Source organism: Ruditapes philippinarum, unplaced genomic scaffold, assembly GCF_026571515.1.
Source record: "Ruditapes philippinarum isolate M1 unplaced genomic scaffold, ASM2657151v2 ctg3294_1_1_1_1, whole genome shotgun sequence".
Lineage (NCBI taxonomy): Eukaryota > Metazoa > Mollusca > Bivalvia > Venerida > Veneridae > Ruditapes > Ruditapes philippinarum.
The window spans coordinates 109,794-181,882 of record NW_026859939.1 but is presented as its reverse complement, the minus strand read 5'-3'; the positions used below and the strand labels follow the sequence as shown (position 1 = coordinate 181,882).

Below are 72,089 nucleotides of genomic sequence, written 5' to 3'. Positions count from 1 at the left end.
CATTAAGAAGCTGCCAAAGGTTTCCAACGGTTGACCGGGCGAGTACCCTACGGAAACCGTCCGAATACCTGATGGACCACAGAGGGAGAATGACTGCCCACTTCTTTTCGGACATGATTGAAATGTTTCTCTCCGATCTCAAATTATCAACGGTGACCCATCTCTCTATACCGACCGGTCCCCGCAGTGACGTAGGCATAACGCTATCTACTCATATATACTAAAGCTAAAATGATTTTGGAAAAGGTCTCCTTTCGCTGACCAAATATGGTCGTATATCAAGAACCGATTTATTCTGGGTATACAGGCGAACGACAAATTTATTGAAATATGTCTGGTTTATGGAAACAATGACTTTTCTTTTCCATCTGTTACACCGTGGTGTAAGTAATTTAATAGTAGACGGTAGTGGATTCAGTAAAAAGAAGCACCTTATGCAGCGCCGTCCAAAAACTGCAACTTCGCCAAAAATGATTGAAAAACAAAAGAGGATTTGATTGCTTCTGATGCAAGATTTAAAACAAAATAGATAAATACAGAATCCCTAAAGAAAGCCCAACACGTCAAAATTAAAAATGTTGCAGGCTCGGTTTGATTGACCCTGTTCATGGACGGTACTGGAAGCCATTAAATGCGTTGTATCTCTGTTGCGCCGATCAAAGAATTATCATACGTGCTTTAAAATGAAAAGGATACGTGCCAGATGAATTCCCCATCTCCAAAATGAGCATAAACGTGTTTGGGTAAGAATCTTCAAACAATTGTTGAAACAGTTCCCTTAATACAACAATCGATCTTTTGGAAATGTCATCACTGGCGATGAGACGCTTGTTCACTTTTATCAGCCCAAGCGAAAGATAAATAACAAAATATGGGCAACCAAAGGAAGTCAAAAACAAAACTCAACATAAGCGTCAAAAGGGTTAGGTATGTATTTTTTACCAATCTAGGTCCTGCTATTCAAATTGCCGTACAAAAGGGTAAATCTGTAAATGCCAAGTTTATCAAAGGTCTTTCATAAATTAAAAAAATATTTCTAAAACCGCCGACCAGCAACTAGTATCCGTGGTGTCAGGTTGTTTCATGACAATGCTTCGTCACACAAAGCGGCTATTGTACGAGAATATTTGAAACAAGAAAAGGTTGCCGAACTTCCTCACCCTTTTTACTCGCCAGATCTTGCCCGTTGTGACTTTTTCCTATTTCCAAGGCTTAAAAAACACCTTGCTAGAAGAAAATATTAAACGCAAAAAGTCTTGGTTCGGCTAGCTATTTTCAAGTGCCTTAACAGTAAACCGCTAAAAGATTATTTTAACTCATATAAAAATTGGAATAAAAGACTGAAACTTTGTCAATCACATGTTGGTGGGTATTCTGAAGGATTGAGATAATTACTTTGGCACTGTTTGTTAAGCACTTCTGAAAACTGTCCCAGTTGCATTCATATTTTAGCACACCTCGTATTCTTTTTAAGACTTACAGATTGTGTGTGACATAGTTTGAATTTTATTCGTATGTGTTTGAAAGTTTTGCAAAAATAAAGCAAAAAAAAAACCGGCCATTAACTTAAGACTGAATATATTATTGAATGTAACATAATTGTGTGTATACTCAAAATATTAAAAACTCCACAAATTAGCAACGATGTACTCGCAGACTTGAATTAAATATAGCAAAGAAATATAAATTATAATCTATCAAGAACAAAACTTACAGTATCGCCGTGTTCATATCTAAATCCAACGGAAGTGACGTCAGATTCGTACTTGTACAATCCACGCACAAATCCCCGGCTCTATCATCTATGTTACACATACAAACATTTGGACATATCAAGGGTTTTATCCCGTGTATTCTCACTACTCTAAACAGCAGAAAAATCCATAAAATATGTGACATTATTAATGTAATGAACCCTGATTTCCTGCTTATTAATATCACAAGTCTCTCATATCTAAGTTTCTACATCCCACATAGATGCCAACTATAAATAAAATTCATATTTGTCATGTTATAGAGCATTTCCACCTGATTATAATGTCGTGATATGATACATTTCAATTTGTAATTGGTAAACAACGCCGTCTGAAATCAGTAAAAATTACTCATACTTAAATCTTTACATATTTTTTTGTAAATTGATAATATAAACAGGCTTCGAAAGCAAGATTTACTTCCAAACAGAGCTGTTGTGAACATCCGATATTGACTTTGTGCATAACCGCTTTAACATTTCAGCTTTAAAGTATGCAGCAGAGAACTAGCATCACCATTCCGATATAAAATCTGTCTACAGCTGATGCTCAAAATGTGTTTCTATAGATAGAGATTAACATTCACCCAAATTTCGGCAAGCCTGACCCTTTCAAGCCCATATCATCTGAGGCTATATTTATATCAGACGGTAGCATGCTGTTGTTTCTTACATGTAGCTCATGAAAAGGTCAAAAAATATTTTTTAAAATTAATTTCAATATTTCATTTGGTATTAAACTACATATATCATATAACCATTACGTAAAATAGGTAAAGTGTAAGACATTTTTACAATAAATGTTCATAATACAGTATATTGTACCAATACTAATCATAATAAGTTTGCTTGTATTCTAATTGGATACCGTCCCAATTCCCTGTAAATACCGACTAGATTAGTTGATTTTTAACGCTTAATGTCTTTCCTAAAACTTTTCAATGTATATGCTCAATATCTTTACCCTCGTAATTGCTATTTCTTTGGCGCCGTTATTTTTGATTGACCCTACCAAAGAATAATATAGTTTACATTTTTCTTTTGAAGGTTTATTTTATTAAAAACAATAAATAAATTATGTAAAGCAAATAAAGAATGCTGGGCAAGTTTCTTTTGTGTATGATGCATGTGGCCGGTTTGAATTATTCCTAGATATTTAAATGATGTCGCTTCTTCAAGATGTGTAATGTGGAAAATAAGTGTTTATATTATGACGACCTAGTTCGAAAATCATGATTTTAGTTTTCTTAGTGTTTACCTTTAAATTCCAACCGTTGCAATAATTTTAAAGATCATTAAGTAATGACAGTAACGCTTCCGGTGAATGTTAAAAAAGTACGGCATCATCGGCAAAAACGAGTATGAACAACTTAATTTCTTCGAGATTAAAAATGTGCCCAATAGTGTTATCGAGGCTGGTTAATATATCATTTATAACGAATAAAAATAAGACACTGATGCTAGGATATCCCACTTTTTGCTCCGATGTTTCAATAAAAAAATGGTGAAACGCGTTCATTATGTCTTGCAACTGCTTTAACAGTACTATACATACATTGTATTGCTTTAATGAATTTAGAATCTGCCATTTTGTTAACAAGTTTCTTAAATAAAAATGACCTTTCCAATTCGTCAAAATATTTTCCAAAATCTATAAATACATAGTATAAATTTTACGGGAACATGATTTATATATACATGATATAGATTGTAAAGAATCCATATTTATTATCAATGATTCTATAATAATTGATAGACAATTTTGAAAGACGACATAATAAAACTGAGAATATGTTTTTGCAATGATATTAATAAGAGTTCTCCCTTTTGGCTTCATTAATGTCCCCACTTTGAATATTGGAATTATGATTCCTGACCCCATGACGTTGGGTATACCCCAGATTTAAAAATTATGTTAAATAATTCTAGTATTATCTGTAAAATAAATGGAAAGGAGTGTTGGTATATTTAATCTCTTACATAGTGATCATAAAATTCATCATAATTACCACTTCGTTCCTCATCGTTCAAATGCGTATTATCTGAACAATAAAACGTTAAAAAATAAGTCGTCAATATCAATATGTTCTGCTGTTGGCTAAGATTAAGAGTAATGTGAATTAATTATTCTCCAAAATTGACACGGCTGAGATTTGCTTGAACTATTAAGATTATTAATCCTTTTTAAATTATTCTTATACTTTTGTATACATTTGATGTTGTTATAATTGTTTGTTTTGCTTTTTTGTATTAATACATTATTGTCTAAAGTTTATATAAGATTTTTTTAACAAAAACATTCCTTGTTGTTTTTCTTTTAAACTCTTTTCTTGGGTGAAACAGTTCGAGTCAAATCCTGTTGCTTTTTTGTTATAATAATTGTTTATTTTGTTGAATATGTGCTTCCGAAAACGTTATGAGGACATTCATTTGATACCTCAGTGAAAGAACATACAGGTGAATCATCGAAATTATATCTCTTTAAGATCACACCGTTTTTGCTAAGAATTGAATAAAATTCATTTATTTTAGTTATATCACATAGGCTAAATGTGTTATTATCTGACATCTTGTGACTTATGATTTTCTCTTTTTTGTCCTCAAATTAATTATTGTTAAACCCGAGTGATCCGACAATTCGTTAGACTGAAGTATACAAACAACTATAATAATTTACTACACTTGATCCGTGAAATGAATGGTATGTATACTCGCATTAAAGCAAAAGCCTCCGTTCCTGTACCTTTAAAATCAACATGTAAAGTGCGGCTACTTCCTTCCCATTTTTGTTTTTCGTTTGTTTTGTTTTTTATTTTTGCTGTTTGTTTTTTTGTTTTTATATTTCATTTCATTTGCTTATATACACAACCTAACATAACTGAGGTAGATTTTACTCCGTTCCTTTTTCCCTTCCCGCCACATGTCAAATTCAAATTTCATCATTAATCTATTTGCTACTTTAAATCACTCAAAATTCAATTCTACAATTTGGTTTAAGGCAAGCTTCACAGATCAAATCCAGAATAAAACGAATTGCTTCGTTATTTTCAGGAACTAAATTGGAAATTAAAACGAGATACACGTGTAGCAGTGTAGCATTAAAAGGTTGGCAGAAGCTATTGCAATTTTTTAACAGGTTACTAACCTGATAAAAGTGATAGTCAGGCAATGATTATAAGGCAGTTGTCATAGCAGGTGCAACATTATACTTCCTCGTATAGCTTCGATAATGCTAAATAAGGCGTACAATGTTATGTTGTTACTAAGACGAATTATCCTCGTGATTGAATTTCTCATTGTTCAGCTTCGAATAACCTTGTGAACCCATGCTTTCTTTAAAACATTTATTCCGAGATAACTTGTGATTAGTATACATTGAAAGCTTTATTATGTTCGTGAAGTTGAGCATTTAAATGTGAATTTTTTGCAGTATTTGCTTTGCTGATCTTTGTTTCATTGTTTTTGTTATTTTTCATCAGTAAAACTTATATATCTTAAAATGATTTTACTTCCCGCTGACAACTTGGTTGGCGATATGTGTACGTCCTTTTGTCCCACGTTTTTTGTCTTGAACATAACTTAAAAAATGTTTTAGGTATTTGAAAAGAATCTTCCAGTAATAAATTTTAGAAACAAGATTGCATTTATGAACAAGAGCTGTCACAGTAGACAGCGGGGCTCGACTAATTTAATACCGGATGCAGTAAGGAAGACAAAATTATGAAAAAAATCAAGTATGATATATATGTATTTCTGAATCAGTATCAAGAAAGAATTTAAATGTTCTTTATTTTTTTCACAACATAATATGCATTATAATATTTAACAGACATTTCTATGATTAAATGGAAGAGGCAGCAATTTGAAATCGGAAGTCAATCCCTTCAAAACAAAAATATAAAGAGCAAAAATCATTTGAAGTCTTTGAAATAAAATTATAAGTTCAAAGAGGAAATGACTCTTGACAAAAAATTTTAGTGTTATGAACCTTGACAGGCATGATGAGAGAAATGACACAGACCACTTATTTATCTTAAGTCTAGAGTAGATATAATAACAAAGATACAACTTAAAAGATCAATTTACAAAATGAATTAAAAAAAATCACAAATTAAATAAAGGTCTTTCTGGGATTATAGGAGCTTGCGTTTTAAAACACTTATCCATATGACAGAAAGTTTTAGTAAAAAACTAACATTGTTATCATAATTCCAAAGTTCAAGGGGGACTAATTCTGAAAATAGTCACGCTATAGTTTTGAACCTTGTCACACATGATGTGTGTAATGATAAGAAATATATATTTGAAGTTTGAAGGAGAAACCTTAAAAGTTAAGAAGTTATAATATTTCTTTAAAAAAATCTGAAAATATTGCTTCAAGAGTTTGGCACATAAGATGTGGTTGATCGTAAGGAATATGTATTTTAAGTTTGAGGTAGATACCTTCAAATTTAAGAAGTAAAGAAGCAATTGTAAAGAAATAACATTTTTCAAGCAAAACATTCTAAGTTGATGAGGAGATAATTCTTGCAATATTGGTGCTAGAGTTATGAACCTTGTCACATAAGATATAGTTAATAATAAGGAACATATATGTTAAGTAGGAAGTTGATCGCTTAAGAAATAAAGAAGTAACAGTGAAAAATGATATTTTTAAGGAAAATTCTAAGTTCAAGGGGAGATAAATCCGAAACTATTGAGCCTTATCACATCAGATGCGGTTGATAAGGAACATATATTTGAGGTTTGAAGTTGATACCTTAAGAAATGAAAAGGTTATAGTGATGAATAATTTACTGCATCATTACTTTAATCTGAAATCTGGACACGGACGCGGACGCCGACGCCAGGGAGAGTAGGACAGCCATTTACATACTGAGTCGAGTAACGAGTCACCTCATTAATACAACACTATTATAGTTGTATAAGAACATACGGTTTTTTTTAGTTTTTATGTTTTGATATAAAAGTTCAATTTTACATTTAAAACTGTCCACATTGTCATATAGCATAGCTGTATATCCTGTATATCCTATTAGAAAGTAGGCAACTTGGCAAAGTCTAGGCCATCTGCTCGCATGATATTTAGTTTCAATTTTACATTTCAAACTGTGCACATGGTCTAAATTCCATGGATGAACATCAAAGGACAAGAAAGTAGGTCACTGTCCTCTTGGTAAATGCAAATTGCAATGGCATAAAATACGTATCAGTAGCAAATATATAATATATACTAAAGTAATTGACTTAAACAAATACGAAAAAGATGCCATCTTAGACCGAGTCTGCAATTCTTATGTTATTTTGTTGTGATTATTGCTTCCGAGGGATCACTTTGTTTCCAGAATTTTAGAAAAATGCAGTGACTAAGAAACCAAACCTCTTTCTAATACCATTTGTTTAATAATCATAATTGTTTTATTTTTATTGTTTTAGCTCTTTAGATAGAAACAGATGTCATCAAGGAGAAATACAGTGAAATAAAATAGTTTATCTGTCTGCTTCTCCTTTTGTATAATCCCTCATTTAATTGTTTTATCTAAGGTACAATTTGAAACCGACGTAAATCGATTTCCCTTTGTTGCATGTCCTCCAGTCATGAATTTCACGTTCAGTTTGTGTGTAGCCTCTGTACTCGACCCACCTTGTTTTATACGATATATGATAAAACTTTTTATAAAACATGTTAAAAACGTATAAATTTGATACAATGGAAATTGTACCCATTATTGATACAATGGTAATTGTATTCATTTTGTTTTCGTTATAGTGATGATATATTTACAGTGTATATTTGTTAAAGAGATTTGTACGAGGGTAATGAAATAAAGTTTAGTCGGTTGGCATGCACCCAAGGCTTGTTCAAAAACATTGTTTGTTTTTGTCTATTTTAGTCCATTTAGAGTAAGTCGGTGATGATGTTGTTCAGGGTAGTATGGTATGCTCAATAGTAAATAGCGCCTGCACGAACTTATTGCTTAACTGTTATGATGTTTACATATAATACAGTTATTAAGTTTAAGGAAATATTTTATGTTTCTGTCGATGTATGGTTGTTCGTTCATGGTTTAACGGCACATTGGCAAATTACTGGTCACACCACAACAAACACTATAATTGTAAACATAAGATTATTAAACATAGAAAAGGGTAAGTACATTGTTATAAGATAAGTGGGTATGAAACTATTGTGACCTACTCCTTAATACTAATCGTCAGTGGAGATATTTTATAACATTTTATTACTTTTGGAAAAGACCAAATATACCTAAATTTGTTACATTGATGAATTCAGAAAATGAAATAGAAATTAGAAACTTATCAATGTATATATTTAAAGCTTTCGATGTTCGAAACACTATTCTCTATAGTTAATCAAAAGTTTGTCCCAAACGCTGTATAACTGTATCTTACATACACTTATTTTCGTTTTGTTTTGTGATTTACTTCCTTATTAATAGGATGGTATCTTTCCTTAGTATTTATTTACAAGTATATGAATTGAGACATGTTGATAGTATATTCTATCTATAGTTTACGTTTTCTGATTGCTAAAAATACTGTGTAACTTAATGATATATGTTTTATAAAGTGTGACATTGACCATTTGATTGTATTGTATGCTTTGTTATATGTACTGTGTATGCATGGACATATTGTCCAAATGTACTTTGAAATAAACTTGAAACTTATAACACAATGTTAGTTTTATGAAGCATGTTTTGAATTTTAATCATTTTAGGTTCTGTTAGAAAAAACAACAAATATTTTTACTCTTCAAATAAATAAATTACACTCAAGCGCCCACACGTACACTCGGACACACACACACAAATCCAGTTATATCCTATATTGCGGTGAACCATCAAATGTATTCAGAATTCTATTTCGTAATGGATATCCCTTAATACTAGGGCAGCTTAAATAGCTTTATAAAATTGTACAATGAAAATGCATTATGAATATAGCTTCAAATTCATGAGACACAACTACCTTTTTCTTATAATGATGATACATTATATCTCATTAATTCTCGAAACATTAAGCTTCAATGTGATAAGTAAGAATATATTCAGACGTAGTACAAATCATTTTATATAATTGTGACAAATCAGATGATTGCCTTAAAGCCACGTTTCACGTTTTAAAGATATAACCACATAGTTTGCGAATTCTGCCAGGTTAGAAATGACAGTGAATTTAGAAATTAAGATGAGGTATCCGAGACCATCAAAACATACCCCGGATTGTTTACAATAAACGATATGTTTAGTTACCAAGCTAGCTAGATATGTTGCAATAGTCGTGTTTTTGTCCAGGTTTCTATAGTCGCATAAAATAATGTGTTTGAGTAATTTTTGTTACAACAATAAATATGACAAACAAATTATACTTTAAAGAAATAATGTGTATCACTTTTAATATCCACGGCGTAGTAAAACACATTAAGTTGGTTTTAATTTAAACATATACGAGAATATGTGTATGTACATTTAAATGCTCATCACATTGATGAAGAAATTAGGAATTTGCTATCAGTGTTTCAAAAGTTGTTTTATCAAAAGATGAAGTATAGATATTGGAGTATAGATGAGCGGTCGTAATAACCAAACTGATTATCACTGCATACATATTTTGACACTTATAATATGTTCTGCTTAATAAAAGAAATACAAAATCTTCCTCAAAAGTCATGCTCAAAATGAAAAATAACGATAGTTTCTTTCAAATGACATACACTACTTCTACGAAAAAGCATATTTTTAAGATCAATCATATACTTGATTTGTAAAAGACAAAATAACAATCCGTTTCTCGTTATGTTAACGCCATTCTAACGAGGTGATTATATTTCTCAAGCAAAACTAATTGCTCTCCAAAACTAATTATATGTCTTGGCACTGCAACGAAGTGTAATTTTATGCTATGGAATTTTCCTTCAATATTCTCTGTTTATTAAAACTGCATAAACCTGTCTTGAGGTAAATGATGTTTTTATATAAGGGAAGTTGAAATCAACATTTTTTATTCGTGTGAACTTGTTACGTATCATTAGCAAATCAATTCACGTGTTTAGTGCCAAATACTTAGCTTTATTCGTTTCTTCTTTTAATACAAAAAGGGAAAGGATATGCGAGACTCGGTCATATATATTGCAATACGGTAAATAGATAAATAAAAGATTAATGCACAGGGACAAAAGGGACTGTGCTTTGAAACAGCTAGGGACTAGCTATGTTTAGCTAAATTATGAATTGAAGTAAATGCCATGAAATAAACGCAATTTGTTTGTATAATTATGCACTCTAATCAAACTCTAAAATATCTTAAAAAATAAATGTACAGTGATTATTATGATTCATAGTTCTGCTAGCAAAGTTTCTCAGTTTGCACATTAGTTCATTTGCCTGTGTTTAAAAAGGAGCTTGGTCTGGCCCTTTTTCCCCCTTTTCTTTCCCATTACCATTTATCTTGCTGTTGCTTCCTCATGATCATCAAAATCGTTAAAGTCAATCTATCCTTAGGTAAGAACGTTTGAAAATCGATAATAGTCAAACGCAAAATTTACATAATGTGCCTCCGAATCACAAGGCATTTCGATAGAAATGGTTTATTGATGCAAAATTTATACGGATACCATTAATTCTAGACAGTTCAAATTGTTTATTCAGTATTTTCTTATTCTTTTGCATAAAACTACACTTTAACATCAGTTGTTTGTACATTTTATATTAACAGTTATAAATAAAACTCTCAGTAAAGTAAAATAAACTAGTCATACTAATTCATTGTTCTTACATGATTTGCAATTTGTTCACGAGACAATTTTGTTTAAAACTTTAGCACAATTAAAAGGAACCACACCATTTCTTGTAAGTTAAAAATAAAATTCACGAAGTGACTGTATTTTGCATACGGCAGTTTTTACTCTCGAAAACTCATGGCATTAACACGAACGTTTTTCAAAACAAGGCAAATATATTTTATTTTTATTTCTACTGAAATATTGTTATGCCTTTACGTAATGTTGCTGAAAACGATGATTTCGATCTTGTTTATTTTTAATTTCTGCCGTTAAATTTTATCACTTTCCTTTTCCTGCATTTCTTTCTGATTCATTTCTAAACAATGAGTACACAGCACTGTGTTCTCCTTTTTTATTTGTATTTCAAAAATGATTCTTCCAAACAATTGCTGTGTGGCGCGAATTACTAAATAAAAATACAAATGTATTGATCCTGTTGTTCTTATCATATATGCCTGTGAAAGATTATGTATACTTGTACATCCAAGGTATAATTATTACATTTAATCTCATATTGTATCATTATTATAAAATTATTGCTATTTTAGATATGTATATATGCATATATGTATGGGCTGTGAGGTATCGTTCACATTTCGTTATCTTTGATAAAATCAGGTCTGAAATGTTTACAGTTTTTGTTATATTTTATTTGAGGATGTTTAAGATATATTGCACATGTAAGAACTTATTAATCCTCCTCATGAAAATATGACATCACTTAACTTTAAAGGTTCATATTTTGATATAATATTGTCGGTTTATAGCTTTCAGTTAATATTTCCCTGTTTTATATGAACTGACCATGTCCTCAAGAAAATAAACATTTAAAGAATTTCCGTTTTGACAAATGTGTTTGAAACGCCCGCCAAGAAAACTTTAAATGGAAACAATGTCATATACCAAGAGGAGTGGTCTAACTAGATGACATCTATATGTATATTTTGTTATATCAACATCTTAGTGTTGTTATATTTCCTTGATCTTTAGGTTGCTTTAAGTGATGAGGGCTGAACATCCATTAATCATGTGCAAAAGGGAGCATGGACGATGTTGATTATTATCTTTTATGAACAGACTCAGTAACACCAAGACTGCGATTGTCAACTATTGTTGTTGTTTTTTATTGTTGTCCTCATTGATGTGCCTTTTGATATTTCTATGTCTGATATGTGATTTGCTGATTGTAAGAATCAATTTTTTTGTCCCAGAATCAAGATAAAAGATTTAGAAAAGGTATCCCTAAAGTACGTACAAAACGGCAACATTGTAAATGTTGAAAGCTTGGGTTGTTTATCCTGTTCATGGGCAGCAGTGGTTATCTTTTCTCCCGAAACAAGCTTTCAAGCAAATTCAAATTTGGATATGTATGTCATAAGAAAAACAAAATGGACAACAGCGTTTAAATACTCGACGGACTTCAAATTAGTACTCCAGTGCTGAGCGAACATACAAAGAAACAACAAGGCATCATTTAATTTGATTATAGAGAACAAATTAAAAAAATACCTTGCAACACAATGCTGTCATAAATACGTTATGTGTCTTTATCTTAAATTTTTATCAAAGTATCACCTCTGTTAGGGATACACTTTTTATATAAAAAACATCTGGAGACAAAGTGATCCCTCGGAATCATTAATCAAAATTACATGGAAATTGCAGACTCGGTTTGATTGAGTCTGTACATAAGAAGCCACCTTCTTATTCAAGACCTACACATTTTATTTTTTGAATTTCAATTCTGTACACACTCAGTGTTTAACAGTCTAAAACTGCTGAGATACTAAGTACTGCTTCATCCATGTCTCTCTACTGTTCATGATCGCTTGACTAGAGGTATCCCATTTCTTCTTGTTGTTTGTAACATATTATATATTTCTTATGACACTTGTATAGTAATGAATGCAAAAATATTCTGGTACTTTTCAAGTTTTAAACACGACTGCAAGTGACGTTTTTTTTTATGAGTACTGTGTGAAGAAAAGAATGCACTGTAAACATATATATTTTATGTCTTCCTTGAATTTCACCTTATAGCGTTAGACTTAAGGTCTATGCCAATGCCATAACATTATACAGTTTTCTTACACCATTGACCACTTATTAGGTTAATATATCGTGACTCTATTTCTAAGATATTGTGTTAAGTATGTAAAATGACAGTTTTTGGCGTGGGTCGCATACGCAGTACACACACCTCATGCCTATATTAATTCTTTCATGTACAATTAATTCATATATACTATCCTGAAACTTTACTTCAAACTGATGGAGATACACCTGTGCGGAATAAGTTTAGGCTCGGTCATTTTATTTTTGTTTCTCAGCCATTGTCCGCAACTTCGTTGACAGAATCGTAACCATGTAGTTTGCAAGTTCAAAACTAGGACAACCTTTATTTTGTAGGTTTCACAAACATATATTACTGTGAGTTATAGGAAACACGAGCTGATAAAGTATGTGTTTTTTTCTTTACATTTCATCAATTTCATAAATACATATCTTTTCTTTTCATTAATTTCAATATGTATAAAACAATGCATAAAACATCATGGTAAAGTTTTGCAAAATATAATAAAAATCAAACAAGAAAACATAAAAAATTCATTCGATTAACACCGACAACAAATTGAAAGTCTTAGGCGAGTATTCAGAAAGATACTTAATGTCAATGTCCACTCCAACTAACGAAAGGTAACCTCAGAGACTAACAGTAAGTAACTCAAAATGTGCAAAGTGATATTCGTTTTGTTTACTCAACCTTATTTCTCGTAAGCACGGCTTGAAAAGTCGACCGATTGTACATTGCAAAGGTGTAACCATGTCGTGCGTTTCACAAGTGGAAGGCTCAAATAAGACAGATACTTAAAACTAAAACAAATGTTATTTTTCAATAACGTTAACTTTTTTGAAATTAGAATCAAATTTTAATGTCAATAACAAACCTTATGAATACACACAATTCTCTCTCTCTAAATTATCTTTTAAAATCTTTTTAACAAGAATGTTTTATTTAAATCTTTGTTATTTGTATAATCAAATATCCCTTTTTTCTATATTTTTTATTTCTAAAATAAAGAAATCAAAGATTTTGTAAAGAAAACATATTTATCTATATTAAACACATGCGGTGGGAAACTAAACATAAGGAGAGATACTGATGACCTGGATGTTGCTGTAATGGTCGCCCGCCTGATCTGATGCTAGACGACTTACGGGTTAAAAAGAAACAACAATTTTAACAGTTATTATTTAATTCAGAAAATGCATCTAAGTAAATGAAACATTATACTCGTTCGGTAAAATAAACAGTAAATCGTGAAAAAGCCTGCAAACTCATACTGAGCTTAAATAATTACATTTTAAAGATATTGTTTATCTACATAAATGTTTACATTTATTTTGTTCCGTTTCAATAAAAATATACAGACGCCATCAAAGTTTATGTTATGGTAATTCATGACATCATAAAAATATTTTTCCGTCTTGTATTCTTTGAAATATCTGCAAATATATAGACTGGGAATTAAATGCCGATCCCAAATTAAAACAGTGATATAACCTGTATCTAACTGATACTTTTCAATATTTCAAAAACGAAACAATACATTTATTACTATTATAATTATCATTAATAACATTCATAACATAAACGATTATATAGGCATATTTTTAGACTTACACGACAAATCATCAGAGGACTGTAGTCCAGAATCATTTACATCGACGGTCACATTGCCAACGAAGCAACAGCTATATCCATGGATAAAAAGAGAATGCGGTGGAGTAACCAATGCCACTTATTGCAGGTCAAAGCCTTCTTTAGCAAACAAAGTAAGTAACATTTATCATGGGCTAACTCTTATTAAGCAAATTTTGAAGTACTTCAGCAAACACAAAGCTTTAAATAATTTTTAAAACACCCTTGTAGGTACAAGTTTGAAGGAATTGAAACCACTCGCTTCGACAATGGAAACTTTTTATACAAATGTAAAGCATATTTGTAACAGGCGAGACGCTCAACATTTTGTCGTTAACGATAGCGTTTATTATTGCAATAAATCACCGATCATGACAGGCAAATAAATCTGAAAATATAACAATATCTTTAACATTTTAGGTCATAGATCATCAAAACAAAGAGCATGAAAAATAATAAGAACGGTGCTTTAAAACATCCAAATTAGAAAAAGCATATATAAATATAATTTATACTGACAAAAATATCAACGAAATCAATCTGATTAAACTACCCATCCAACCGTAAATTAGATACTTATTCGCCCGCCGTTAAGTTACCCGATGTAACAAGTGCTCCACAGTACATAACATAACGTCGCTAAGCATCTGTTTATCAACAGTTTTTCCTCAAATCTATGAGTCCCCTTATATGATCAATTTCAATGTATATGTGACCAAAATAATTCAAACTCAAACTCAAGTGGTTTCAGGATCATTTTAATGAGAACACCTAAAGGTATCTCCCTCCTAATTTGAAAAAAATCTACTTGCCTAAGTTTACTCGAAACTGTCTTAATAATCTGAATAAAACTTTACTGAAAAAGCCGGGACTGTCTTGACCGATAAGCAATTATATTGGATTTACTGAAAGAGGGTGAGTGAAAGCAACGATTTTGAATACGGGCCTTACACCTTGTCATCTGCTTGTAAATCAAGTGGTATACTGGTAAGCTATACATTTACCGTTTTAAAATCCGTAGTGTTTACTGCGGAATCCAATAATTACAGACAAAATGTCGATTGATATTCAAATGTCTCCAGTCATTATAGCCAAACAATTGTGTATGGTATCAAAATATGGACTACTCACGAGTCTCTCACTATATTTTGGTTATTAAGAGATTGTAACTAAATCATCATTGTTAAATGATTTACAAAGAATGTTTTAGCCTAAAGACATGTGTTGCGTAAAGAGCAAATACAATTTAAAAAGTATAAAATTAAAATATGACAAACAAGATCAACAAGGAAAGGCGGCGTTCAATGAACGCGTGCAAAAACATAAAATAATAAATGTGTATACGGTGTTCAGTGTTTAAGCATTACTGTAAAAGATAGTTATGAAAAATTTACAATAGACCCAAAATATCGGACACATTCTCCAGATTTTATTGTACGAGAAGACATAAAGAACCACCTATGGGATGAAAATTTTGCTCGAGGAAAGAAAAATGACATTACTACCTACATAGCCACAAGGCTAAATAATAAAAAAAAACGGTTAACACAATTACAACAGTTAAGGGATATTAATGACCAAATGAGCAAATACATGCAACAGAACAATTGATTCGAGTCGTGGAGGTGAATATTCTGATGACAATTGTAAGGAAGATAAAAAAAGGATGATAATTAATGTTAAGAGTTTTAGGACAGACAAGTTCTAACATTATATTCTTCAAAACGTAGTGAGATGTGTTCTTCCGTGGACTTACATTTTACAGAAGTTAAAATTGTAAAAAACCATCCAATACAAGTGAAATATTTAAGGAACATTGTTTAAAATTCAAAGAAAAACATGAATATTTTCTCCATATAAGCATGTACGGTTCCAAAGATGGTTGCAAAGTAGGTACAGTGCTGTTTTTGTAAATAATTTTACATATCAAATGAGACCACCCGATAGTGCTTCATATATTCTGCTGAAGCAAAAGCTATTGATTTAGCAAGGCCATACATTTTACAGCAAGATTGTCATTTTTTATGCTTCCTGAAGGTTGAGCATATAGTTGCTGCTTTATCTGTACGTCTGCTATTCTTTTCCGGGACATAACTTTGTAATAACAAGAGGTATCATCATGACACTTTGTAGGTAGACAGATTTCATTGAGTAAGTGTGCAGTGCACAAAAACCGTAACTCTGCCTTGCCTAATTTTCTAATTATTTCCCTTTGTTTATTTTTACACTTTAAACTATAAGAGATATCAGCATAAACCTTTGTAGGAAGATAGATATCATTAAGTAGATAAGCATAGCACAAGAAACGTAACTCTGCCTTGTCTATTCTTTAAGTAGCATTAAGTAACATGACATGCACAGTACATATTGTATTAAAGATATTAACAGTTTTAAAGATACTTAATGACTGTAGTATAAACTGAGCTGACAATTTAAGTATGATACATGTATCAATGTGAAATAAATAAAAAAATATGATAAGAATATAAATCAATTAAAAAAGAAATAGTTAACATGTAGAATTTATACATAATAAAAGATTTCTTAAAAAATAAATAAATAAATAATTTTGCTTACTTAAAAAGTAGTACATAAAAATTTATGATAGAACTAAAATAGCATGAAAAAATGGAAACAAAATAAAACACATACAAAGTAACAACAAAGACAACTAAATTAAGTTGCATGCACAGCCTAATGGAAGAGAAAAATAAGGCGTTTTAATTAGAACAAAACATACATAAGAGACAACAAGGATACAAGTAGCATAAAAATACAGGGTTTAAAGGAAAAATAAACACATCATATAATCAAAGCACATCATAGCAAACTGAAAAAGGATGCACCACAAAAACAAAACGAACAAACATGCAGTCTATGCATTTAACATAAATTAAAACTAAGCAAATTGATAGACACATAGCAAATATACATACACATAGCATATTTACAACTTGGGCCACTCCAGACCTGGATCAGTCTCCCCAACTCTTTGTAGTTTTTAACTTTGCGGATATCATTGGGGAGACTGTTCCATATTTGGGCGCCTTCAAACCTAAAAGAATTCTTACCGCATTTGACTGTTTTGACACTTTTTTGAAATTGGAATTTTTAAATTGAATTAAATCATTGATATATGGTGGTGAATTTCCATACCGGCATTTAAACACTTCTTTGGCTATAGTTTTAATTCTAAATAAATGTAAAGTAGGTATATTTACTTTTTTAATAGTATGTCATATGTAGAATTAAAATCATTGAATACTATTCTTAGAGCTCTATGCAGGAGTTTTTCAAGTTTTTCTGTGTTTGTTTTAGAGCAAAAATACCAAATTAATGGACAGTAGTTGAAATTAGATCTGATCAAAGATTTGTCAATAAGAAGTAGACATTCTGAATTTCCTAATTCTTAAGAGTACACTTAGTTGATTTGCAGCTTTTTTCACATTCTGGTGACATGTATATTAAAGTTATGTAGACAAAACTATGTCTACCCAAGCAGTGTTACACAATCTTCACATTTAATTGTTACATTATCAATTTGAAATTCTTTTAAGTATTCATTTGTAAATTTTCCAACAGCCATGGCTTGAAACTTGTCAGGATTAACTTGCATTTTATTAATGTTAAACAGTCAATAAGTATTTTGCTTTCATTTTCTTAAGTACTTTTCAGTATGTCTATTTTATAGTTGGAAAAGGCTTAAGTATTGTCATCTGCATAATTGTAGGATGGACTTATCTATAAAGTAAAATATAATTCATGAAGATGTCAAAGAATAGAGCCTTGAGGCACCCCCTTAAATGTTTCAAGCCAAGTGCTATGATTTTCACCTTTTTTAACTGTTAGTTTTCTGTTTGACAGATAAATTGAAACTAAAGCACTTTGTCCGGTTACAACTCTAAAACTATAAGAGATATCAGCATGAAACTTTGTAGGTTGATAGACGTGGAGTGCACAAGAACCATAACTATGTCATGCTTTATTATGGAGTAATTGCCCTTTGTCCAGGACATTTCTCTTAAACTATAAGAGATATCAACATTGAAGTTTGTAGGTAGATAAATCTTATTGTGTAGAAGTGCAGTGCTAAAGAACAATAACTCTGTCTTGCATTATTTTTGAGTAATTGCCCGTTGTTTAAATTAACATTTGTACTTTGCCCGGGACATAACTCCCTGAACTGTAAGAGATATCAACATGAAACTTGGTAGGTAGAGAGATCTCATTGTGTAAACGTGCAGTGCTAAAGAACAATAACTCCGTCTTGCCTAATTTTCTTATCACTGCCCTTTGTTTATTTCAACACTTTAAACTTTGTCCGTGACATAACTCTAAAAACTGTAAGAGATATCAACATAAAACATGGTGGTAGATGGATCTCATTGAATAAATGTGCAATGATAATTAAAGAACCATAACTCTGCCTTGCCTTATTTTGAAGTTATTGCCCTTTGTTTATTTTTACACTTTGAATTTCTTTTTATTCTTCTTAGATGTCGAATGACACGCTAGTCAAACATTCCATCTTTTAACAGGCCACGATGCCCCTTTTGTATAGGTTGCAATGTATATTTCACTCTCCTTGAATGCCATAATCTTGCGTTATTTCGTGATAGGTATTACCGGGAAATTTACTGTCAAACCTTTTTGACTTATTCCTTCCAAGTTACTTAAAAGAAATAAGCATATATTCCAAGATTGAATTAACTCATTTCATGACCTTTACTAAAAACAGAGAAAACAGTATCCCTAATACTGAAAGCACAAATCCTATTTTCGGTTTATCTATTATAGTGCTAGGGGGCATGAAAGGTTGTTTTTAAACCATAAACAGGCGCAATAAAACCGAGCCTTCAACATTTTCAATTGTGCCGTTTCGTACTTTCATAGGGGATTTTGTTCTCTATTTTTTCGGCGAAGTATAGCCAATTATTGGTCAATCTGCCGTTAAACCAAAACAATCACACTTTAGACAGTAAGTTTACAGTTTATCAATAACTGCTTTAGTGTTGGAATGTATAGCCTTCGGGTAAATAGTATTATCAAGAACACAAGAAACCAAGAGAATATTTTAGATTGATATTACATGTTGAAATAGAAAAAGACCCTACATAACTAGTTAATACTCGAAAAAACAACAACAAAAACAATAATACCGACATTTTTGTTTTGTGTCTCTAAGTACAGAAATATGAAATTAATTATACGTTATATCATTATACAAAACGTTTCATTTCTAGAAGCTATATCTCATTTGAAAACACACACAACAGTTGTCTAATAAATCTCATAAAATATAGGAATCCTTAGATTTATACCATAGCATATACAATGTATATTTTCATATAAAAAATTGAATATAAATTAGAGAAAATAAGAATTCCTAAAGAAAGTCCTTCACAATCAAAATGATGCGATAACGTTAAAGTGTCATTCTGGTAAAGTTTTCAGATATAACTTTCACTTTTCTTTCTTATCAGTTTCTGTCTTAATGCTTCCGACGGATCACTTTGTTTCCAGATTATTTTTTTACACAAATAAATCATTTAAAAACTAAACATATTCAAAATGTTTAAAGAAATAAAAATAATACTTCACATATTTTACTCGTCTATTGGTATGGTTGAGTCCAGTACTTTTAAGTGTTGAGAAAATAAAGTACAACTCAAGCCGGCGTGAGGGTTCAAGGGGCGTGAGGGATGCTGCACGTACAGGGGTCAAAACCTTCTCACCGGCAGGAGCTAAGAGAAACATAGACGCCAATAATTCGAACCAATTTTGTCGCCCATTACAAATACACAGAGTTAGACAGTTACTGCAATTCTCGTGCCTCAACCCTTAAAACAGAGCAAATAAGATCCCCTAGAGAAAGTCCAAAACGGCAAAAACTGAAATTTTGAATTTAGAAACATCCACAGATATGTTCATACGGCGGTCACATTGAAACTTCAATATGACACAGTAGTGCCATTTAATATGCAATGTTAGTTGTTTTTGTAGATCGATGATAACGCTATAATAGGCAAACTGCATGCACACAATTTGCATAATATTTCTGCACAGTACAAGCCTGTTTGACAGGAATGGTTAAATAAATAATGAGGAACCCATTTATTCCAGACAAGAATTATTGTTAACAAAGTTAGCTTTCACTTCAGTTTTATATTTTGCATAAATTACTCTTTAACAACATTATTTTACATTGAACATAATTAGGTTCAAGTAAAACATCATTATAGGAACGTACTAAGTAACTTATTAAGGGCAAATTTATAATTTTTATCGAGGTTTAATCCAATGCAACTTGATTCGCGAACTTTTTAGTGTTTAAAATTAAGTACCGGTGTTATGGGGGTTAAGAGATTTTGCCTTTTTTTTCCCATAATGTCTAAACTCAATCAAACCCAGTCTGCATTTTTGCATGTAGTTTTATTGTGATTAATGCTTCCGAGAGATCACCTTTTTCGATGTTTTTAGGACAGTAATTATCGGAAATGATCCCTCGGAAGCATTTATTACAGCATCGGTCAATATCGTAGCAAATCGGTTATTTCCGGAACGATATCTTTTCAAAATTTTAGACATAAGATTACTTACAATCCCCCATCTTTCATCGCTTTGTACTAAATTCCGGTTATAAACAGCTAATAATTATTGAATTGTGAAAAATAACGTTCCGGAAATGACCGATTTATTACGATACTGGTCGATGTCGAAATTTTTAGGCGACTACCTAAATATCTGATATGTTTCATTGATATGATGTTATAGTTGTAGTAAAATCATGTCATTTTCATTGTCTTTGTTAATGCTTATATACATTGATATGATTTGTTAACTTTGTAAAATGCTGTAAACAAAAAATTCAAAAGCTACAGGATATAATGACATATTTGTGTCTGAGGTCATTTTATAATATTAATATATTAGAATTTGCACAATCTGCTTAAAATGCAAATCAATTACGTAATTTAAATTTCTTTTTATTTGTTGCAAAGATACCATTACTATTTTTACATCACTGTACTCATTGTTAAAGGCTACAAAAGGGAAGATCCATTGACAGCAATGAAAACAACTATTACATGACAATAACAGACTCGTAGACTCGATTTGATTTAGTCTGTTCATGAGAGATAACGTCAAAGTACAATTCACACGTCCCGTAGCACGGATCTTAGTGGTATCCAATCTTCACCAGTAACGTGATCCCAACGACCAGAAACACTGAAAACTTGCATATTGTTTTAAGTTTTACCAATAGTAGTATTTAAAGTTGTGAGAAATATTATGATACAATTTTATTACGGATCTTATACAACAATATGCTTGTGCCTCGAATCCAATAATTTAAAAAGATATTAATCAGCAAATTTTATGTTTCAGCGAAAATTGGAATGTTCATGTTTATTTTAAAATCTCTTATTTTGTCTTCTTTCTTGGCATTGATTTATTACTTTGCTCTCGATTGAAAGATCACAACGAAGTTATGTTTCAGTTCATGAATAAAGAAAGATATTTCCTTCCATAATTAGTATTGTCAATAACAATAAATTGCGTCTATAAAGTCCTGTTATTACTTTCAGTTTACACAAAAGGATAATGTACTACACTTCCAGGTTGAGGTCGCACCTGTATTACGGATAGCAAGTCTTACATCTGTGCGATACCCGATTTTGTAACGGTAATAACGAAATCAATTTCCGTGAATTTTATTTGAAGTTTAGGAAAAGTAAGTTTATTTTAGTATTTTAAACACGATAAGATACTAAAAAAAAGCATAATGAAGAAGAATGATAAGAAGGAAAAGAAAGTGGTTAAAAAAGCAAAACTAAATATGAAATGAAACCAGCAACTTACTAGTATATGCTACCAGTACACGTTTAGTTAATATCATACTATCATTTAGTTTTTGATAACATTTTAACCATATAATAACTTCGCTGAAAACGAGAACTTAACATGTAATATGAAACAATTTCTCAAGATTTCAAAACATATCTAATAACTTGAAGTAAATTGGATCGTTATGAAAGGTCTGTTATAACATAAACAATCATATTTATTATTGTTCGTGATAACAAAACCATGAGTTAAAAAGATTTGGATAATAATAAATAAATATGTAGTGTGTGTCAGTATATGATTACATAGCATTTATGGTACAAGCGAGAAACAATATCACATAATTATTGTCATGAATGAAACTACAACACATAAAAAGCATTATAGAAATAAAACTAATTCTGACACTTTAAAATGAAAACCTAAGGCTAGTAATCAGAAGAAAAACTAAAGCAGATTATTTTGCTTATCATATATAAAAGATTCCAAATACCGTTAAAGTTATAAATAAAATAAAAATATTTACCAGTATACATGTATTCATATACCCAGTATTGTACTAAACGTGAGTTCACTTGTTTCCGCTGTGGTGCAGAATATATAATGACTTATCATAGGAAGGCACAAGAATTTTGTATCACATTTAAATTAATGAAGAAGACTTATATGTCCTATCGCAACCTAATGAAAATAAGTAAATATCACAGCAGGTTACAATCTTTTTACACTCTAGTTAGTACTGTTGTCAAATTGGTCAAATTCCTTATATTCTGTGGTAGTTTATTCCACTTGGAGCAACCATTGTAGGAAAAAGACTTTTTTTTAACAATCTCTTAAACTTGAGGGTTTCTGAAGAAAGACCCTTTACTAAACCTGGTATTATGCTTATGTACAGAACTGGCTGGAATAAAATGTTCATTCATGTAAAAAGGTGCAGAATCTGTATGTATTTTAAAAACATGATTACAAGTAATTTGCTCGTCTCTGTCTGAAACAGGTAACCAGCCTAACTGCTAACTGCTTAAAATGCTCTAAAGTAATGTGGCTTTTTATCAAGTTTTAGTACAATTTTATACTCCTTTTCTGAGTAGCTTGGAGCCTGTTTTTAGATCCTGAGAAATACCATAATATTGCTGATATACATGTTTCTAAACAACATATATGTATAGCTTATAATAACCTGAAAAATAATATCATTCGTGATATAAATGTCTGTATTGATAATCTTTGAATACAATCCTGTTGTTTGACGTTTTTTCTCTCTTCTTGATTTACTTGATAATATAAAAGTTGAACATCTCTCACACCCCTTAGCACCGGCTTAAGCGATATTCAATCTTCAACAATAACATGTTTATACATTTAATTTCAGAAGATTAGAAAATAAGATATTTTAAATTAAAAGCTAAGTAAAGTAAACAAATTACAACCTTGTCTTGCTTTAATTAAAATGCAATAATTATTAGTATCCGAAATAGAAAACAAAACGTTTTCTATTTTATTCTCTTCTTTGGCACAGTACATGGAAGCGATCCATCATTGTAACTAAAAAGCTAATGATATTTGTCATAATAATATTGAATTTTGCATACGGCAAGTTTTTCCCTTTAAAACTTAATATTTACTTTGGCACTCACATAAAATTTCGATTGTTAAAACATGGTGAATATATTTTTTTCTACTTAAATTTGGACAATAAGCATCCCTACAGTACGCCCAAAATGGAAAAAGAAATGAATATATGTTGGCTCGGTTGAGTTTGTTCATTGACGGTAGTGGTAATTGTTAAAAGTTATTGTCTACGCCCTAGCTAAAGCATAACCTAAAACATTTAAACCACCGTTGTAGATATACGAAATATTACAAACAACGATGAGTTGTAGTAGTAAAAGCCTCATAAAGAAGAGATCATGTTTTATATTTCATAGTTAGAGTAATTTTTTGTAACTCTATTTTTCTTTCTAAATTGTTCGTGTACATTTTAGTTATTAATGTTCCTGAAAAGAGGAAAAAATGTGTATTTTTATTTTTCCGTATTTTCACTGCTCAAATTATTTTTTCACAGCAGTAAAAATATTTTCCGTATTTTCACTGGGGTTTTGTCGAATATTTTTTCTTCTTTATTCAGACACTAAACAAATTTTAATTAACGGAATGTCAAAAAAGAGAAAAAATTAGTAAATAAAAAAAATCATTTTAATCTATAAGTACAAGATTTAATTAATTTCAAATTAAATTCAAATGTTCACATTTCACTCGTGGCAACCGCCACTCATTAAATATTTACTTTAATATCACTCGATGAAAATTAATCTTTAAGTATAGAAAAAAAAATGAATACATGTATCCTCAATATATTAATTAATCAGAAAGAAAAAAACATGTTTTTATTGTCTGTATTATATGTTGAAAAATAGCAAAATTATATTGATTTGATGGTTGTAAATGGTTGTTATAAATTAATGATTGACAAGAATACTCACAAGATTTAGGGGGGGGGGGGGTGATGTAAAAATTGTATTTTCTTCTATCATCAGGCATTAACACATTACTTCATGTGCATCTTGTGAAAAATGGCTATTTTCATTGAAAAGTCTCACGTTACAAGTTCAAATCGCTATATCTTTATAAAAACTGCTTCAATTTAACTTGGCACAAATGTTGACTGGACCATTGCCTTTGTTACGACTTGCTAGGTCTTAAATTTCCTGTTACCATTAAAACGAGGGACCATCTCAAAATTGCCAAAAATCACTATTTTGCGTTCATTTTTTCCATCAAAATTGATTTCGAAGTGCTGCAATGAGTCAAAGGCTTAACAGCGATGAGGGGGACTATCGCCCCCTTTACCCCCCCCCCCCCAAAAAAAACAAAAAAACAGAAGGGGGTACATTCCCCTTCTGGCAACCCTCTGATGTATGTTTTGGATAGGGGCGGCGCCGAAAGAGTGGTCCTTTTAAACAACATTTCTCAAATAAAAACAAGTGTTGGGGGCCTAAATAAGGCATTTTTTCACCATTTGAGACAACAAATAGGGGTGGGTGAAAAAGGCATTAAAAGGCGTGCATATTGGGTAATGGGTAAAACAAAAATTACCTATGATTTTTGCAATTCATTACATCAATCAATCCGTGAATATACCGGTCTGCCAAAACGGTAATACCTCTGATAATGAACTTCCATCTTGGCACTGATACATTACCTTGCTTGTTAATAAATAATTTACAAGGAATATGACTTTTTCAATACGTAACACATAAAGGATATTGAATGAGTGAAAGTTCAAAACTGAATTTATTGAACAAGTTGAAACAAAGTGTACCTTGTGAGCCCATGGCGAGCATAATATTATGTTATTCAACGTGTTCAATAAATTCAGTAATGAACTTATACGCATTTAATATTCTGTTTTTCACAAACCAAAAATAAAGACTTTTTAAAGTGAAACATTGAGGCGCATACAGTATAACGCTAACATTACATTATGTCGGTATAACGTAAATGGCGTCACGTAAAAATATATGCACGGTCGTGCCATACCATTTTTAAGAACTCGCAAAAGCGGCACGGGTGTATGATAAACTAGATTACTGCATTACTTAAACGCGAATCGTCAATCTACCAGCGGTCATAGTTAAAAGTAATAATACTTAATTTTTCGCATAGTTGATAAAATAAGACTGGTTACAAACCATAAACGTCAAGCAATAATTTGTTTGTTTGTTTGTTTTGATTTTTTACGGCACGTCAACACATAATCAAGCAATAATTTAGTGCAAGATATCGTAAGAGCGGAAAGGGAAATTAATTGTATCTGTTAGCTTTTGATAAGACTGAAGTGAATTAAAACTACATAAGTTATGAAAAGAATCTCGTATTTATGAAGTAACAGAGTTTTGTATTAACTTTTTCTTTTCATGAAACCATCATGTTGATATAAAATGAAACTAAATGGCATTGCAAAAAATGTTTTAAGTTATATACCCCTTGTGCATTACCTCCATTTTGAAGGGTATTCAAACAGGCTAGAATCACTTTCAACTGCATTGAAACTGTTGCTTTGGGGCGTAGATTCAAACCTCGGAAGGTTCATTTTTTCTCTTTTTTTTCTTTTAATATGTTATAACTTTGGCGTCCGTCCGTCTGTCTTTCCGTCCATATGTCCGTTAGCAATTTGATTTCCGGGGCATATTTAACTTCCATTTGGCCCACAATATTCAAACTTCAGAGGATGATTGTCCATATTGGGTGGAAGACCCCTATTAATTTTGGGGTCACATTGTCAATGTCATTTTTACCTTAAAACTGAAAACAGTTTCCGGAGCTTAAGTTGAGTTCAATTTAGTCCATAATGTTCAAACTTCAAATGATGATAGTTTACATTGGGTAAAAGACCCCTATTGACTATGGGGTCACAAGGTCAAAGGTTCAGGTCACTATTACTTTAAAACTGAAGACAGTTTCCGGAGCATAACTAAAGTTCCATTTGGCCCACAATATTCAAACTTCATAGGATGATTGTCAATATTGGCTAGAAGACCCCTTTCGGATATGGGGTCACAAGGTCAAAGGTCAAGGTACATTGATAATTGTGGTTTCCGCAGCATAACTTAAGTTCCATTTGGCCCACAATATTCAAACTTCACAGGATGATTACCTATATTGAATTAAAGATCTATATCTATTATGGGATCACAAGGTCAAAGGTCAATATCAAATGACCTTAAAATATTAACAGTTTTACAACTGTCAAACTCATAGGATGATCGTTTATATTGAGTACATTAATTATATGCCCTAAAAATTTGCTTATTTTATGTTATACCCTTGGCGTCTGTCCGTCCATCCGTGGTAGCATTTTTACATACATGACAACAACTTGGTGGTTGTGCTTTGGAAACAGCAACTGTATATATATGAAGGTTCTTAAGCTATTAAGGACGATTGCTTTTTGAAGGAGGTTATACTTTATTTAATTCCCATGTCTTACAAATACTTCATCCTTACTAAAAAAATATATAAAAAAACACACTTTCGGGCACATAATGCTCCGCCAAGCGGTGCTCTTGTTAACAATATTTATGAACCTCTCAGATCCCTTAGAAAAAGAAACAGTGTTTGATTTTAATTATATAAGGTATATGTTTGGTATTTATTTGCTATAGTATACCAAATTAAATAGCTTATATTATTATGACACCAGATATATTCAAAGTTTTATAGAATGAAAACTGCACAGTTAAAATATTTTAAATTTTGCAAGATCAACCAAATTGAATATACTTTGCAGAGTTTGAAAACAAACGGTTAATTTAAGTAATATTTTGAATATGGCTTTTTATATAGGGAAATGGTCAAACAAGTGTTTGAATAGGGTGGGGTTGGGTAACTTTTATATACATTTTAAAAACATTATGTTTAGAAACACTCATTTCGTTCGAGTAATTTGTTACCTGAATACTATTATTTGTTTCTTAACAGTGATCAATAAAAAACACTTTTCATAATGATTTTATTATAGATTATTTAGAGTTTCCACTTTTCTGAAAAAAGGCCCTCCTAGTCCATAACTCGTAAACCAGACGATAAATTTTTATACATTTTGCATACAGGTGACCTTTTAGGCATATAACTGTCCTTGTAAGATCTATGTTTACAGATCCTTATAATGCCTAATAGGGGTGTTCACCTTAAAAAACAAATCTTTTGTTTGTAAACGGGAAGTAAAAATTGTTGATGTAACACGTACAGTACTAACTTTGATTTAGTACATGTTTAATTGCACCGGCCAATGCCCTTTGAGCACTAGTAAATAACTTTTCAATTATACACATCTATCACTAGTCTCTCAAGTAAATGCAAAACAAAGTTACATCGATCTTTGCTAACAGTACATAAATAACAATTATATGAAAACAAAATCCACGTTCAATGAACATAACCCCAGATAATACAATGGCTTTGCTTCATACGTACTTTTCTTGTTCTATAATGATGCTTATTGTCAACAAAATCTCACAAAGTTGGGCTCCCTCAGGTTAAAATTCCATGACACAGTACTACTTGTGCAACACTACTGCGTCGAACAATTACCAGCACAAACACAAAGCAATGGCTTGTCTTCATTATAAAGCTATAATCACTCTTACCACCTACTGATATTTTTTCTATTTTTTAGCAAGGTCTGCTCTGATATAACATTTGTATAAAATAATAGAAATATAGCACACTCACAAAAATATCTAGTATTAATGTTCTATCTGGAAAGTGTGTTTAACTGCACATAGACACAATCATAACTAGCCAAACCTCGCCGAACACTGTAATTGTTAACATAAGATTATCGTAAGTACAAGGTTATACAATGATTAACTTAAATCTTCTTTTTAGTAGTCGATCAATGTATTTGGAGAGTATCACTACGAGAAAAAAATGAAAATGATATTTATACAATTCCTTTAACATTTGTTATAACTCTATAATTTATGATTTACAGAATCACTGTGATATTTTATTAAGTTTCATTTCAGTACTAAACCAACTATACAACTGATTTGATTGGACCTGATAACGGACGATAGTGATAAGTGAAAACAACCAGCCACGATCTTTATCATTTGCAACAGTTTTCAATATTTAAACAAAAAACGGGGGGACTATAATACGACACGTTTTTCAACAGGCGTAAACAAAATGGTTACAATTATCAACAAGGTAAACGTAACGTTTACAGAACGCAGCTCCCTTAAAATCAAGCCACAACTGCAGTGCACACAGATGGCACCTTTAAAATCCACTCTGCTTCTTAAATAAAGATGCGATAATAAAAACTAATGAATTCAGTAATAGCTACGGCACTGCATGTTTTCATTAAGCTAACTAGTTGTGTACCTTTCGCTTTTCTTGCAGAATATTGTATAAAGCAATTTTCTGTAATATTTCTAAATTTACTCTAGATCAGTTAATAAGAACGTATTGATGTTTGTTAGTAGTTTCTTGCACCAATAGAAATGTATCGTTTTTTGTATATTATACAATGTTTGTTGAAATAAAACAGCTGACATTAAGTAATTATAATATATTGATTTTATAACACGTGTAAATAAACAGATTCTTTTTGCAAGTATTGACAAAAATGGTTAAAAATATGCATTAAACAAAGGATAATAATTACTTATTTTTTATTGTTTTTGCAATTCATCTTGCGTTGTAATGTTAATGTAACAGCCTGCAAAAAACGGTCATGGTTCTTGAAAATTTATTTCCCTCTTGGCACTGATGCATAAGCTTGCTTGCTTGTTAACAAACGATTTACAAATAGCTTCTAATACATTAAGTTAGCACGTTAGGTAACTAAGGTTTCTAAATTGCAAATCGTATGTGAGGTCATAGTTAAAAGTTTTAAAACCAAATACCTTAATGAATGCTTGAAACGGTTAAAGGCAGATTGTACATGCTAAAAAGGAAAAAAAGAGTAAAAGAGTTTTTGTGCTTATCTACCCCTTAAAATGTAGTAAACAAGTACTCTAAATTTTAAAGTCAAAAAGAAAGTATAACAGAGAAAAATATTTTTTAAAGTGTACCTGTCCCTCAGCTTAAAAACTTTTCAACAAAATATGATAAAAAAGATCAACAAGGAAAGATCGGAATCCCTTCATGACCAAGCAACAAGAACGAGCGGCAAGGAGAAACAAAAACAGGGCAGGTCATAGTTGAAGAGATCTTAATCACCTTTTTGCTGGGCAACTTAAATGGCCGTAACTCCATGCGGGGAAGTCGGACTGCAAACAATAAGGATAATATTACTAGGAGGGAAATTTATAAATAACTGTCAACTTTGTCTATTAAAAGAAAATTTTCCAACATACTTACATCCTATTACAAACATATTTTCTTCGTATTTTAACATGTAAGCAAATTTCAAACGGGTTATCTTTATTCAATTTTAGACACAAATTACCCCATTTAACGAATATCTTATAAGTTCTAAACAAATTATTAACAACTGCTTGTGTATGAATTTTATAGCTTTCAGGGGGAATGCGTTATCCAAAGCACTAGTAAATCACAGAATTTAATTACATTGTTATGAGAGGTTTTAATTTAAACACACTCTTTATTGTTATATTTTTGTAATTAATGTATTCGTAAAACTATAACACCGAATATATGATGTAAAGTAAGTGCAGACAAATTAAAATAAATGAGGCGTTATTTCAATATACAACAAACTGTTTGATTAATGTTATATAGAGTCTCATTGGAAAATAAACAGATGCTGCATATTATATTTCTTTACAACATGGTGATCATAAGGAAAATTTAATAAAATTATGCGTGTCAGAAAGATGCGCGTCATACTGACGGCGCACCAACATAATTTAAGTCATATGGAGCCGAAATGGTAAAGATGATTCCGGCTTACCTCGAGTGTAACAAACTAAGCCACATCAGGTATCAAAACCATCTCACCTGTTAGAGATAAGAGATTCATAAAGTCCATTAACTCAAACACATTTAGTCGCCCTTAACAATCACTAGAGTTAAATGATGACTGCTATTCTGATATGTCTCAACCCGTAAAGGCGACCATTCCGCCACAGGTGGGGAATTTATTATTAAAGGATTTTTTTTTTGTTTAAACATTGTTTATTTCCAACAATGATACAAATACATGTTGTTAATACATTTACAATAATTAGATACACGAATGAGAAAGGATTATAGCCGAAAGCTATAAAGCTTATAAAGGTCTTTTTCTACATATTTGCACAATGCAGTTAAATTATGACAGTGTTTGCAATATTGTTTGAAACAATGAAGTTAATTTTTAACATATTTGAAACGAAAAAAATCGAAGATTTTAGCTATTGTTCAAAAGATCTTTTTTTAAAGAATATAAATAATTGAAAAGAATAAGAAAGAAGGTAAAGAAGATTCATTCGGATAGGTCAAGTTGCCATATTATTTGCTCATGAAAATCGGTTACTTTCACGTATATATACATGAACTGCTTGAACAATTTTAGAATTAATGTCATGGCTAAGATTCTGGTCACCGTTTAGTAAGGTATGAAGTGTTATAGTACAAATATTAGAAACAGCATCAAATAGTCTGAGTCTGATATCATTATAGAAGTGACACTCAAAGAAGAAGTGGTGGTTACTTTCCAGGAGACCACATTGACAATTTGGTGAGGGAGACATATTTTTTCTGAATAAGTGATGGTTTAAAGAGCTACATTCTGTTCGGAGCCGTGTATGCATGACTTGCCATTTTCTTTCACCTATATAATAGTATTTGGGGCATTTTTTATATTACCTTTAAGTTGCGTTTTAAAAGAGGACAAAGATATTGAGTTTTGTACCTCTGTTGATAGTAAGTTCCAATCTCTCAAAGTAGATGGCAGAAATGCATTATGGTAAAGAGAAGTTCTTGTACGTATTGTTTGCATGTCAGAAGCATTTCGTAAATTGTACATAGACGTTTCTCCAACTGATGGTGGAACTAAGGACGATAAATAATCTGGAGTGAGACCGTTTTTCATTTAATTTGTAAAACAAAATAAGTTTGTGATTCTGTCTACGGCTTTCGAGCGATTCCCAAAGAACTTCTCTTTGAAGTTCCTGAAGAGATACAAGTTAAGTGGCCCCTGAGACTATACGGGCGGCTTCATGTTGAATTTTATCAAGTTCAAGTTTTTCATATTGTGTACAGTTGATCCAGACTACATCTGCATATTCAATGAGAGGTCTTATGAATGATAGATATATAACTTCTAGTGATCTTCTGTCTACTGTAAATTTAAGTTTTCTCATGATATGAATTCTTTTCCAAGCCTTCTCTTTGATAGAATTAAAAAGCAATCATCAGAAAAGTAAAGACCAAGATGTTTATGACTCTTTACTGAGGAGATAGGCTGATCATGCATTAGAAGTGGCGGATGATATTTGTTTTTCGTGACGTGATCATAGTTTCCGATTTAGAAGGGTTGAATGTTACAAGCCATTTATCAGCCCAACTTGAAATTTTATCAATATCAGATTGAAGAGTTGTCGCGGCAGCTATTGGATAGTCAACTATTATGTGCAAACTAGTATCATCGGCAAAGAGGTGTATACTTGAGTTTAAATCGTCAACAATATCATTAATGTATACCAGGAACAAGAATAGATCCTTGAGGAACTCCTGCATTTACAGTAAAAGGATTTGAATACGTGCCACATAAACAAACAATAATGAAAGTCAACAAAGATAAATACAGATAATTATGATTTTTTATTATTTATACATGTGTGTAATGACCGGCATTTGATGTAAATCAATGTAAATTAAAAGCTTTAGCTACAAGTACTGCATAAGCAAAATCCTTTTGTAAGAATAGTAAATAAGGAAATGCTGATCAAACTGACCTTTTTAAAATATATTGATGCATAACATTTCTAATATAACATAATTCTGAATAGAAATGTGTTTTCTAGAATTATTACGTACTTAAGCTAATTATAGAACAAGGTACTGAATGTTGCTCATGAATTGACGAGTCTTTTAATTTTTCACATTTATTGAAAGAAATTGTTTTAAAATCATTCAAAATCATTTCAAGATCTATCAGCAGATTATATTCATTTTCTTATTTTTTTCAAGAGCTTAACTGTTTCTTTTCGGTGTATGTATCAGTCATGTTTTTTTGTATTTGGCATGACTTGAAGATCTGGTAATTTTAAATAGAACAGCTGACGGAAATTCGACATATATTAGAATTAACGGCACGTGTTAATACTATAATTAATTGCAAAATTTAGCAATATCAATTACACTTCAATGATGGTATTTTCTTCTATACATAATCATGTATAGATCATTGAAAAAAGAGAAAAGTATGCATTCACCAAAGGATAACCTTTGCTTGTTGTTTATTGCATTTTTGAAATTCAAAACTTAAACCGTTAATACAACGATTTGCCAAGATTGTAATAGCTCTGAAAAAATGACACTGATACATTAGCTTGCTTGTAAACAATCAATTTTTACAAGTATTTTCCTATACATTACGTTAACACAATAGATCACTACATTCCTAAGATAGTAAGCGTCAGTATAACAGCTGCCAGGTGAAAATTAAAAGCTTAAATACTTTTTTACATGTATGTACATACCATCTGATACAAATCAAAAACGTCAAACTCTTAGACAATATTTACAAATAAATTATCAAAAGATAGGACAGTGATATGCATGGGCCAAAGGCTTGTGATTTATAATAAATAGTAGCATGCAGTTACACAAAGTCACAAAATGTATTGTTACAATTAAATTGTTGTAATCTTTCTAAATTTATTTTTTATCGATTTATTTGGTTGGGTTTTACGTAACATCAACACAACAAATGTCATACATCGACTTTTCAGCTTTATCGGTTGAGGAAGATCTCCAATGCCCCTTCGTGCATTATTTTAGGCACAAACGAGCATCCGAGTAGGCACACCGACGTTCTTACACGAACTAATCCAAAGTCCATGTCGGAATTCGAACTTACGGCAATTAGGGACTGGTGGTTTGAAGTCAACAACTTGAAACACTGGGCCAAAGACATCTCTCATCTTTTATCCACCGATCAGTTTGCTATAATAATAATAATGCAGGAAAAAGCTTTGCGTCATTAGAATTCAACGTTTTATCTATTAAAATTTTCTGAAATAGTCATGCTCCCTCCAGTTCCATTATTTTATGATATGTTACTGCATATATAGCAAAACACAATTGCATTAAGCATAAACTTACCAAACCGAAAACATAAAAATGTCTATATTTGATTTGTATGTTTACTGTCTTTTTATCCATATCGATTAATTATTTTTATCCCTAAAAGATATTTCTTTAAATATAATTATTCAGAAAAGAATCAGTTGTTCATGTTCAAAAGCGGAACTTGCGGTACATCACTTATCTAAGTTTCCATTTTATCGTGTCAGTTGTCTAGTTGTCTTTCTCTAGTGTTTTTAGGTTTATTGGAAGCCGTACAATTCGTGCCAAGCAATTTCTTTTAAAGTGATATGTACTCCAATTCAACAGTTCTTTTATAAATCTTTACGAGTTTAGTATACAGAAAAACTAGATCAGCAGGTAAAGTAATTTGAACAAGAAGCTGTTTAAGGTAGCTAAACCGTTATTCAAAATGATTAATAATGGAAAGTATATTAATGAAACAATGCCCTTTATTTGTAATTATGTGGAAGTATTCATGCGTATCAATGACGCTAGTGAACTTAGTACTGCGAAAAAAAAACCACCAGAAACCCCACATTTACTATGAACCTTGATTGAATTTAAACGGTACAGTAAATGTTAGCCTGTTTACATGTCATGTTCAAGACAAAATACGTACAATGTCACATAAGATCACAAAAATCATTGTCTTATTTCAAAGCAAATACCTTGTTAATTTGTTTGGATATCACAAAATTCATATACATGTATTTTCTTTTTGGAAATGTTCATCCCTATAATAGTTAAGCTCATTGCGATACATTCGTATTTCTAACAAAAATTGTTTTAATTTTTCTAATAAATAATTCTATATTCTTCAACAATTTATAACCTTTCTAGAAGAAATTATATCATTATATGTTAGCATGCAAAACTTATAGTCAACAGGCACATTTACCAAGAAATATGTTTACATATGATACAACTAATTTAACGGCGAAATCTCAAGACATGTTTGTGCCCGCTAGCTACATTTATACAAGACAAAAACATAGTTTTAAGGAAAATGGTCCATACACACACAAATATGCATCTATGGATGTAAAAAATCAAAGGAAGACTAGTTGCTCATTTTGGGAGAACTTGTGGGTCAACCCTTTTGCCAAACATGTTATACTATTATATTGTAACTATCCTAACATATATGTATGTTTCTTTCCTTTTTTGTTGCAATGAAATATGTTTAAATCAAACAAATCAGATATGTTCAAGACATATAAAAACTACGTGTAACAGAATGAATCATAGAAATGGTATACGATTCATTTGATAGTACTAATTATCTAAACGTAAAGAAAAGTTACTAATTTCTTAAAAATAACAGTATTTGCAGAACACATCAAATAATTACATTTCAAGTATGATTGGTATATAATTTGATATATATTTTATAGGGAAAATGCTGATGTACTGTATACTAATTAATGGTTCTAACGCTCGTCTAAAATTATGCCTGATTTTAAAAATTGTACACAAATGAAAGTTTCTCCACAAGAATATTATACAATAAAGTTTTTGTCTACATGTACTTTTTGATAATAGTTTCATGCTTGAGAGCATTCAAGATTTGTCAGTCAAAAATCGCTTTCATCGTGCGTTATCGTTTAATGTAAATTTTCATTCAATACCCACATGTATTCATAACGGCCACTTTATTAAATGATGCCGTAAAAACACCTAAATCAAGCATAGAAAAAGAGGACCTGCAATTGGGATGTTACAAGCCGTAGCGAGCGTGAGCAATGTAGCGAGAGAAATGAGATGTGCTGAGAGAACAATACGTAGACTACACAGAATGTTTCAAGTTACAATCCTTTTTATGCCACAAAATCTGCGATGGCATATAGCGATTCACCTCCGTGTGTGCATGTGCGCGCGCGTGCGTGCGTGTGCGTGTGTGTTATATAGAATATAGATTCTAAAAAATCTTCTTGTGAAAAACCACTGGTCCAATGTCAACCAAATTTGGCAGGATTGTTCCTTGAGTAAAGGGCTTCCAAAGTTTTTCTTCATTCTATGAAGAAATCTGGTTGTCATGGCAACCAAATGGAATAAGAATAAATTTAAAAGAAAAACATCTTGTAAAAACCCACACAGCCTAGACCGGGGGTCATTGATTTTCACTATATATAGTAAAATCTTAAAATATCTTCTTGTCTAAAGGTACAAGGCTTAGAGGTTAGATATTTGGCAAATGATATCTTCTATAGTTCCTCTACCAAGGTTGTTAAAATTTTGCCAATAGTGTCAAATTTGGCCCGCCAATGCATTGTCTTGTAAACCTTTACCAGGATTTTTCAAATTAATAGCCCTTGGGTAAAAATTGGCCCCACCCCAGGGGTCATTGATTTTTACTATGAACATATAGTGAAAACTTGAAAAAATATCCGTGTCTGAATAAACAAGGCTTAGAGCTTTGATATTTGGTAAATAATTTCATCTATAGGTATTCTACCAAAGGTGTTCAAATTTTGTCTCTTCTGTCAAAATTGGCTCCGCCCGAGGGTAGGGGTGACAGATTTTACATTATATGTTATTTTGGTTTTGGAGTGATATATGTGGATATATAACCTGTTAAGATTTTATATCACCCGAGCCGTTATATATCACTCCAAAACCAATATAATAATTTTATTACCCTTCCCCTGCCGAGTTTAGACGATTTTTAAAAAAATCATTGCTGTTTCAAATGAAACGTCGAAATAAGATTCCCTTTAGGAGACCTCTTCGTCACAACATGGACGTCACATAAATACATGACATATTTTTCCCGTACCTTACGAAAGTAAACAAGAGAAAAGGAGTAGTCTATTGAACGCACTTTTTGTAATTAATATCAAGCTTTCACAATGTCATATTTGTTTTCGACACTGATGGTAATATGTATCATTACTCTACTTTGGTAAATATTGATCATTTGACAGTTAAAAAGTGCTTTTAAATCGGAATTTACACCGCGTAAAATCGAACCGTACGCGCATCACCTCAGCGCAAGTTGTTTACAACGTTAGGTACCAAACGGGGAAATTTAGTGTGTATATTACCCGTCTGGCTCGGTTATATCAATTTCTTTCGGGTGATCAATATCCAATCAAAAAAGTCGAAAAAAATCTGGAAGGGTAATAAAATTTTATATCAATATAGTAAAATCTTTAAAAATTATTCTTCTCTTATTACAAAGGCTAGAGGTTAGATATGTGGCATGAAACATTGTGTGTTGGACCTTTTTCAAATTACAGCCCTTGGATCAAAATTGGCCCCGCACTGTGGGGTCATTGATTTTTATTATGTACATACATGTATAGTAAAACTTGAAACATCTCCTATTCTGAATGTACAAGGCTTAGAGTTTTGTTTTTTAGTATATAATATCATCTATAGGTTCTCTAACAAATATGTTCAAATTTTGCCCCTAGTGTCAAAATTGGCCCGGTTTTTTGTGATTTTGTCAATATTAATGTAAACTTACCACATTAACAACACTCAAAATCACGGAACAACGCTAACGAAACAATTGATGTAAACCCTATTAGTTATCTAAGGTTACCGTTTCTCTTCTTATTCAAGATAATGTTGCCGATCGCCGAACAGCGCCAAGACGGCGAGTTACTACACTTATAAAAGATAACAAACATAAAACATCTCAGATGGGGAATCGAACAAGGCCTGCAGAGCGCATCGCTGTCGTTACTATCAAAAAAACACGGGATGTCCATATCTTGTAAAACAGAGAAACTGTTTACGTGAACGTGGTATCAGGACAAGATGTTAGTACGTAGGCTGCCTCCTGACACCATGTCATCAAACTGCAAGGCTGAACCGATGCTCACTTTATCGTCGGTGGACCAGGCAACAGTGGGTAAACGCTTTTTCCGGTGATGAATCGAGGTTTATGCTACATAGCAAAGATAGTCGCACTAGGATTTACAGATGCCATGGGGAACGATATTAGGATGCATGCGTAAATCCAATCAACCACTGTCAGGCAAGCGTTATGGTGTAAGATGGAAATGGGATCTTGTTATCATTCGTGAAAACCTGAATGCTAAAAGTTACATAAGAATGTCTTAAACTTTATCCAATCGTCATCCATTTTGTAAATCAACAAAATGACGTCTGTTTCCAACAAAATAACGCAAGACTCCACACAGCACAAATCACAACGAAACATAAGCAACAAAACAATTTTCAAGTGTAACCGTGACGATCTTTCACCCTTAGAGCATTAATGGGGTGTGCTCAGACGTCACGTACGTAAACGTATAGTTGCGCCAAGACCTCCAAGTTCTTGAGTATAAATTGCTCCAGGAATGACAGAACATCCTCGTTCCGACAATGACACGTTACATTAACTCCATGTGTCGCAGATGTATTGTAACTGTTGTTGCTAGAGCCGGTTATACGAGTAAATGACTTTGTCACTTTTGAAACTTGTGATATGGAAGTGTCGATTGCTCGTCAATTTTTTGTGATTGTTTTTTGCTTTTGCATTTTGTTTTGGGATAGAATAAATTTATTTTATTAAAATTTTAAAATCGTATAGTTTATCGTTCACTTTAATTATAATGAGCGTTGGAACTTGAAAATCGCATTAGCTGTTTCTTGTTGTTATTTGTGTTTGTTGTTGCTTTTTAAATTTCTTTGATAAGGAAGAGCATATACGATTTAAAAAAATGTTTTTGCATACCCACTGCCCATCCCTCAATCAGAAGAAAGAATACTGAGCAATTTATTTTCCTTCCAAATATGAAAGACATCGGACCATAAAGAAAGATTAAACAAAAGTGTAAACATCTTTTTTGGTGACCTCGACCCAACTGACCCCTAAATCTATCCGAAGAAAAAGACCCCACTGTTATGTAAAAGAAATCTGTCAAAAGAAAAAAGATAATACACCTGTTAAAAAGTAAACATCAATGTTCGACATTTGTGACCTTGACCTAAATGACCCGTTACTAAACCCAAAGGAAGAATTCCTCCCTTCGCCGTTTGTATTAGACATGAATATAATCAATTCATTCAATATATCTAATGCATAAAACATGTGACATATCTATAGCAAACAAAACATTACATACAATGGAAATGTAAGGGTTTTACTTATTCTTATACAATTATTATAGTAATTGTCAAAGGTCTTCTGGAGAGCTTATAACATTGAATGTGTGTTAGTTTCTCAGAAGTTTAGCATAATATATAAATTTACATTAATTCTGAACAGTTTTCCAATAAGTTTCACTTAACAAGTTTTTTTTAATTTTTGTAAGGTAGGTCAGGTATAATAATATTGTTTTTAATATTTTCTAAGTTGTTGTCTAAATTTTGGTCAAAAAAGTAAAAAACAATATTCTCGATCAACAGTCTAAAAATGCAACATACAGTTTCTTTTTCATTGAAAATGTTTTCAATATAATAGCATGAAGAATGAATACAAAATCACGGGTTCATTTTGCTTTTTTTAAACCATATTGGTTATCTATTAAAATTCTATACAATCAGATTCCTTATATGTTTTATAGTTCAGGTCGCCAGTTACAAAGACTTGACCTTGCATGCAATAGTTTCCATTGCCTATTTCAATAAGTGCAAATAAATGTAATAGGGTATGTAAGTCTCGTCATGTGACTTGCGAGATTTCACGATATTTTGCACTTCCGGGTACAAACAAATATCAACAACATTGCTTATCTATATTGGGTAATACTTGTATGCCGGTGGGAAAGTAAAACTTACACGGAAAAGCAAAGGATATGTTAAAATTGGAGTGTTTTGTTTTGTAACGAAATGCAAATGGTTTCATCTTGTGAACAAGTATCAATGAAAGACAACTTCGTATAATCTTCAGGTGGGTGTGTCATTTCGAATTCAGTTTATCGCAATAAATGTTGTAATATTTTTCATGTCCATGTAAATCTAATAAATTTGTTATATGATACAACATCATTCGCATCTGACTTCAGACTGGTGAATTTGATTTTATCAATTTTCTATAGCGCCACCTGATTATCTCTCAGAAGTATATAATGTTTAGAAATTTCGGACAGCGCATATTTCGGATAAAACGTTTCAATATGATTATCAGTGTGTTTTAGTTGAATATATTTTCTTCTAACTGAAAATATTATTTATTATTATTATTATCTTTATAAAGCATAAACAGTCAATCTGTATATTACCAATTTAAATTGTCATAAAATTTAATGAAATATTTTGCTCGTGTAGATATTAAGACTGAGGAAAGTGGTGAGTTGAAAGACGTCAACTGGTATCCGATGTAAACACACATGCATGCTCTGCTGTAAAATCGTTTTGGTAAGGAATATATACTTAAAGCTACTTCAACTACATTAATGAAAAATAAATATTCTTGTATAAGATAATGTTCTCGTTTTTGTAAATAATTACAGTGTAGCTAAATAAACAAACTGTATGGCATATGTAGTTAATTCATGTTAAATACTGTTTAAAGTATTTTTCTCAAGTAAGTGTGTCATATTTTTTAGTTAAATCATGTTCAGTAAATGGTTAAAAGAACTTAGTCACTATCACAATTTTTTAAAGATCAGTTGTCAAAGCAAATCTACAAAAAATAGGACACCAAGAAGTGTTTCTTCCTTTTCAACATTATTTTCTATTCATGACAATATGAAAATGATTGAATTGACCAATTATTATTGTTTCAACTCATGATAAATTTTCTTTATATGCAGGTATGTGATTTCATGGTTGGATCTTGAGTACTTGTCATGGCTCTTGATTTATTTTGGAGTGTTCACCATCAGATTAGAAACCAAATAGTGATACCACCAGACATAGTTGAAAGGAAATGTCCATACACAGTCCTGGAGTACATAGTGGTACCTAGAGACATGGCAGTCCATCACAGATTTTGACTGAATTAAAGCTTCTTAAAGCTCCATGTCTTGTGTAAACTGTCTGACTGAATGTTTGTATTCTAATAAAAACTAAGGTTGAAGACACTTCAAAGATATATGTCAGTGTAAAAATGTTAAACAAAATATCTGTCTTTGTTAGAAATAAATAACCTGTCTTTGTTAGAAATAAATAACCTGTCATTTGTAACTTTGTATTAACTTAATAATTCAAAGATAATTTATCTTCTGCAAATGGCTGTCCAAAACAGTTTCAACCAGGCATCATGTAGTTTCAAAACAGTTAAGATAAAATTGTTTTAAATAGACTCATAAGGTGACAAAAATGGTAAAAAGATAAATGATCTGCATTAAAATGTTTCTATCTTGATTGAGTTTCATTTCATACTATCACCATTATCACTGCAATTGTAAAAGTAATGTAATCTATAACCATCATTTAAATATCATAAAAATCATCTCAAAGAAAAACTTGTTTCTGAGGCAAGATGAGTAAATTTCCTTCCAGTAATAGCCTTTCACTGCTCTGAGAAAAGCCATGATTTGCATTGTACATGGCAGGTAGTAATACCAGAGTAAACAATATTAATGCAATTCATCAGTCTGTGTTGAGTATTCTGTAGCAAAACACTAGCTTGCTAGTCCTTGAAAGCCCAAGTCTGTCTCTTAATCACAAAATTTGAGAAGACTTGCAATTCTGCATTCCTTGAAAGATTTTAGTGTCAGAGGGACAGTTATTACATACCATATACATCTTTGGGTTTCAAATTACCTGTTTTATAATGTATTGAACCTGTTGACATTTGACCAAAAGTGAATTATCTATACAAAACAAGCAAAACTTAGGGTTTGCACTTGATACAAAACAATTACATCACTGGTACATTAATATACCCATTGGGATGTTTCAAAATTGTCAATGCTTTTAACTTTTGACCATGTACATATGTGTAAATGTAGTCATTGAAGAGCTGTCAAAAACTTTTCATCAATATTATTTAGATAGTGTCTGTTTCGATTTCAGGACAGACAAAATTCAAATGACATGCATAGTATTTACTATAGTCAATGCTTGCATATTCAAGCAATCTAGCCATTGCTGTTAGAGAATTAAAGTACACAGTGACACTTATTTTGCAGATGAACCCTTATGATCAAGCACTGCTATAAATATATGCCAAATAGTAGAAACAAAAAAACAGTTCATAAGTTTGATTAACTTTTATTTTTACACAATTTATAGTGCACTGCTTTGCAACTATATCACACTGATATTCCACTGGAAGAAAAACTTCAGGAAAGCATGCGCACTTGAAATTATTAATTATTAGTTATTTGGACAATGTAACTTTACTTTGTTTCCAGAATTTTGTACTTCACAAAAGCAGGTGTCAAGTGCCGTGTGGCAGCCGTAAAATGATTACCTCACAATATTAGTTGTAGATGATATATAATATTTTTGCTATTTCTTTTTCATCTTTACTTCATTATCATTTAATGTCCATAATGGCATATGACTCTACTGTGATTCCATGAAAATCCTTATCTCTGGTGTGTTTTCTACTTTGGTATTTATAGAACATCTAGTTTTAATACTTAAAACTGCAATGAAATGTGGATATTTTACTCTGTTTCTATCATTGTGACATTAACAAGATAACTACATTATGGAATCATAGTGTCAAACACCATAAAACACATACTCTTTTACATCAAGATTTTTGTGCTGCATGTCATTCATCTTCTTCAGGAAAGTACATTTGACTATTCTCAGTGGCTTATATTAAACTAATATTTCACTGTAACTGTGTGTTCTCTGATATCATTCTCAAATTAAGGCACTTGAAGATGGTAGTTGCAATAAAGGTCTTCATGAACAAATTCTCCTTCATATTTTTCCTTTTTATCTGCAGAATGAAAAATCAATAAACATGTTAGACCTGAATATATTTCACCAAGTAAAACACTAGAAATGATATTTACATTAGTCTTAATAAGCTGGACATGATTGACAGAAAATTTCATATTTGAAGTAAATAAACATTAAAGATAAACAACAACACATACATGTAATATATAACAGTCAAAAATATTGATCTTCTTCAATGTGAAACATGACTGTTTTTCAATTATCATGTAGTGAAATCCAAAAATTATTAAAATATTTTGATAATTGTTTATCTTTCCGATCTCAACTAAAAATTAATCAATTATTTTACATGTATTTACCTTTGTTGTATAGATATTTCAGGATCATAGGCAGTGCAAACTATTGATTAATGGTCCATAGTGAACAACTGTATATTCTATACTTGTCATATACCCCCTGTCTACACATCTGAAATGGTTTATTCAAATATTACATTTTTTTTAATTCAATCATAATTTGCTAGGTACCAAATTAACATGTATATATAATTGAAAAAGGAAGAGAATAAAAAAATAAGTGTTAGTGCCTTGATACTATTCTCCATAGTTAGAAATGGAACAATACTATAAAACTTTGCATAAAATTTATGATCTATCCATCTAATTATTTAATTATCAAAACTCTTACTTGGGACCTGGATTTATTATACTAATGTAAGTAATTGAAATCTTGATAAAATGGAAGGGATGAAATATCCGAATTACTGTTCAATGTCCGAATTTTGTATAACTTTAAAATATACTAGAATTCAAGTGTTTCTCAATTGTTTATTTCAATAAGTTAAAATGGTTTGAATAAATTTCTCACATCAGTAGTTTTAAAACAATACTAAAAGCTAAACAACTAGAATTCACTACCGTGACAAAACATCCGAAACAATTGTCACTATCCGAAAATAAACTAGTTTTATTTAACTCTATAAATCCCTCGTTTTTCCGTCAGATAATTGACCTACCTGCATTTTTTGACCCGTGCTTCCATTCCTTCAAATCTGAAGAGGACCAAAACAAATTTAACTTCTATATCCCTCGAGTTCTTCGGGTTACCTATATGCGTAACGGTAAATAAGTCTGCCGATGTACCCGGAAGTGGTAAATCGAAAGTGAAAGTAAACGAGACTTACGGGCCCTATATGTATGAGCTCGTAAAACCAATGTTCTTTCCATTGATCACGTGACATATACAAACTAAAAATAAGGGCTGTATGAGCAAAAATGTTTAAATTTGTTTGTTTTTTTACACCAGTGACCTTGACCCTAGAGACCCCTTACTCCATAAAAAAAGTTATAATTAGAGGACCATTTAAGGACCACCTACCAAATATGAAAGATATCATTAAACAAATAAAGTAATTAGAAAATATTTAAGATAAATCTAACTTGCCTGAATAGGTTAACCATACAAGGTTCTATTTTCAAAGTGATAAAAGGGAAATAACTGGGGAAAATGGATGGCACAGCTATATTACTTGGTACTAAGTAAGTACATTTATTATGAAGCCATTAGTATAGATAAAACTTAATATATAACAGAATATATCCAACTGGCCGTTTAAGGTTAACCAATTGTTCATTTTAAGTGCAATGGGGCAATAACTGGAAAGAAAAAGAGGCCGTAGTTTGCCAATATCCTATATTTCGTGTTGATTAGTTAGTGTGTTATGTAGACAGACGGACGGACGGTTCAATTACTATATGCCCGGGGGCATAAAAAAGAATTATCCATGTAAAAAGAAAATCCAATACCGTTTTATGTTTTGCAAACATTAGTGACGCGTTATGAGCTCTGTATATATCTTGACTATTTAAAGTAGAAAGTCAAATAAGAAATATAACTTCATTCAAACCTTTCTTGCTACTGATATAAAAGACATATTTCACAATATACAATACATGTATGTGTTTGCAAAATATTGTCTCACAAATATTATAAAAGCCTTCGTTTATTGTAGCAGTTCGTCATGTTTTTTGTCCGAAACTAAAATGTGAATGTATTTCTCCGAGACTGAAATATGAAATGTGATGTATTGCCTAGACGGTAAATTAAGCTCCAAACGTGTCAGAGTTATAATATAAAACTATTTCAGCGCTGATAAATTTGACAGGTTCTAATACATACTTTGCCCAACACAATTTCCGGGAAGTAATTGAACAAGCACGTTATTAGTTTCTCAATTATTCTAGTATATGGGTTCATCATACACCTTTTTGATTAGGTAATATATTAGAGCGGACGATAACGGACTAGGAAAATCCGTAAACAAATAAAGTTTGTGTGATATGTTATTGTTAGTAAAATTTGACAATATTTCAGTTTTTTTTTTAAATTGTTTATCAATTAGACCAACATGTTTTGTTCTTTCGACAAACAAGTGTGTCACACAAATTCTAACAACAACCGTAAGTAAATCACGCGAGTGTCTCCAAATTGAGCACATGCTTTTATATTGTTTAAATTGGCATAAAGCATGTTCTACTTTAACTTCGTAACGACTAACATATCTATTAAGAAGCACGCACTGTTGCCTTTCATTGCCATACTTTCGTCGAATCTTCGCTGCGCTTTTGGGGGTTAAAGTTAGGTGTTTTTGGATTTTTTTTGTTTTTTAAAAAAATTTGTGCAGTTATCAGATAAAAAAAGGGTGTTACCTTGTCATTTCTTAAACTTTTTTAAAAAAAACCCCTTTCTTCTCAAAAAGCACTGGGAAAATTTTTTGATAAAATTTTTAAAAATTTCCCCTGGGATGTTTCTACCCATGAAGCTCTACATAATTCATGGGACATAACGGCTTTTAAAAAAACTTTTACAGGGTAAGGGAAAAAAAATTAAAAAAGGAAAAATTTTAAACTTATAGTTTAGTTCGATTTTATCAGAAATTAATGGGGTAAATTTGGGTGTATTCCCCCCTATAAAACCCAAAGAAAATTTGGGTAGTATTCATAACAGGACCATGTCTTGAAATTTCCTATTAATTAAATTTTCCACCAGCTTTTAAATTGAATTTTTTTTCTTTATATACTGCAGTTATTTGTAGGTAGGAAGATTTATAAAAAAATCATATAAGATAAATATTTTCTACGTATCTAAATTAGCCCTAAAAATGATAAAATCATACTTATTTACCTAATTCCATCAAAGGGAGCCAAACTTGATGCCTATATGATATAGTAAGTCATTGTAAAATGAGTGACCCTAAAGCAGAATTTGATCCCAGGGCTAACATTTGAACGAACTTGGCAAACATCCACCTAAACATTTTTCATTCAAAATATAGAAATTCTAGCTCTTTGGGTTTTCTTACAAACAGATATTTTTCTCTTATACAACATGTGCATAGTGAAATTCAAAGACCCCCGTTCGCGGGACGGAGTTGAACCAAGGGCAATAATTTGAATAATCGTTGTTAAGGTCTTCTTCACAATGTTTCATGTCTAATATCTAACCTTTAGCCTTCTGCTTAAGCCGATGTTAGGGGACATGCGATTAGCAGTAACGTCCATGAACAAGCTCAATCAAACCGAGCCTGCAACATTTGCAATTTTGTCGTGTTTGGCTTTCTTTTGGGATTCTGTTTTTCTCTATCTTATTTGTCAAAACAGAGAAGATGACTTTTTAAGTTTTTACTTATTATATACATAAAAGGAAAATCTCAAAGACCCCCGGGGGCGAGGCCAATTTTGACCCGGGGGCTATAATTTTTAATAAAATGATAAACAAGATCAACAAGGAAAGAACGCAACCCTGACACGACCAAGGAACAAGAACCAGCGGCAAAGAGCCCGGGAGGACGTGAAAAATTGTTTTAAGGTTTTGTTATGACTGATTTTTAATGATGCACCAATTTAAGAATACAGAGTCAAACATAACCAAGAATTATTCTCTCAACTTCTCAAAGTTGTTAAAGGTAACTTAGCCACTTTGTTTTCAAATATCGTCAGGCATTTTAGCGAGAATCTTTCAAGTTGATACCAAAGACAATAAAATCTACTCAAGTCCAAATTTTACCCCAAAAAAAAACAAAAGACATGGCCTATACCGTTTTTTTTTTATAAGGAAGTTACATCTACATTCAAACATGAAACCTCCCAAAAGCGCGGGATTTTGATTGTTTTGTTAAGTCGTCTAGAAAGGTTATTTTCACATTTAAGTGATAAGTCACGAGTTCGACTCGCATTAAACCCCTGTAGAAGATGTTTCGATCATGCTAAATATTTCAGCTCGAACAATTTGGGGGTTTTTAATAAGATTTTTACTATATACATATAAGGAAAATCAATGACACCTGGGCCGGGGTCAATTTTGACCCCCATGGATTTTCTTTAACAAGAAGACACCCACTTTCAGGTGTTTCATGCTTAATATCTAAGTTCTACCTATTTGGGTATTTAAAAAGATTTTTTAAAGTTTTTTACCATGTGCATATAAGAAAGATCAATGACCCATGTGCATATAAGAAAGATCAATGATCCCTTAGGCGGGGCCAATCTTAAACCCAGTGAACTAAATACACACTATAAGATGTTTCATGCCAAATATCTAAGCTTCAACTCGTTATGCTTTTGAAAGAAGATTTTTAAGTTTTAAATCTATACATATAAGGATAATAAATGACCCCCGGGCCGGAGTCAATTTTGACCCAAAGGATTTTATTTGAACAAACTGAATTCCATTTTAGCTCACCTGGCACAAAGTGACATGATGGGCTTTTGTGGGCACTTTTCGTTTAGCGTCCACCCGTAAAAGTTTATTTTAAACGAGCTCTCATAAATCGTTGAGCCAATTTCATCCAAACTTCGCAGGAATGTTTCATTGGTGACCACCTTTGAAATTGTTCAAATAATTAAATTCCATGTAGAATTCTGGTTGCCATGGCAACCGAAAGGGAAAAAATAACCTTAAAATATCTTCTTTTAAAATAAACAAAAGAGTAAGAGTTTAGATATTTGGCATAAAACATCTCAAAGTTTGTATTTAGTTTGTTCAAATAAAATCACCGCTTCAGGGGTCATTAATTTTATCTATATGTACATGGTAAAAACTTAATAATCTAATCGGTTTCTACCAAGTTTATCCAAATAAAAGCCCTGGGGTCAAATTGGACCCGCCCTGGGAGGTCATTGATTTTCTTTAAATGTATATATTAAAATGTGATGTTTTTAAAAATGCACCATTTCATATACAAATATAAAATTTGTGATATCAGTCTGAAATTTATATTTCATATCTGCTTTTCTTAATAATGTTCCTTGTCATGAAGGGTTTTTATATACAGGTGAGCGATTTCAGGACCATCATGGCTATAGTAAGAAATCATCAAAACCTTGAATTTAATCCCATCAACTTTAGAAAATTATGTCACAGGTCCAATGAAAAGGGATATGATATTTGTTTTGTGTGTTTTATATTTTAGTTAATTTAGACATATAAAAATGAGACATTATACTTATTTTATTTATAAATCTGCAATTTAAACAAACATCAGTATCATTTTAAATTATGTATTTTCACTTTAATGATTGTGTTGGGATTGCACAGTTGCAGCGTGTTACCATTATTTGCAATAGAGTCTCTTTACCCAATCCACTTTTCGAGTATGACAATGTAACAAACTTTTGTAAAATGACAAAATACTTGTATATAATAAACTAGTCTACTAATGGTCGTTGTGTGTACTTGAAAGCTCATTTAAAGCGCCAGCAAAAGTGAACTTTGTTTTTGGTAATAAATTCGATCAATTTTTATACATTTTTTAACTATAAATTGGCTTAACATTTGTTATTTAATTCTCTTTTTTATAAAAAAAATCAATTTATTTAAGAAAACAGTCCATTTACAATATTAATATTTCACAAAATTTATTAGAATATCATTTTTTGGAAATTTCAACAGAGATATATGGGTATGTGAATATTTAATAATATTCAGCAGACATTTTGGCGACCGTTTTGAATTTTGGGAACCATATTAATTTTGAGCTTGGGGTCTCGATGAAATGTGATGGATAAGATGTCTGACTTGTAACATACAAATTGGTTTGCTGAACGATTCTTGTATTTTACCCTCGGATGAACTCTAACAACTTGTTCATATTGATTTTCATATTGTTTAACAATTATCTTAACAAAGTATTTCTAATGATCTATCAGCTGCGTATCTACATATAACCTAAGTGAGTATCGACTACTAATCTAAAACGACTCAAGCAAAAAATGAATTCTCTTGCAAAATAATTTGTAATAAAGTAACTTTTGTCTATTTTTTAATTATGTTACAATTCGTAAATAAATGTCCCGTTAAATAACAGGTAGCAGATGATAATAAACACAGAAATTGGTAAATTTTATTCGCGCTTGTATGATAACTCTTCCTGCCGCCAACTATCAAATACTGATCCATTGAAATAAGACATAAACTGTGCAATTTGCTTTCAACACTAAAAACTGCTGTAGACATGTCAATAAAGGTCTCGTCAGCATGCGCGTGATCAAATGCCATTCCTTCTAGTCAGTGCTAGCTAGGGGTCAACAGTGATTTTCGTGGTAGCTAGATGATGATTGAGCCCTTCGGATTTCAGTCTAACTGCACACTGAAGTTACAGGCACTTACACCAGCTGCTTCCTAAAATCGTTCGTTTTCCGTCTTGTAGGCGCTTCATGATCATCTACTGTCAATTCATTTATCAAAACCTTTTTTATTGTCCCCGGAAATAAAACATTTGCCTTATAAAGAGTACTTATAAGATTTGACTATCTACCATTTTGTATTCAAAAGAATATATTTAAAGACTGTCCCGAAGCAAAGTGGGGAGGGCATTATAGGGATGGCGTCCGACCGTAACACGTTCTTGTCCGCTCCATAACTTTTAAACAGTTGAAAAGCTTATGAAATAACTTTGCACAAGTGATCTCCAGTATGAGACGATGTGCAGACATGCACAAAAATTTGGTTGCTTCCCCGAAGGTCAAGGTCACATTTAAAGTTCAAGTGTTAAAAAGTTTACATTCCGTGTTCGCCCCAAATCATTGAAACCGCTGCAATGTTCTTTTAAGAAATGATCACAATTATGACACCATGTCAAAGCACAACGATCAACTCACTTCCCTTAATGTCAAGGTCACATTCAAAGGTCCATTGTTAAATCATTTTTCACGTCCGCTCTTAAACTTTTTGACAATTTAAAGTTTTTTAATTTAATCCCCTTTCTGTCTGTTCGTCAGTAACACGTTCGAGTCCACTCCATAACTTTAAAACCATTAGGGAAAAATAATTCGGCACAAGTGATCATCATTATGTGACAACTTGCAAAACACAATAATTAGGTTGAAACACCAAAGGTCAAGGTCACACTTAAATGTCAAGTGTAAAAAAGTCTTCATTTCGTGTCCGCTCCATAACATATATAACCGCAATTGTTTTAAGATTACTTGGCAGAAATGATAACAATTATGACACCATGTGCACAGCACAACAATCAAATCACTTCCCTCAAGGTCAATGTCACACTCAAGGGTTCAATGTTAAAACATCTGTTTTTCATGCCAGCTATATAACCTATTGACTTATTGACAATTCAAAGGTTTTTAAATAAATTACATTTGTATTTGACACCGATGATTCCCACCATGACACAATCTGCATAGCACAACATCCAGGTTGCTTCCTAAGAGTCATCGAGGATGCAACTCCTAAAGACAAAGTCACATTTTTGATAAAGTCCACATTTCCTGTCCTTTCTTTACTTTTGATCTAATGAAAATGTTTTAAAATGACTGCACAAATGTTCACCATAATGACATCATATGTGGAGTGCAGTATTCAGGTTGCTACTCCAAGGTCTAGATCACACACAATGGTCAATTGCTCTACTTTTGTTCTCTTTTCATATTTTAAGTAATGTTTTTCTTTAAATAATATTGGCACAAATTATCATCATCATCACCTACAGATGGCAACAAACAAGTTGCTACATATAGGTCAAAGTTTAAACATAACCGGCAGTCTTGTAATTCAGTCTTGTTAAACATGAAAACTGTAATAAATAATACAATAAGTAACAATCAAAGTATTATCAGTTAAAACCGTCACGAAAGCCCACGGAACAGCATTTTTGTCTAAAGTATGATATAACTTTATAGGATGATTTTTTGTTTGTTTGTTTGGATTTTTACGGCACGTCAACACATAACTGGCCATATCGTGCCGAATGCTATAATACGCTTAAAATATTATGTAAAACATTGTAAATGACAATAGAAATGAGCCAATTAGATCCTAGAATACAAGTTTATCTCTTTTAAATAATCAATTATGTTTTTTGATGGAATTGTATTAAAAAGTTCTTTGAGTGAATTTACAGAATAAAATCTATTACGGGCCTGTGAAAAATCATGACATTCAAGAAGAAAATGCTTGACAGTAAAATTTTCATTACAACCTACACAGAAAGGGGCATTGTCATTTGTGAGGAGATAAGAGTGGGTAATTTTAGTGTGTCCAATTCGGCATCGAAGAAGAACTGTTTGATCACGGCGGTTTGACAGAGATAGAGATGGTGACATATCAAGAGATGGGTTTATATCGTGAAGTTTATTAAAAACGGCATTGTCCCAATTTGCTTTCCATTCAGATGATACGAGTTTATTTATAGCCGGTCTAAAATCACAAGCAGGTAACAATAAGTCAGTTTTTTTGAAAATTTAATGATTGTTTAGCTAAAGCATCTACTTTTTCATTTCCTCGTATTCCTACATGGCTTGGAATCCAATATAATTTAACATATTTTGTTTTTAGTATAATTATCATGAAATCGTAAAAGAAGTTTCTTTACCATGATATTGTCAGATTTTTTATTTTTAATGGATATTAAAACAGAAAGCGAGTCAGAAAATATCACAAATTTATCGTGGGTATGCTGTGCTATGTATGACAATGCTAAATCGATAGCTTTTGCTTCAGCAGTAAAAATTGATGCATTATCTTGTAACCTAATACTAGATGTAAAATTATTTTCAAACACAGCCGCACCTACTTTGCAACCTTCTTTTGAACCGTCCGTATAAATATGTATAAAATCTTCATGTTCTTCCTTAATTGCTAGAAACTTCTCTTTGAAATATTCAGGTGAATTTGATGCCTTTTTTATATTTGAAAGGTTAATATTTATTTCCGGGGAATTATAAGTCCAAGGTGGAACATCCTCATCGTCATTTTGAAGGATACTGTCTGGATTAATTTTAAGTTTATCTAAATCATCTTTTAGACGAAGGCCTAATGGTTTAATTTCCTTTGGTTTGTTAACAAATTTTTCAGTATAACTTGGTTTGAAAATAATATTTTTAGCTGGATTTTTCCTATTAGATGAAATTCTAGTTGCATATTGAAGTGATAGCTTTTTACGACGAAGATAAAGCGATGGTTCCCCAGCTTCCGCATATAGACTTTCTACAGGTGAAGTGCGAAAAGCACCTAAAGCTAAACGTAAACCCTGGTGATGTATGGTATCTAGCATTTGAAGATATGATTTTCTTGCAGACCCATATACTACAGAACCATAATCTAATTTTGATCGGATAAGACTTCTGTATAATTTCAGTAATGTGGAAGAATTTGATCCCCAATTTGTACTTGATAAAACCTTAAGTAAATTTAAAGCTTTTAGGCATTTAGTTTTCAAATGTTTAATATGTGGTATAAAAGAAAGTTTTTTATCAAATATAATTCCTAGAAACTTAGCTTCATCAACTACTGGAATTTTAGAACCAGATATGTAAAGTTCAGGGTCATTATGTTGTTTTCGCAATCGGCAGAAATGAACACATTGAGTTTTTGACTTTGAAAATTTAAACCCATTTTCTATTGCCCACTTCTGAATTTTATCTAAATTTTGTTGAAGTTGCCGTTCAATTGTTCTCATACTTTTCGATCGATAGCAGATAAGAAAATCGTCTACATATAGAGAACAATCTATGCCTGGTGTAAGAGCGCTAGCAATATTGTTTATTTTAAGGCCAAAAAGTGTAACAGAAAGTATGCTTCCTTGAGGAACACCTTGTTCTTGTTGGTGGTCTTGAGAAAAAGTTGAACCAAGTCTTACTTTAAAGTGCCTATCGTTTAAAAATCCAGAAATGAAAAGAGGAAGTCTGCCATTAAGTCCAGCATCCTTTAGATCTTTTAGGATACCATATTTCCAAGTAGTGTCGTAAGCCTTCTCAAGATCAAAGAAAATTGATACCAGGTGTTGTTTATTTACAAAGGCTTCTCTAATAAAAGTCTCAAGTCGTACAAGATGATCGTTTGTACTTCGCTGTTTACGAAAACCTGACTGAAAATTAGTGATAATTCCATTATTTTCTAGATACCAAACTAACCGATTATTTATCATTCTCTCGAATGTTTTGCAGAGGCAACTTGTAAGTGAAATTGGACGATAATTTGTAGGGTCAGTTGAATCTTTTCCAGGTTTTGGGATAGGAATAATCAACGCATTCTTCCAAGTGTTGGGAAATTCACCAGATACCCAAATTTTGTTAAAAATTTCAAGAAGCAAGTCTAAGGATTGGGGTGGTAAATGTTTAAGAAACTGGTAGTAAATTTCGTCCGGGCCTGCAGCACTATCTTTTGCAGTTTTGATTGAATAAATTAAGTCATCAATAGAGAAAAGGGAATTATAGTCTTCGTCGTTTGTTGAAGTAAAATTAATATACTCTTTCTCAGCTTTACATTTATGTTGTTGAAATGTATTTGAATAATTGCTCGAAGAAGAGTTCTTTTCAAACGTTTTAGCCAAAGTTTCTGCAATATCTGTTTTTGTTTTGGCATATTGGCCATCACCAGTTTTTAAGTGAACAGTTGGACTCTTTTTATACTTACCACTTATTTTTCGTACTGCATCCCAGACTTTCCTAATAGGAGTATTGAAACTTGTCAGTATTTGAAATCTAAAATTTCCCAAGGTTACCAAGACCTTAACTTAAAAAATCAAGCAAAAGGATCTGCAAAGGTATTTGCCTTTTAAATACGGGCGATAATTTGTCAAAACCTGAAACAGACATTTGTTATGAACAAATTAAATGTGCTTATGATATGCATGTCAAATATCACGGTCATGGTTTGTTAAAGGTAAAGAAGTATACATTTATGTCCGCTACAGAACGGGATTTAGCTGTCCTTCAGACTGCCTCGTATTTATTTATAATTATCTTTTGCAATTTTCACCATTTCCCCAATGTGGTCATTCATCTCATTATATCTCTTTTATACAGATGTTTGTCATTCTTTAATTTAAGAAAATAACAGAAATGTAATTTATGTCTTTATTTTCCGACTAATATCTAATTAAAGTCATTTTCTTCTCCCAATATGGAAACAACACAAAATTAACATATTTACATTTGGCTAAATTCGGGGTGCAATGACGTAGATTTAAATAATATAATATAATCAAATATTTCCTTGAAATCACTGAAATGCGTATTGTGAGAATGGCTGGATCGAGGGAGTGTAAATGATTAGTTTCATTTATGGAAAGCAGAATAATGTGGTCAAACAGATTATCTTTGTTTGCGTCTTGTTGCAGGGTTTGCAATACGATGATAGAATTTAGTGGCTTTGTATGTAAGAATAAATCATGAAATCCGACTTTTGATAGATGCGACTTAGTTATTAAAGATAAGTTATAAATTTGATGAACTGATTATTTTTCCAAACACAAAAAATACTATTAAGATTTTTTGTCAGAATATTGAATAATAAATAGAGCTATCCTAGTTACCCGAGCGAGCGTAGGCGTAACCACATATGTTAAAGTCTATTGACATATGTCTTTGAAACACCAACCTGTAGTCAGGAGGAGGTTGACCAATCAAGCATTTTGACAGAATTATGCCCTGTTTACGATTTAAAAATTTGCGTTAAAGTTTGCGTACCACCTCAAATATTTAAAAAGTTCATTGACATTTGGCTTTGAGCGTAGGCATACTGGTTCACAATTATGACTCTAACCTGAAGACAGGAAGAGGTAAATCTATCAAGCATTTTGACATAATTATGCCCCTTATTCGACTTAGAATTAACGTAAAGTTTGCGTATCACCTTAAATATTTTCAATGTCCATTGGCATATCGTTTTGGCACTTTGAACACTTGTTTATGCCCCAACCTGTAGACTTAAGGAGGTAACTCTATCAAGCAATAACATTTTTGACCAAACGGACAAGTTTGAATAATATTGATATGACCTTTACCGTCAAGGTCAGATGACTGAATTTATATATATTTCTCTAATTTGTCATTTATTTATAAAAAATATTTAAAACTAGGACAAAACAACAAATGTGACTAGACAGGCATATCAAAATAAAAAAATGAAAACGATTTTTGTTTCAAATACTTATACTAGTACTAGTAAAAGAGAAGATTTTTAGACGATTTATTTGTTTTTCTTTTAGAAAAGGTAAAAAGGCGAGCGTTGTCCTTGCCCGGCGGTGTCTTTTGTTTATGTTTTGCCTGGTTCCAAAATTTTAAATTCTAGAAGAAGGGTTATCTTTTGGATGCATTATTCACAGCAAAATTAAGTGAAAATCGCAGACTATTACTAACCGGAGAAATAACTTTTGTTCCCAAAAAATACTTGTCATTTTGTTTTACTGACCTACAGAATTATTGAACAATTTAAACTATTCCATGGCTTATCATAGAGCACTCATCTACGATATATAATTATGGCAAGATGTTATACCATTCCGTGCCCGAGTATATCGTTTGTCATTACAAAATAGGTCCACACGTTCAATCGTTTTTACACCATGATTTCCTTAGCCACGCCACACGGAATTATATGTACAATACAATTGAGAAAAAATATAGTGCCACCCTGACCAGCTGATACAATATTATGCCCTTTACATGCGAAAACATAAAACAGTTGTTGATATGATATTTAAACACTAATGTAAAAGAACAGTAAGAATATCGTAATATTCTTTATATTAATTACATTGTATCTGCTTGCGAAAATATAAGTACATTTTGATTCGTTAAAGTTTAATACAACAGTTTCTTTTTTCATGCTAGAAGCTGCAAGTACCAGCAAAGTTGTATTGATTTTATAAACAAACATGCAATTATGCCAGTGCGAGGCATATAGAGATTTACTTTCCGCGTTCTTGTGTGTGCGTGTTGTAGTATCCTTAAATAACTTCTCCTTAAAAACCAATTGTCCGATTTCAGCCAATATTGTCAAGTTGTTCCTTGAGTTAAGGGCTTCTTAAGTTGCTCAATTACCTAAAACTGGTAATAGTTTTCAAAAATGGCCCTGACTGCGTTACTTACGCAATAGAAATATGACATAAATACTGCAATATTGGTCATAAATTGTACATAGCATGTCAATTAGTACTCGAATCTTGAATTTCTTTTCTTTAAATCTTTTAAACAATGTTTTGTCTTATCTTTGGCATGCAGCTTTAAGTCGGCGAATCCATAATTTTGCACGTGATAACGTGTATGCCAAGTGTAAAGAATGAAATATTAGATGCAATGAAAACTAAGGACGGTATGAAAGAAAATTGTCTAATGTCAAACTGAGCGATGCTACACCCAACACCATGTAAATCATTAAAGTTTGGAAACGGTCATATTCGGCTAGATAAATGTAATACCTGTTAATGAATTAGTATCCCATTTTATAATTCTGACATCAATTTCGACTTTTTATAGGCCTTGTTAAATTTAGATAATCTTTGTTTAAAATTGCACATGCTACGTCAAACTTTAAAATTAATGAAGGTATTCATGCCCGTGAAATCCTAACTGGAGGTCACTATCGAACCCTTTATAATGCCGGGATAGATTTTGACTTAATTAAGAAAATATTTGGTTTTAGTTTTGCTTGTAACATTATCATTGAAACAAACTACTTATTATATGAATCTTAAGAAGTTCATTTATGGTTTTTGAGTAACGATTTAAGGTCACTGGGCAAAACCCATGACTCTGTCATGGACTTTGAATGAAACATGAGACAATGCATTTATGAATTTTTCACTATGCAAGACTCACAATAATGTCATGTACATTTTATTTGTATTTTTGTGAATAAAATGTTCCTGGTTTTTATTGTTATCCAAGCTATTTTTTACTTATAAGTCCTGAAACTACTCAAGCGTGCTGTATTCTAGTTGATATCAGATCTGCAACAAATTTAATGGCATCTTGCAAAGGAAGTGAAAGCTGTATGTGGTGTGTCACTCAAAAATACATTTGTAAAAGACGACATTTGTATGATTATAATCATTCCTTCCTATTACACCTTCTTCATTAATGATTCAGAATTAAATATTGCAATTTTATTTGAAGGTTTTAAAAAAATAAAGGAATTTAAAAAAACAACAAATAACAGAAAGAAACAGTCCATTATATAACTAACAATGCTTATTAAATGTAAACAGAATAATTGCTGCACCTAGGCTAGACTTAAATCACTAAATGTTGTTATTACGTGACAATATATTATAATCTAGCAATATTATATTTAAAACAAAATCCAATTAGTAATTATCTTTAAAGGAAAAGATAATATGCATCGTGAAGATTAAATTGAACAATTTTTTTGCCATTCCAGCATCAGAAATTTAACTTAATTAACAGCTTATTGCATAAAAAAGAAAAATATATAATTTCAAAACGCAAATATTAAGTTACTCATAATTTAAACATATTTTTTGCATCAAATATATGTCAAATATTATACAACTAATGAGCATATAACAAAAAGCAAATGGGTTGTGCAACAAGTCCTAGCAACATGAGATTAAAGACGTTTTCGGTAGTTTTTTGTGCGCATCGTTATGCGCTTCCAAGAAAGATAATCACGGATAATTACTCTCCAAAAATAAGGTCAAGTTTAATTGTACTCGGATAACTGGTTGAATTTCGACCACAAGCAAATAATGAGTAAATAATACAAAATAGATATTTCTAAATGTTCAATTCGATTCTAAAGAGTAAGAGAACCCCGCCCACTTGGGGTATAATGACCCAAGTGCGTTGCCACTTGATAACTGGCAGACAAGTGGGCAAAGAAGTTTAAAATGATATATTAGAAAAATGTTGAATAAAAAAGCAAAAATAATAACGAAGAAATGTTCCGATTTTCATTATTTTCTTTGTAAATTTCTGATTATTTGCTTACTGATCGGGTATGTCAGTCGACTGAAGAAATAATATGGCCTGAATTTATAACCTGTTTTAAAAACAGATTTAGTATCATTACTTAATATTACATCAAAAGAAATAGAAATTTATAATACAACTTGCTTTTGTTGTGTATATCAAAAATGTAGAAGATTCTATGAAAGAAATTTCTTGATAGCTTGAGTTATTTACATAATTCATGTTTATTTTTCTAATTTGTGTTCAGTTAAAAATCATGAAAAGAAATATGTTCAGATTATCGTTTGTTTTATACAGAACTCTAAGAGAAAGCAATTTTTGTTTGAAAATATGTTTATTGTGTGTGTAATAAGCTGTCTTGTACATTTGTATAACAGTGTTTGGCTATTTTGACAGTTTTGAGATATACGGTTACCATGGAAACTACCATTTTTCAAAAAATCTAAACATATATTTTCTTTAAATTTTTGAATTTGTCATTACATTATACACAAAATACAAAAAAAATAGAAAATCCTATGAAAGAAATTTTTCAATATCTTTGATTTTTCACAGATTTCATGTTTATTTTTCTCTTTTTTTTGTTCAGTTAAGGAGCCCGGAAAACTCATTTTTTTAAAGATTTTTTTCAAATCGAACCGTCTATGCAAAATTTTTATTCAACATGTTATTTCAAAATCATCTATTGTACCAAGTGAACTATAAAATATAATTTTGAAATGTCAATGTGATAATTTACAATCTTAGATCTAAGTCGTCTGCTGCTGTACCCAGTCAAGCACAAAAACATACTTTTAAAATGTCATTGTAATAATATACAACCTTGTACCAAAGTAGTCAGCCTTTTTTGCAGCGTTTGTTTCAACATCTAATATTTCTGATGTTGATCTGATTATTTAATGGTTTATTGTAAAACCAATCAGTCAATATTGTTTTAAGATACCATCTTTGGGAATCAGGAAAAAGATCACACATGACAGAGAATCTCTGTCTCCCCAACAATCCCACATTGGTTAATAAATATACCTGTATAGCTAAGTACTGACATATTCCAATGAACCATGTACATTGTTTATAGGCCCTTATTGTGATAAGCATAAGATTGTTTTAGTTTAACATAATTATGCACCTTTTGTAACTTTGAAAATATCCCCCAAAATATCGAAAATTGCTATAGATTTGTTATTTATGAATGAATTGTCTTAATACTTGGACACATTAATCAGCTGGAATGTTCTTCAAGTTGACTACATTGACTTTAACTATGAGTCATAAATGAACTTGACCTTCAGGGTCAAATTATTTTATTTTTTTTCATTTGCTGATGTAACTGTATGTTACTATTTTTATTTAAATTATGTCTTTATATTAAAGGGATATTTAGGCAAAATATATTAAAACGATCTTATGTACTCAAATCACACTAAAATGACTTTTCTTGAAATTTCAGCATGAATTTCTGTTTAAATTCTATATATTTCGGTTTAAAGCGTAAATATATCTATATATGTTGAACAAATTTAAACGCCAATAGAATCACCAAATAGTTTTAAAACACGTCAGGTGACTTGAACAAACACTTGAAGTAACAATAACAGATATTGTGGATATTGTATGATTGAAACAAGCCTAAGTCAGTCATTTGACATGTTCTTTAACTTTTCCAGAGTTCATTTTGACAACTATTGTGAAATGCTAGGGTTCTAACCTGACCCACGCGGGTCAAGTTAGAAAACAACCATTTTATTCTTTTTATGGAGAAAAGTTTTGTTCCTTTGACTGTCAAATATATTCATTTTGAGGGCATTTACAGAATTTTGAATGCAAAATTCAAAACTAACAAATAAATATTTTGCCTGTGTCTCCCTTTAAAACACATCATCATAGAAAACAAAAGAGCTTGATGAAAATCAAACTAGCCTTGACCTGCACTGAAAAAGACCATGACCTTGAAAGTATAATTATTGAATTTTCGCCATTTTTTGTGTTGCTTGCTGTAACTGTTTTTGGCTATCGCTCTTGTAAGAAATGTAAATGTATTGAAATATCTTTTAATATTTTTGAAATTAGAGGAAATACTATATTGACTTGAAACGTAACATGGCACAAACGTGTCAAATTGTAGGTTCCATGATTACCGTCGTATGAACACATCTGCGCATGTACCTAAATTCAAAATTTCGCCATGTTCGTGTTTAAATGTTGAATTCTGCCTATGCTGGTGCTAGGGGGTGTGGACGATAGCTTGCAATTACCACTATCATCTATGAACAGACTCAATCAAACCAAGTCTGCATCATTCTCGATGTTGGGCTTTCTTTAGGATTGTTTTATTTTCTATTTTAGTAACATTTACATGCTCAACACAACACTGTATCTCTTTATTTTAGCAATATCAGTGTGTCATTCAAGACTGCATGGTTGTAAAACTGTCATAGTTAAATTTAAAATGTTTTATTTTATAAAATATTTAGTCGCTCAAGATAATAAAAAATTGCAGTGATATTAGTCATAATACCTTTTAAATTCACCAGCTACATTTGTATCAATAAAGAACAAATCAAAATAGAAAAGAAAATGGACCGAACGGCAAAATTTATATTCTTGAAAGCTTCGGCTTGATTCTCTTGACAGACAATCGTTGTTTGTGCAAACTACCTTCAATCCCCTTTTTAACTAACTTTAGCAGAATGCAACAATTAAACATGAAAATAATTTAATAATCCATAGATGTAATCATGGACATCAAATGTGTTGTATTTGAGCCATCCTATTAAAAATAATCTATGGTTCGCAATTGAAAATTGGAAGTAGGTAGTGAAGCTTGCAGAAGACCAATTTAAATTATAGAGAAAAAACACGCAAGCGTTGCGTATCTATGATACTGATTAATTGTGCCATTGTCGCCTTATATCTTTAGCAATTCTGTTGTTTCCCTATTCTATACCCATAATAGCATACATTAAGTATTGTGTGACAGCTGTCAACTATACCAAACATCTCATCTGAACGGTTTTATGTGATCATGGAACCTGCCATATCCCATTTGTATGCACTCCATGCAAAGCGGGGTATTATATATCTATCACATATGTGCCATATGGAAGAAAACACTAGGCAAAACAAGATAAAACGAACAGACGACAGTTTATAGCAACTATACGGCACAAACATGGTTATAGCAAACGACAGGAGTTTTCACAAAACCAGATCTGCCACTTACTACAGGTAAGTACCTTAAAAGATGTCAGCAACTTTTGTACATAAAAGTATTTCCTTGTTACCAACATGGAAAGCATCAAATATAACCTCAGATTGTGTTAGCGCTACCCCTCCCCCCAGGTCTGTTGTACAAAATGTCATGACTGCTTTCCTTTTAAGAGATGTTATGAAATAAAACAAAACGTTCAATCAATTACCAGTGCAATCTAATAACAACATCCAAAACGAAGTTAAATTATACAAATACACAACTAAAGACAAACGCTTTTATACATGTAAGCATGCAATCTTATTTTCAATCAGTTGTTCCTAGCGTCAGAACAATTTAACAATTACAACTTGAAATACTATAATGGTTTTACTTTTAAACGATCAATGATTATAGCATTCAATGTGTGAATTGCATGACATCACATTAGGTCATCAAAATATCCTACCCTTATTATAGTTTCCGAATATTATGCTGTCTCAGTTAAAACTTAAACAAATGAGTCTGCAAATAAGGTTACAAGAAACAATAGTTAACTTTTCAACAGTAAATCGTTTACAGTACACCAGAATGAGAACATTTATTTATTATTGTATTTAATCATTGATATTTATTATTTCTGTTATCTTTAAAATGACAATCTAGAAGTATGTTTCCGCTTTAAATGACTTCCGTCACGTACTCAATACAGATATTCGACACTCCTTTAAACATTTGTATTGAAAAATATTAATATTAAATTGCAATTTTAAGGTTGTATGTCGACATGTGTTTTTAAATATCGAAATTGGAGCGTTGAAAAACTTGTTGGAAATATTTATATCATAACACATGATTAAAATTGTTAGCAATAAAATAGTGAGAGGGAGTTTTGAGTATACAAATACAATCGTTTTACAGCCTGCAACATTTTAAATATAGCCATGTTGTGTTTTCTTTAGGATTGTGCTTTTTCTCTATTTTATCTATGTCAATTATTACATAAATCGGTTTTATCCCTCTCGCCCTCTCCTTGTGCCCTTTCCCATTATTGGTTTAATGACCTATTTGGTGCTTTTCAATTATGGCTGCGTTATGTTTGGGGCTGCGTAATATATAATGTGTATTTAAGGAAATGATGGCGTTCTATCTAAAATGTTTGTATTTTTAAAATATCATTAAGTTTGTTAACTAAAACTATACTTATAAAAGAGGATGATATATATCAATCTCATATGAAATGTATTTATTTTCATAATTATACAACTCTTTACACGTGGTATAAACTATGAAACTCTTTTTATGTAGTAAAGAAGTACAAATTTGAAAGACTAGATATATAACACTTGCCTCACAACTATACGCAACACTTAATAATCTTGATATCACCGGTGAGTAGGACTAGGAGAAAACGGAAAGTCGATATAAAATATATAACTTAATGATTAGCTTAACACTTTACCGGAAAGTTGGGAATACTAGTTAATAAATACATGTACTGATAAAGCTATATAACCAAATTTGTAAATTGTAAATGTTAACAGTATTCTCCACGTACATAAAATATTGTTTAGGTTTGTCGGCATTTCAAGTATCGATCAGTTATTACGCACACGGCATGTACACTAGCTAGAACACCATCTGTTTCATACCAGTCGTATTTTCTAAAGCGACATAAATGTATCATAATGAGCTTATTGCATGATAGAAAATATAAGAATTGCAATCGCTATTGTGAATCACTAATTCATCAATTTTCATTAAATTGTTCTAAGGTTTTCTTGTTCTACATAGACTCCAAACAATGAATGTTAGGAAACCGAACAAATCCATAGAAAATGTGTTACATTAGTTGCATGGAGGGAGTCAGTAAAGCTTGGCCTTTTCGTAAGCTTGCAGGTTAGTCATTTCTGATTTTAACTGTTTGGAGTACATGTGTTAGATAAAAGTAAATGGGTCATGTTATTTTATTGCACATGGTCGTATAGGATTGAAAAAATAGATTGCTTGGAACAATCCACCGTTTGGTGTCTTGCTGGAATCCTTGCTGGTTGCCCTGTGACAGGGGATGCGTTTATTAAATGTCTTCCTGCCTTGTTGATCATGCTTTTCATATTTTAAGTCAGATGAAATACAAAAAAAAAGAACAGTGTCTTTAAAAACGTTGAACGCTTTATTTTGATATTCATATTCATACTAAGTGGGAAAAAAATCAAATTGCATTGGATATGGTTAATGCATACATATGTAAATATGTACAGAAATTGCACTACTCAAATGATGTTTCGATTTATATTCCTCTCAACTTAGTTTTGTCATGTTTCTTTATCATTAATATTTTTGTTCTACTCCTAAAAGTAGACTAACTAAAACTATCACAAGTTTTTGACCGATTATGTAACAGTGGATATGAAATACTTACAACAAAAACAACAACTGTGTAATGCTGTTTATGCTGTCATGTACTTAAGCTAAGCGATGTTAAATGCCAGTACGGGGAAGAGCATGACAGACGTTGCATTTTCATTGATTTTCATCAACTTGAATTTTTTTCCTATTAAGGTATGACATCATAACTCGCAGCTGTCCGTCGATCTCGTAGCTTTCCGTTCTATCATGACATTTTCCGTATGTACACGAATATAATTTCGCATATTTCCGTATTAATACGAAATCAATTCTTAAGAAAAAAACGGTACCATCGAACGTATCAGAGTATATATTTCTCCTACCAAGTTTAGTCTAAAAATTACTTTTACAACAACAAAATAATGCTCGGTTTGTTTAGGTTTCAACGTTCTCCTTCATAATATAAAGTCTTGTATATACATCATAAATCTGTTTATATATTGTATTTGTTATAATCACACTTTTAAAGTGAATAATTTATTCTGTTGAGACAAACACACATTTGAGATCAGATAGACTTCTTTAAAAATGCTAGTCATTAGAATTAATTCGTCATTTAACTTCAGTGCTGTAATTGACCTGATATACAGATGGTGAATATAATAACAAAAATATGACTGTTTCTAATTTTATTTTGCATTCTTTTGACTTTTCCTTTTTAATAAACATTTTAAAGCAGATAACAATTTGACATAGAACAAACTATTATTATAATTTTGTCCAAAAAACAAGACCATAACGTTGACGATCCCGTAAACTGAAATGAAACCGGTACTCTCAATTTGCATATGTTTCTGCATGTTTATGAAATATTTATATAACCGCCAACGATTAAATGTTTTTTTCTTTCTTTCTTTTGTATGTTTAGATTACACACTAAGGTTACTTACGTTTTCCGGACTTAAAGCATCTTTCGGTATTTCCGTCGGCGTAGCAAATCCGTGAATTAAGTATCGACAAAATGTTCTCATTTATGAACTTAATTAACTTTATTAAAATTTCGATTAGATTAAACATCATTTGCTTAAGCAATTCTCTTTTAATCTAAAATGACATTAAGAATTATATTTCAGTCAGATTTGTTTTCTTATTATATATATCTTATGACAACCATATTTATTATTTGTTATTTATGTCGTCTATGGTAAGTATCTTCCTTTTTACCCCTAGTTTTTGTATATCTTTTTTATAATAATGCCCCCTCTCATTCCCTGACCCTTTAGTCCCTTCCCCGCCCCTGAAGTCCCTTCTCCTGCACCCTTTACTTTTGAAGGTTTCTATTATTCCAATTATGTATTTTAAAGAAAACATACCGTCCGTGTTTTGCCTTGTGCCGCTGTTCCGTTTGGTGTCCTACTGGGCTTCTTGTCAGTGGACCTGTGTTTCTAGGTCGTGTGTGGTTGCGTTCATTGAACCCGTCCCTTCCTTGTTGATCTTGTTTGTTTTTATAAGCTAACATCTTCGTACTGAATCGAACTAAAAAAGCAAGAGCATTGTCATGCTCCTCGAGTAGGTGTTGGACACAGAAAGGTATACCTTTTTATTTTTTATTTTATAAAACCAAACATAGGCAAGGCAGAGTAACTGTTCTTTGCACTTCACTTCTGCTATGAGAGTACTACTGACATAGATTCGGTCCTTCGGGATCACTGATTCCAGCACTTTAAAGTGTTGAAAATTGAATACCACTCAGGTCGGTGCTAGGGGAGTGAGGGGTGTTGCATGTTTTCATTAACCCCCATGTACAGACTCAATTAAACAGGCTTCAATTTGCCCCTAACCGCTGTGGGTTCGAATCCCGACAGGGACTTTGGATTCTTTCATGTGAGGAAGCTATCCAGCTAGCTTATGGAACGTCGGTGGTTCTACTCAGGTGCTCGTTCGTGCCTGAAATAATGCACGGAAGGGCACCTGAGGTCGTCCTCCACCAGTAAAGCTGGAACGCGATATGATCTATACTGTGTCGATGTGACGTAAAACCCAAATACAAACAAACAAGTCTTCAACTTTCATGTAATATTGTTAATTTTAATGGTTCCGAGGGATCACTTTTTTCAAAATATTTTTTATTTCTTATGATAGGAAGAATAAGAAAAGATTGATCACGAATCTTAAGGATAACTGAACAGATACATGTACTGTATTTTTATGATCTAGATATTCTTGTTGTAATAATATAGCCATACTTTATTTCATACCTTGCTTTGTAGTGTTTAACATTAGGCAATAAATGACATATTAACATAATTATATAGTCTAGCCTCACAAAATTCCTTCCAGGGCAACATTTAATGTATAAAAATGGTTATAAACTGGAGTATTGGAGTGATTTATTTTGCCATTCTTAAAACTTAATGCCTGGTGTTTATATTTTTCTACCATTTTACGAACATATAGATTATTAAATTGTGAAACGTATAACCGCGGGCTATGTTAAGAAAATTACAGTTAAGTTGTAACGGCTTATTCATAATCGATACCATTTTATACCTTTCTAGCGACTGTCTTTCAGTATACAATACACACATAAACTAGTTTTATATTTCACTGTGTAGAAATTAGGCTTATAAATAGATTAGATATTAGTTTCTTTACTCCTTTTAAACAAATAAACATATACAAGAAAGCAAATATGTATGAGTCAATAATCCAACAATTTGCATAACATAGCTTTTAGATTAATTTCAGCTCGACTCTTAGAAGGTTAATTTGATTGTCCTACTCACCCTGGCGTCGGAGTAAAAGTTTGGTTTGCAGCATCAGATCTTATCAACCACTAACGATATTTGCTTGTAATTTCACACACTTATTTTAGACAACAATCTGAATTTTCTGACCAAGATCCATAACATAACTCTAGCAAATATTTTTACAGTCTTATAGCATTTTATTGAAGTTCAAAATTCTTGGTTACAGTTTTGCATGCAATATCAATCTACAAAACTACTAAAGGTAATAACTTAAAATTTAATACATGTCTTAATATCATAGCCGGATTTCACTATCCAAAGTCCACGATTCTGACATGGGTTTTGACAGAATTATAGTCGTTTTCACCTAATGAAATTATTGGTTACTTTTTAAACTTAGAAAACTGTTGGTTTAAGTTGTGGATACAACACCAATCTTGAAAACTAACAAGTTATTCGCTTGAATTTTAAAACATGTCCTTTGGATCATAACTAGAGATCATTTTCCTACTACATTATAAATTATAAACAATATCTACAGTTAGGTTAGTTTCATGAAATAAAACACTTAAATATCAGCGACAAATCCTGAAATCATTTGATTTCACATAGCATATTCCATTACTATGACCCCGAATTTAAGGTACTTAACTTGTGGGCCACTTTAAAATAAACAATATGTAAGTGCAAACATTTAAGGCGACCTTACATGTAAAGTTTTCTGCAAATGTCAAGAAGAAGCATTATGTTCAATTTCTCTAGAACGAAATTACAAACTGAACAGTCATTTGCCTAAGTTGTCTGGACAATGTGTTAAATCAGAGAATGATTCAAGTCTAGGAAATTTATTTCGACGTAGATTATATATTAATAGACATAAACTGTTAAGATTGATAGTGTTACAGAGATGTGTATATTTTTCGCGTCCAATTAAATAATGTATTGACTGTAGGCACAGATTTATCTTTAACTTCAGACTGAGACTGTATAAATTTGTCACTGTATTAACTTAAACAATTACGCATAAAGTATGTTATCGTAAAACAAGGCATGTAAATTATAAAAATGTATAGGCTAATCATCCACGAACAGAACACGTCGGTAGCATTTTTAATTGTGCCTTGTTGGGTGCGCTTTCGGGGTTTTTGTTCTTTTACATTTTACTTTTAATTCATCATTAAATTTTACAGACAGTTTGACGGTTACATGAATATTTAGATATAATTATATCATAACGAACCGCCTAGATTTTTTAGATGCTGTTAATTGACACGGTGACGTCTTGATATACCATTATTTTCAAATACATTTGTACGTTTTCTACAAAGTTTGTTTTATTTGATATTTATGATGTTTTTGATTTAGATAATTCTTATTGTGATTAAATGGTGTAAATAAACTTCAATTGAATAAAGCGCATTCTAGAAATTTCAGTCATCATTTTTAGATCTTAATAATATTTTCAACAACAGCATATTCACACAAAAATCTATGTTTAAGAGAAATTTCATTGATTTTGGTATAGTAAATTATGCACATTAAGATGGAGACGTACTCCACGTAACATCTTAAGGGATATATGTTTCTCAGTTTATAAGATTCACTAGAGCTTGTAGCCTACAATATGGATTTTAACGAGCGGAACATTTTAATTACTAGTAAGCTTCTTAAATAGGGCTACCGCTATCATAAATTATGGAAGTAGTTTACTTAATTTTATAATCGTAATTCTGATTTAATTTCAAAATTCAATGGTGATTTACAAACACTTCTGCGACAAGGGATAAGCAAGCCTTATTTACACGAGGATGTAATTTATAAACTTCAGGAAAATCTTTGGTATTTTTTCTACTGTCTTTACTAAAATCATTAAACGTTTTATTAAGAGGTTATGACCCTACTATTTTTAAGCATACCGCATGCTTAGTGTTCAACCCTTTACAGTTGATCAATATCCTTTCCTCATTTGATTATATTTGACGGACCAAGAGGGAGACTATGATGGACAGTTATTAAAACCCATCGGGACTGAAATGTCTTAATTACGTCTTCTGTCTTGCTCCGTCGGGCGCTTGTATGTTAATTTTTCGTTGCTCGGTCTTTCTTTAAGATAGAGAGTATTTTTGCAATGGTCACTGGGTTTACTTTTATATGAATCTACATGACGATTTCTGTTTTACTTGTTTCATCTTTTGTAACCAAACAACTGTTACTTGCCGGGAATTCATTTTATTTACATTGTCTCGTTTAAAAGCAACACTGTAGAGCTAAGAGTGGGGTTTTGTGCATCATTAATCGGTTTAAACTCCCCAACTGTGCTTAGGCAGCTGACCCTTTCATGGCGCCCCTCTGTGTCCCTCATATGTTTGTCTTGTTTGTTGTTTTATTCTATTATTGCGACACCTCTGTGTCCTTTCTTATTGTTTTCTCATCTTCGTTTACATCATTAGGTATGTCCGCGTAGCACTTAAACTTACCCCCCCCCCACACACACACACAACAGGATGAAAACGACAAAAACGACATGAAATTAAATCTGTAAAAATAACAATAGGTAAAAACGGTAACGTGGAAACAGTTTAGAGGATGAGCTTAACCCTTTTGGGCCCAAAGACAATCCGAAGCAAGGTATGCGCATAAGCTTGCTAAATTTTTTATTGAAATATCTTACTTAAACCTCTAGTTATTGATCGAAACCATTTACTATTTATAGTAACAGTGACACTGACCTTGAACCTCAAGGCATAGAAAGCTATTGCAAAGAGGTCTTCACATAAACTTGCTATACAAAATCATTTTTTTCTAAACACGAGTTCTCGACTGGAAGCGGATTTCCATTTGTTTGTAACAGTGGCCTTGACCCCTGGTCCTAGGGACCCATAAGCAATCCAATGCGATGTCGTCACATACGCCTGCTATATGTCAAGTTCCATCAAAATATCTCATTTAATTTCTTTTTAATTTTGTTATTGACAGGAAATCGATTTTGTTTGTAACAGTTACACTGACCTTGACCCTATAGGGCCCTCAGGCAAATTCGATCGAGGTTACATAAACTAGCTTTGTACCAAGTTTGTACTAAGATAAGTTTATCTGAACTGATGTTATTGACCGGAAACCGTGCAACCGCCCTACCCGATTAACCCAATCTAATAACCACGATTTTTAACCTTGTTTTCGTTGAAACTGGTTATTGTTGTGCCGAATTTGGCTCGCCAACATTTGGTTTCCGCTCAATAGCTTTAGTTTGCTTTGGCCTATTGACACCAAACTTGGCGTATATCTGGACACTAAACTTGGTGTTGATGTAGATTATATCAAGAGGCAGCAGGTCTGTGATTAAGGTCAGGGTCAGTGTTATTAAGAATAGAAATTCAGTTTCAGCTTAATAACTTTAGTTTGCTTTGGCCTATTGACACCAAAAATGCTGTATGGGTACCTCGGGATCGCTACCCAAATGTCTGTGATTAAGGTAAAGGATACTGTTGCTAAAAATAGAAATTCAGTTTCCACGTTATCACTTCAGTTTGCTATTGACACCAATCTTGGTGTAAGGGTAGCTTATATCAAGACGCTTACTTGGGATAACTACCCAGGTAACTATGATGAATGTCAAGGCCATTTAATTGCTAAAAATAGAGATTTAGTTTCTGCTTAATAATATGACTTAGTTGTGACCTAATGGCAACTAATTTGGTGTGTGGGTAGCTTATATCAGGACGCAATTTGGGATTGCTACCCAGATGTCTGTGATTAAGGTCAATGTCAATGTTGCTAAAAATAGAAATTCAGTTTACGCATAATAAATTAAGTTTGCGTAGAACTATTGGCACCTTATTTAGTATGTGGGTAGTCTATATCCAGACGCAACTCGGGATTTCTACCCAGGTGCCTATAAAGAAAGTCAATGTCACTGTTGCTTAAAATAGAATTAAATTTTCACGTAATAACTTTAGTTTGCTTAGACCTTTTGACACCAAACTTGCTTGGGACTGTCACTTGGATATCTGGGAACTAGGTCATGGTCATTTGCTTACAATATAATTATAAGCTTCTACTCAATAACTTTAGTGCACTTGACCTATTGATTCCTGTCACATCAAAACATGGTCGTTGAAAACTTGGTTTCGTTGCATTGTCTCTTCTCTTGTTCAATTTAAAAAAAGGCTATTATCATTATGTTCACAGTTTGTAAAACATTTTCACCATTGTGGCTTATTACTTCCAGGTAACAAGTTACATTTAATTGTGACAAGTTTTATTGACCATAGACAAATTTCTCGAAAATTACACCTATCAGAATTATGAAAGATGGATGTCAACTGATTAATGTTTGTTAAAGATTCTTGTTTCATAAACATAAATTTCTTATTCAACACAGTCTACAAATTCTGAAACAAAAAAGTTCTCATGTTTTAGCATTATCATCTTCTAAATTCCGTTTTTGTCTAGAAATTTTGAAGCCATATGGGATTATCTAATGCATTTAGTGTCATGTTGGGTTATTGGTTTGAGCAAACGGATTCATCAATAAATGAAGTGATAAAATATTTACGACAAAGATAATGTATCTTGGGAGAATCTTGACATTCATTAGAACAAGAGGGTCATGATGGCCCTTATATAGCTCATCTGAATATAAATACTCGAACTATAAGCGGAAACAGATATAAATTATAATTCTTTATCTGATACCACAATGCTCATATTTGTTTCTGAAATGCTGCACGTGTAAAAAAACATAACTGGTTGCTTTTGCTAAACAACAATTCCATAAGATGTCACCGGTTGCTATACAAAATAAATGGCTTCCTTGGAAGTCAGTGCTTGCTATGAAATTCAACAGCAGATGCAATCGTTTTTATGGAAAGTAAATGTTTACTATATAAGTCACGGGTTGCTATGACAGTTCACAGTATGCTATGAAATGTTAATGGCTGCTAAGAAGTCACTATGGAAACTAAACATTAGCACATGTAGATTTAGAGAAGAATTTTGTTTAGATTTTTAGTTTTAACAATATATAATACACATAAGGAAAATTTATGTTCCCCTGGGGCGGGGCAAATTTTTAACAAAGGGATTTTATTTGAACAAACTTGGTAGACAATTAGTAGAAGATTCTTCATGCCAAATATCTAAGCTCTAGCTAGTTGGCTTTAAAGAAGATTTTTTAATTTACTATATATACACATAAGAAAAATCAATAAGGCATTGGGCGGGACCAATTTTTGACCCCATGAGCTTTAAGTAGACTTTGTAGACACCTACTAGAAGATGTTTCATTCTTAATATCTAAGATCTAGCTTTTGAGATTTTTAAAGAAGATTATTTAATTTGTTTCTTTCGGTTTCTATGGCAACCCGAATTTAGCAAGGAGAATAAATCTTTGAACAATTTTAAAAGGGATTCATGCAAGGAACATTCCTGCTGAATTCTAACAATATTGGCCTATCAGTATAGGAGGAGATGTTGCTTTAAGAAAGAGGTTGACACCAAAAACGACACACGACGCGCGCAAAGTGATCTTTGAGCACACTGTTCTGAGGAGAGCTTAAAATGTAATAATTCACAAAACTAATATTATTATATTCTTTCTTCTAATCTACAGAGTAGATTAACCAATATAAATCTACAGAGTAGATTAACCAATATAAATTAAAAGGTTAGATGTTTTATTCCCTGAAACGATTTTACCCTTTAATAAGACTGTTTTAATTCTTACTTTCGTTACATGTAAAAGTACCATTCTTCATAATTGAAATGAAACTTTGCACGATATTCAATGTCATTTTGATGTATTTAATGTCAGTATGCTCAAGAAGGAAATCAAGCGGTATTTTAGCTATGTTCAAAATGAGTAAAAAATTAAAAAAAAAACAAATACAGAAAATGTAATACAAAATCACACATTTAAACGTGACCGTT

The 72,089-nt window shown here is 31.7% G+C and overlaps 2 long non-coding RNA genes across 2 annotated transcripts; one reads left to right on the top strand and one right to left on the bottom strand.

The window, feature by feature from the left end:
- The first annotated feature begins 39,479 nt into the window (after nucleotides 1-39,479).
- LOC132758360 (uncharacterized) lies at nucleotides 39,480-41,186 on the top strand. Its single transcript, XR_009629565.1, has 3 exons — nucleotides 39,480-39,724; nucleotides 40,102-40,191; nucleotides 40,590-41,186. It is a non-coding gene; the product is annotated as an uncharacterized LOC132758360 (long non-coding RNA).
- A 988-nt stretch (nucleotides 41,187-42,174) lies between these two features.
- On the bottom strand, nucleotides 42,175-43,823 carry LOC132758359 (uncharacterized). Its single transcript, XR_009629564.1, has 3 exons — nucleotides 43,658-43,823; nucleotides 43,002-43,110; nucleotides 42,175-42,679 (listed from the first exon to the last, which is right to left on the bottom strand). It is a non-coding gene; the product is annotated as an uncharacterized LOC132758359 (long non-coding RNA).
- Between the last annotated feature and the right edge of the window lie 28,266 nt (nucleotides 43,824-72,089).